The sequence below is a fragment of the Lissotriton helveticus genome, chromosome 6 (genome assembly GCF_964261635.1).
Source record: "Lissotriton helveticus chromosome 6, aLisHel1.1, whole genome shotgun sequence".
NCBI lineage: Eukaryota > Metazoa > Chordata > Amphibia > Caudata > Salamandridae > Lissotriton > Lissotriton helveticus.
The window spans coordinates 2,103,097,933-2,103,170,021 of NC_136067.1; the positions used below are offsets into that span (position 1 = coordinate 2,103,097,933).

General features: G+C 48.7%; 1 long non-coding RNA gene across 1 annotated transcript; it reads right to left on the reverse strand.

Annotated features, from left to right (window-relative positions):
• Positions 1-7,560: 7,560 nt before the first annotated feature.
• LOC144764057 (uncharacterized) lies at positions 7,561-36,158 on the reverse strand. Its single transcript, XR_013596304.1, has 3 exons — positions 36,074-36,158; positions 15,991-16,140; positions 7,561-10,000 (listed from the first exon to the last, which is right to left on the reverse strand). It is a non-coding gene; the product is annotated as an uncharacterized LOC144764057 (long non-coding RNA).
• Positions 36,159-72,089: the final 35,931 nt, after the last annotated feature.

Sequence of the window (72,089 nt, forward strand, 5' to 3'; positions counted from 1 at the left end):
AAGTTGGTCCATTGTCCCGAACTACTGATCTATTACTTACGAAGTCATGTCCAGAAAATTTGTTAGGCATTAAGACACTGAAAGAATTAGGTGCAGTTATTTGTTGTTCCCCAGAGGGAATACGTTTGTTTTTACGTGACTTCAAGGGTCACTATGTTTTACGAGATTTTGATCCGAGATTGTCTAATGTTCCGCAGCATCTATGGGCACAAGGTCCAACTGATGTTGGTTTCATGCAAATCACACCCCATCGTGTGACTCTCAAGCAAGGCGTAGTGTTGCCACGAATCAGACAGTACAGATTGCCACCTGAGGCTGTAGCAGCCTTATCTAAAATTATTGACGAGCTCATTGCTCAAGGAGTGGTTGTAGAAACTGACGCCAATGTATGTAATTCTCCTATCATTCCAGTCATGAAACGTACTGATCCAAATGCACCCCCAGTATATCGATTAGTGATTGACCTTCGAGAACTTAATAAATGTATCATTCCCCAGTACCCAGTAGTACCAGATATTTCTTCCCTATTGACAGCCATTGATTCTGAAGCTATATTTTTTACAGTAATAGATCTCAAGAACGCATTTTTCAGTGTCCCCATTCATCCAGACAGCCAGTTCCTTTTCGGATTCTGTTTAAATGGAAGGAGCTATAAATTCACACGAGCTCCTCAAGGTTTCACAGAAAGTCCTAGCATTTACAGTCAAGCACTTAAGAGACAACTAGACAATATTCACATGCCAACTGACACTGCCCTGCTCCAGTATGTCGATGATCTACTGATCACAGCCCGTTCTGAACGTGACTGCGAGCGAGCGTCACTTACAGTTCTGTATTTCCTAGCCGAGATGGGGCACAAGGTGTCCCCTTCGAAGCTTCAATTCTGTGTCCAGCAAGTGATCTATTTAGGCCACTTACTGTCCAAGAGGGGTAGGCAGTTGACACCTGACCGTATCCAGTTAATAGCGAGTCTTCCTCAGCCCAAGACCCAGAAGGAGGTACGTGCTTTTATCGGCCTCACTTCTTATTGCAGACAATGGATTCCCCAGTATGCATTTCTAGCCAAGCCACTGATACAGTTAACGACACAGGAGGCAGCCGTATCGACTGTCCTCCCTTGGACATCTGAACATACACTTGCTTTTAATGAATTAAAGAAAGCTTTATGCCAAGCACCTGTTCTAGCTACACCAAACTACAGTAAGCCTTTTACACTTTTTGTCACAGAACGTGATGGTACAGCATTATCTGTTCTCACACAAGATCAAGCAGGACAATACAAGCCCTGTGCTTATTTTTCGAGTACACTAGATCCAGTAGCCCAGGCTCTGCCTGCGTGCCTCAAGTCAGTTGCAGCCACAGCACTAGCTATCAGACAAAGTGATTCCATAGTATTAGGACACTCCCTGACAGTACAAGTTCCACACTCCGTGGAAGTTCTTTTAAACCGAACACAGACTCAGCACTTGACAATTGCACGTTTAACAGGTTATGAATTGACACTTCCAGCCACACATAGAAATCAGACGCTGCAACGTTCTAAATCCCGCTACACTGTTACCGTCAGTTACTTCAAATCCGGCCACACATGACTGTGTGGAAGTAGTTAACACTATGACAAAGCCAAGACAAGACCTGACAGATATTCCATTACCAGATCCCGACCTGACACTTTATGTGGATGGTTCATGTATGAGAACAAGTACAGGAGAACTAGTAGCCGCGTATGCAGTGACTACTGACACTAAAGTTATTGAAACACACCGTATTGACACCCTGTCCGCCCAAGCAGCAGAGCTAGTTGCTCTGACTCAAGCCTGCATACACGCCAAGAACCTGAAAGTTAATATTTACACGGATTCACGTTACGCATTCGGAGTTGTACACGACTTCGGAGTGCTCTGGCAGGAGAGAGGTTTCATGACTTCTCATGGAACCAAGATTCAGCATGGTCTCCTTATTCAAGCTCTGTTAGATGCAATACATTTACCGACAGCTATCGCTATCATGAAGTGCAAAGCACATACGAAAGTTACAGACATTATTTCTCAAGGAAACGATCTAGCAGATCGAACAGCCAAGCTCACAGCTCAGACACCAGACATTCCAGTTAACAAGACACAGACACACACTCCAGATCCGACTACATGTATGACAGTTAAGGACCCCACACAAGATGTCATAGATATCCAGTCACATGCTACTCCCGATGAAATCAAGAAATGGTCCGAACAAGGAGGGGTCCAGACAGATCAGGGATGGTTGACGAAGGGAAAGGCCACATGGTTGCTCCCCGACTCAATGGTTCAAGTCATTATCAATACCGCACATAGTCCAGCACATTTAGGAGAAAAAGCTATGTTAGACAGTATCCAGAACATTTGGTTCAACAAGCATTTACGAGCTGCAGCCAAGCAGAAAGTCCGTACCTGTATGATATGTTGTCAGTTCAATCCAGGTAAAAGTGTCCCGGTGGAACAAGGGGGATTCCAGCCTCCTGACCACCCTTTTGGAGTCCTCCAGATGGATTATATTCAGATGGAGCGATGTCGAGGTTTCAAGTATGTCCTTGTAGTTGTATGCGCTTTGTCCAGGTGGACAGAGGCATATCCAGTTCCAGATTACACAGCCGCGACCACTGCCAAGCAGCTGGTTCGTGAATTCTTCCCCCGCTATGGACTCCCTAGGGTCGTGTATTCAGACAACGGCCAGCCATTCTCATCAGAGATAATGAAGCACGTTTCCCTTCTGTTAGGGTACCAGTGGAAGTTTCATTGTGTACGCCATCCTGAAGCAGCAGGTCTCGTAGAGAGACATAATCAGACCCTGAAAATCCGCATTACAAAAGTCTGTAAAGAGAAAGGTGTGGACTGGCTAGTAGCTCTGCCAGTCGCCCTATTTTATATGCGCATGGTCGCACATTCCAGATCAGGTCTGTCCCCGTACGAGGTCGTATTCGGCCGCCCCCCGAACATGTGGGGTACACCTAGACCCCGAAGTATTACAGATGTTTCCAGTAATATGCTGACAGATTACCTAGCTTCCTTGATGTCTGCCCTACACTCTTGTCGTTCACAGGTTGCCGCCGCATTTCCAGACAATACCGAGGTGAAACCGCATGAGGTCATTCCAGGCGACCTCGTGTTGGTCCGAAATTTCGATCGTTCAAGTCCGCTGGAGCCTCGCTGGAAGGAGCCGAAGTTAGTCCTTTTGACCACCCGTACGGCCGTGAAGTTGGAAGGAAGAAAAGGCTGGGTGCATCTGTCACATGTCAAGAAATTTCACGGACTCCGACTAAAAACTGTTTCCAAGAACATTTCCAAGGATTGTCAAGATTTTAAAGACTGCCAAGATACTATTCTTAAGGACTGTCCCGCAAATGACATTGATACCAAGCCCTCCCTGTTAGAGAAAACTCCGCAGCAGGAGTATAAACAGAAGTTACGGTCTAGTAAAATAAGTCAGCCAGTTTAATTGTCTAAGTCCTCCCCTAGGTGAAACGGTTAGACAGGTATCTGACATGTATGAAATAGACCCCCATAGTGAGAGAGTTAGTCAAAACTCAATCCGATGTATCGTTTTTCTAAGTTTTATATTATTTTTAAGCTTGATGGTTACCTGCACAAGTTATGCATTTCATTTATGTTTTCCAATTTCTCATGTAAATAAGTCTTCTAATGCTACAGTAGAGCACACGTTTAGTGATTTGCCTCCTCATGAACTATCCTATCGTCTTGCTATGCGCAACAATTCATTTATCCGTATGTTACACTATTCACACCAGACCAGCAATGCCACTAATTGTTGGGTGTGTGTTCGACTCCCCCCTTTCCAGACACCGAAGGGAGTTCTGCCACTGTTTCCTTATCCGTTTTCACATAATGGGTCATGTGGAGCATGGTCCACGTTAACGTTATCCTCAACAGATATGTCCTTTCTGAACAGTACATGTTTTCCAGACAAGCAAGGTCTTCCCCACAGAACAGGGTTAGATCTAGAAAATGAAGTTTATAATTTAGGTAATTATTCTTCGAATTTTATGGTCCTGAATGTTCAGTCTGATCCTACTCCAGACTTACCTGCTATTTCAGTACTACCAGTCAAAGGCGAATTATGTGTTAGAAATAATGGTTCCGTACATGTAGGACACAGTGATTGTACTAGTATTGTCAAGTATAGTGACAGTGGGAAATCTATTTTCAAAGCCTCACGTCATTCTTATTTTGTTTGTGGTCAGACCGCATATGTTCGTCTGCCCCTCGATTGGGAGGGAACCTGTTACATTGCCTTCCTACTGCCACCAGTTTTCCTAGCCCCATCTGATTATCATAGAAACACACATCTAGTACACATTAGACATAGAAGGGAGATCGAGTCCCCAATTGTCGATCAAACTGAAACTACTCTAGAACAGTATCAAGATTTTAATAAAGGATTCTTCTTCTTTATAGGCCCTATCCAGAATAGTAAGCTAATCCGTAGGTTAACCAGAACCCTTGAAGCAGTAGTGAATGAGACTGCCTCTGCTCTAGGTAACTTAACCGAAGAGCAATCTGCTATGAGATTTGTCGTGCTCCAAAATCGTCTCGTCCTTGACGTCATACTGGCCGATAGAGGAGGAGCATGTAGAGTCATCGGATCTAGTTGCTGCATTTTCATTCCTAATAACGCGCCGTCTGTTTATTCAGCTATAACCAGACTTCATAAAATTGCCCATCAGTTACACCAAGATCCAGGCACCTGGACATGGTCCGGTTGGCTCTGGAGTATAATTTCTGCCTGGGGATGGAAAGTATTGTCATTTCTAGGTATTGCAGTAGCGATCATATTCAGTTGCTGCCTCTGTATACAATATGGCCCTGCGATTTGCGGCATTTGTGCTACCTCTTGTATTCCTAGTCCCAAGTCCTGTCCTAAGTCCCGTTCCAAGACAATTCGAGACGAGCAAATGATACTGTATGAAATGATAGATGGTATCATGAATATAGATGTTTCCTGATGGAAACGTAGTGACAAGGAGGGAATGTGGAAAAGTAAATTTTGCCATGTTCTGTGTCCCTACGTGTTCCCCATGATATGTTATATGTGCATGATTAATATGCATATGTATTCCCATGATCGATTAAAGACGCAATTACAGTTGTGTCCATCTCCAGTATGCCAGTTCCCAGTTTTCGTGAATACAACGAATATCAGGCCTATGTAAAGCTACGTTGCCACGTTTCACAGTGTGCACGTTATTTCATTGTAAAGTCCCCGTTTCTAGGCCTCAAAAGGGCCCGGACTCAGATTCAGCTCCTGTCTCCTGAACCCTCGCTGAGGAGCGATACAGCCCCCACCTGTATTCTTGACCCTTCACTTACTTCCTGCCTCACAGTGCCCGGCTCGGCCTGGCTCTGCCTGCCAGTCTGCCAAGAGTATGTTATGATTCTAGTTATCAGTCCAGCTCTCCTTCTCTGCATTCCTAAGCTACTGAATCGCATCAATAGTTTCAGTCATCGTCTAGCTTTTACGTCTCCATGTAAGAGAAATACTGTATTAATGGTCATTTAATATTCCTCAACACGCACTACATGTAGAATAATGCATGCACCAGTCTTAGAGTCTGTTAGCCTTTACCCTGATAACTTTTGGATTCTATCAATATGTTCTCTAAACATCAGATACTAGATAGTGTTTAGGTACATGTCGCTCTGACTCTCCAGACTTTCATCTCTCCTTCTAGCACAGAAGTCATAGCCCCCAGCTTCTCCCTAGTAACACGTCATTGCCAGCTTGCGCGCACCACTAGGTCAGAGGTCCCGGCTCCTTAGGTAGCCCCCTCCATGTTTCCGCCCCATTTATGACATACTCTGTTACGTTTACATCACATGTCTATGTGTACGCCCTGTTCACGCCTCTTGTTACACCTACTTTCTTCCTTATCTTTCGCGACTGCTACAGGCCCTGCCCACTGCTACGCCTACTGTATGTACTGCAATGTATTTTGTTTAACTATATATGCTTGTGCACTGTTATTAAAAGTTGCTAGCCATCCCAGATCTTGCCCGTGCAGGTTGTCCTGTTCCTGTCCTTTATTAAACCTGCAAACTCCAGCTACCTCGAATCTTGACTCTTATTTATTGAGCTATCTGTTATTGTATATCTAGTCAAAAATAGAGGTATTATTTATTTATTTACCACATAGGGATAGGTTTGGGTTTTGGGGTACAGGGTATATATATAGGGTTAAGATGGGTTAGTGCTTAAGGGTGTTGGGGTATTTTAAGGAGTAAGGGTGGGTTATGATTATGGGGTGCAGGGGTATTTAAAGGGAGCAGGGTAGACACCCGGAGCTGGAATGTACAGAACCTGGGAAGAAAAAACAATCAAATATTGGGCACAACACTTGTTTTTTTTTTCAGTAATCCCGCGCCCCGCCCACGCCCCCTCTAAGAGTACCAGACGCTGCCTCTTCTGGACACGATATGAGACATGGCATGAAGGGCGGAATGTACCACACACCCCCAGCGTTTGTCACGCCCCAGCACACGCCCACAGCACAACGCAGACACGCCCACAAGGGACTACTTTTCTGGCACGGTTCTTTTACCTTTTAAATGTAAATGGTGGGCGTCTGCAAAGCCTATGTCCTTCTGCTGCAACTGCCCTTTCCAACACTGTTTTGGGTGTTGTGATTGGTGCTGTGGTTCCTGAGATTACCCGCCTCAAAGGTTTGGGCTCTCTCTTTATTATATTAGTATGGGGATCTATAAAGTTTCAGAGGCGAACGGTGGGAGCTTGACTCTCTGGCGTTGGCTGATGAGGAAACAGCGGATCCACTCTAAAGCTTTGTCGCGGATGCCGGCGTCTTGAAGTCTTGTGCAATGGGTGTGGTGGGAGACAGTGTTGAAGGTGGCAGAGAGGTCCAGGAGAATTTACCTCGGTCGAGGAGAGTGCGGATGTCGTCAGTTGCAGCAAGGAGTGCAGTCTCAGTGCTGTGGTTGCTTCTGAAGTCTGATTGGGAGGGGTCCAGGGTGTGGTTTGGTTCTATGAATTTGGTGAGTTGGGAGTTGATGGCCTCCTCAATGGCTTTGGCAGAGAAGGGGAGCGGAGAGATGGGTCTGTAATACCTGAGGTCCTTCGGGTTGGCTTAGAGTTTCTTCAGAAGGGGGTTTATCTCTGCATGTTTCCAGTCTTCAGGGAAGGTGGCAGACTCGATGGAGCAATTGATGGTGGGGCAGAGTTCAGGGGCGATGGTGGTGGAACCCTCTAGCCTCAGCTGTTTCTTTCTCACTGAACAAACGAATGAACTACTCTCACATGTTATTGTCCTACAAGGCGCTTATGACATGTTCATTCTCTGGCTGTTTAACCACTGTTCCATAGAAGTGGTGATAAAAATGTGACAGTGTTGAAACAGTAACAGTTTGCTAGGCTTCCTTGAAGCAGCTCTTGGGAAATTAAAACTCACCTTTAGAAAAAGAGATTGAATACCCTAGATTATAATCTTGGGTGCCTGAGGGAGGATTGCATTTGTCATTTCTGCATTTCGAGTAAAAACAATGAGTAACAAGCATATGTGAACCACATTTTTAATGCTGCACGGTATAAACAGACTTGATGAAAATATGTGCCACCCAGCACTCATGCACAGAAAAGACTTGTTCATTGTTAACATAGCAAAGCAGCTGCGGCCCGTGAAATTATGGAATGGACTAAGTTATAGAATACCCTTCAAAACCACTTACACCGCACCCAACACTGAATGGGGGAAAGGGTCCTTCGTCTTCACAGATGAAAAACTGGACTCCTAATTCTAAGAGTACCAGACGCTGCCTCTTCTGGACTGTTCCCATGAGGCACAGGGTCAGACTGATTTGCATATAGCCATGTCTGAACTGGGGTGGCAGAGTGGGATAAAGAACGGTGATGGATTAATCCCAGATCTTTTGACTCGGTGTGAGTGTTTGATTGGTTCAGATGCTCTGTCCAATACCACCCCCTTTTGTACCGCTTTTGGCCACCATAAGTGTGGCAGGGTATGCTCAGACGTGAGTCCCTTGCTCACTTTGCCACTGGATTCAAGCAAGCCGGGCTGAAGACGGCTGTAATGCCAGAAACCGGTCCTCGGAAGCTTGTTTCCGGTCCAGGGAAGGCATGGCTTGGCAGTTCGGGCTGGACTGTTCCCATGAGGTATAGGGTCAGACTGATTTGCATATAGCCATGTCTGAACTGGGGTGGCAGAGTGGGCTAAAGAACGTTGATGGATTAAACCCAGATCTTTTGACTGGGTGTGAGTGTTTGATTGGTTCAGATGCTCCGTCCATTACCACCCCCTTTTGTACCTCTTCGGTTTTTTGGGCACCCCAGTCTCAGAACTGCCCTCAGTGGTTCTCAGAAGTTTCTAGTATCTTAGCCAGTGATAACCTCCAGGTGAATAACAAGCTCTGCATTGTGTTTCTTCAGAAAATATCACAACAGGAAGAAGGGGATGTGAGCGAGGAAGAAACAGATGGCCAGAGATGGGCAACAAAAAGCAGTGAAAACAAGCAGCGGTGCAGGAAGGACAGCAGCAATGGCGGAGGGAGGGGGTGCGAGCAAAGAGGCAACAGATGGCCAGAGCTGGCCAACCAAAAGAAACAATCATGTCCCCTGGGAGAGAACCGAGCAACCAAAGGCGTGACAGATGGACACTACTGACCAACCAGAGTAAAGGAATTTTGAAAGGCAGGCTAACCAACGAACCAAGGGGCATATTATCAAGCCCCTTATCGCCGCGACATCGGCACTTTTCAGCCGATAACGCAGCGATATTTGCATCGCCCTATTATCAAGGCAGCGTTAAGTCAATTAATGTGGCTTAAAGCCACGTTAATTGACTTAACGCTGCCTTGGTAATAGGGCCCCTTTCACAATAAACTCATTCTGAAAGGGGGCGTGCAGTGGATGTTGGGGTGGGCGTTCGACCGCCTGGGCTGCCTTGCGCAGCGCACATGGAAAAAGAAAAATGCCAAGGTTTGTTTTTGTACAGGAAGGTGTCCCTTCCCTGTACATAAGCAAACCTCTTTTTAAAAATGCCAATTTGTAACTTACATGTGTGCTGCATGAAGCAGCACACATGTAAGTTACCAAATGACATTTAATCTTTGTTTATGCGCAGGAAGGAACACCTTCCTGTATATAAACAAACCTTCCCTGCCTGAGCTGGTGTTAAGTTGTAAAACTTATCGCCATCACAGGGGGAAATGCTAGGCTGCACCATATCCTTGGTAATATGGTGCAACACCCACACCTAACCCGATAGGAAAATCAAACACAACACCAGAAATGTCTCTGTGTCTCAACACACCCAGCTGTTCATGTAACTCAAAGGTGAATGGGCCGCTCTGTTAGTGGCCCTGCAGAGATCCAAGAGCGTGGCCCCACCGGCCTCCTCCCCGGACGCCTACTCACCAATGCTAGGTCTGCCAGGAACAATTCCAGAGGTCCCATGTGCAGCTCCATTCTATGTCCTATATCAGAAGATGCCTTGGCCTATGTCGCTGAAATGTTGTGCTTGTCTGTGGAGGAAGACACCTTCTCAGTCAGTTCACCAATGGGATTGGTAAGCAATGCCCGCCCACCGTAAGAATGTTGCTTCAGAATGTGTTACTCATGCAGTTTAATTCCCCCCAAACCTCTTCTATTCTATATAAAGCAAATATTATCAGAAGAGCCACAGATGCAGCAGAAGCAATGCCCCCTCATCACAAAGTTCTTGATGTGGTGTTGTCTGGAAAATTCTGATGCCGCCAATGAAGACAGACGGCGGGTCTGGTGTAGGCCAATGATGAGCATGGGGCCACCTGTGCTGACCAATGAAGATCTGAAGCCAATGTGGTAGAAGCCAATGATGAGTGATGACCCGTCGAGTGCAGGCCAGTGACGAGGCGATGCTTCTCACTGCTAGCCAATGATGAGCCAAGGACTGTGCAGTGGCATGGACGCACTGCCTAATTGCTGGCAGGGACAGGTTTAGCTATGGAAAAAAGAACAATAGAATTAGGGGCCATTTGTGACTGTATATGAGAATGTGACAGAGTTAGGAGGCATAGGACAAGATATGGTTTGAAGCTTAAAACTCTTGCTGCTTACCATTATATCACCACATTCATATGTATCGCAGTCTCTATAATTGCATGTTTTGTGTGCCATGTGGCCATGAATAGCTCAATACTAAATGTTTGGCAGCCTGTTGAGTTCCATTGTATGTCCTGTTGCATCAGTGAGGGCGAGGGCATGATGGTCTGATTTGGATCGGGTGAATGAACACATGAGGAGGGCACAGAGGTGTTGGCGAAGGAAACCAAACAGTAACCCATAAGGCAACCACACAGTGAAAGACAACCTTCATCGGGCTCCGCTTGCTACAGGGAAAATTGATGAAAAGTTGTGTTGTTGCCCCCGGTGATGTGTTGGCAGTGGCCACTAAATTCTAAATGCAACGCACGGACAGAAAGTGTCTCAGTTCCAGAGATCCATAGTGGTGTGCCCCATCGGTACACATTAGGCATTGTACACAAGGCAGTGGCTATGACTTTTGTATGTCATTCGATTCTTAAGCGAGTAAAACATAATTCACATCTAATGTACACAGTGACGAGACATTTTACACTATGTTCAAGACGGGTTGATAGATCTAATTTCTTTCCTCCAATCGAGACCCCCATCTACCTGGGGCTATCAGTGAGCAGAGATCAGTCGTTGTCAGACCGCAGTCTTTTTCACTCCGCCTGCACACGTGTGTGCACATGTCTTGTGCAACCCACAGAGAGATTCTGACCCAATTAGAGCTGCAGCTAACCTTATTTTAAGAGGTAGGCACTGGACTCAAAAGCAAACACACTGAAGAAGCTTGAAGAGATCAGAATGTGCTTCTGTACAAATTGGGCTAAGTCTGCACTTGGGACAGGTAGCTGCCTTATGTGACAGTCAGTAGTGTCTCCTGATAGCTGTGTTACTTGCATCTTTAGATTGTGGCTGAACCTGCAGGTACTTCTCAATTATAGCCCAGTTCAGAAACACAATAAAATAGAACCAGAGTCCTTTTCAGATATTTCCAGCTGAAGGACTCAGGCGACCAGCCTGCTTTGAACACTTTCAATCTTTAAACACGTTGCACACCAAGGACACTCAGTCAAGAGCATCAAGGGGGTGCCGAGATGCAGGGGCTGAGACAAGAGGTAGCTCGCCTCGCGACGGACCTCCAGCACGATCCCAAGATCCAACTGCAAGCTTTTTAACTGCAGCAACTTTAATATGCGCAATTGGAGCTTGAATTCTCATGTCTGCTGGCAGCAAGCTTGACCTCCAATGGATCCACGTTAATGGATTTAAAATGTGCTCAGTTCAGTTACAGGGTTTTAGAAGAGACCTGTATTGTTATTTTTCATCATTACCTCCCCGATCAAGAATTTAAACAGCTCATGTCTTCCGTTGATGTAATCGCCAGGCTCCCTGTCCGAAATCAAACATGGATTACGCGTTACTCGAGGGCACCATGGTCGGCACGGAAAGTTTCATCGAAAGATGATAGAGCAGACATCCAAATGTATCCTCGTCATCATGGGGAGGTGCAATCAACCGGAAGTTGTCTAGTCACCAAAGATGGTAGGCAAACCCAGATTGGTCCTGATCTGATAAATTCATGCATCCCTGGAGGTCAGCTCTCGTCAGCATGTATTAGCTACAGAATTACCACGGTAATACAATGAAAAGATGGAGTGATTAAAGGAATCACAACTGATTTAATAAGCTGTTTTCAACGTTATGGTACCGGGTTTGTGTTTTTAATCTTGGAGATAAGCATATGTTACTGACAGAATCAAAGAAGTAGTCACACCTGCTGGACCGGAGATGGGGTCGCATGCCTGTCCCAGACTACCCTTCGTTCCCCTGATCAGCCGTAGCATAGTTTAGTCGTATGATCTGCTTCTGATCTCAATGTATGTGTATACCTAGATATTTAACAGTGTCTTCACTCCACTGCAGTGGAAGATCACTCAGAAACTGGCAAGTGGCCGCTGTCAACGGGATGAGCTCAGATTTGCTCCAGCTGATCAAGAGGCCTGAGAAGTGGCCAAATTCCTGACTCTCAGGGACTGCGGGATACAGATTCTCTCAAGGGTGTCTGAGAAAAAGTAGTATGTCATTCGCGTAAAGTGATGGAGCAGACAGCCAGATGATAGCCACAGCAAGTTATTTCGCCAGAGCATCACCATTCAACATGTATTTAGAGGAGTAAAGTTGAGTATAGAAATTTTGCAACTCCTCCAGTACCCAACCGTTATCGAAAGACCGGGTCCCATCCAAAGTATGATCTCCAGTATATATTCGGACCCCCTCTGGTAGCCTGTGTGGCAACAGAGCCTGCATTAAGTACAAAATAATCGGGTACGGTAGTCCTGAGATGGTCGCAGGAAACAGAGTTGAGCATAGCGCGGCAAGGCAAGCACTAGGTTCTGGCCCACTGCATGGAGCAGGGCGTTTAAACTCATGCACACCAGAGCATGGTCTGACAGCATGCAAGGGGGGTGCTTAACTTCGCCAAGTCAAGGAAGGAGAGTGAGAGAAAGGAACCAGTAATCAAATTTGACCAAGTGCTGTGTGGCGCAGAGTAATCGGTGTGACCCAGGAGCTGGGCATGCTGGTGAATCCATTAATCTCTGAGAAAAAGGGAGTCACAAGTTTTACGCAATACGTGCATTGCATGGGGCTTGCCACTTGGACCCGATGCTGTGGAATCCATCGGGTTAAATCATAAATTAAAATACCCCCAACTATGATGTGGTCAGGGTTTGCTTTCTCCAAAAGTTGCGACAGGCTGTGAAAGAACGCTGGAGAGTCAATTTGGACTGGACTATGGAATGCCCTACTGGCTGAAGTTGGTGACACCTTTGCTCACTAAGCTACAGGTGGCCCAGAACACCGCGTCAAGACTAGTTGTGAACCGTCCTGCAGGCACCTCTTCTGCGCCTTTGCTGAAGGAACTGCATTGGCTCCCAGAGAAGTAGCGTTCTTATTTCAAAATCTGTTGCCTCACGTATAACGCCTTGAGAGGCAAAGGCCCACGCTATCTTAAAAAAAACTCACAAACTACATCCCAGGCGGAAATCTCAGATCGAGCATCCAGGCCCTTCGGTGCGTGCCCCAAAGTCATCAAACTCGCACCGGGGGTAAGGCTTTCTCCTATCTCACCCTAGGATACTGGAACAATCTACTCATAACCCTCTGAGAGGCCCCCGTATACAGTAAATTCAGGAAAGTACTAAAAGCCTATCTATACTAATTTTATCTGATTTGCACCTCCACCCCCCCCCCCCCCCCCCCACCGACCCAGGCCTCCCCCAACCAGCACGGGCAAACCTGTCCCCAGCAGCAACCCGTATATGCATCAAAACAAAACAATACCCCATACAAACAATTAAACATAGTGCTACATGCCAGAGAGGCTAGGCAACACCTAGACAGTAAGTTCCCATTTGAGATTCATTTTAACTTCTAGTAATCGGGATAAGGATTATTTGCAGGGGATAGTGGGGAAAAAGAAACATATGGGCATCAGCATTATCCAACTGTTGTTAGGGTCGACCCACAGGCAACCTTCAGTCCTGGGTACAATAGCTATTCCGTGGAGTCTACCATGGCCAACAGGTTGTCAAGTCGGGTAGCTGAGGTCCGCAATCAATATCCAACACATCTAGAGGCTGCGGAAAGAGTTACAGCGCATAGAGTAACTATAGCAGCTCTGTGTCCTCTATGTCAATCTGCAGGGAAGAGGTCTGAGCTGTTTGTGGCATGGAGATCCGGAGGAGACCATGCTGGAGACCGACAGGAGGAGCCACGATGATCCTTGCCATATGATCTGCAAAACACCTGGGCCTCGGCAGGGGTGTGGAAAATACTCCACCTGTCCTGCACATCAACTCGGAGACGGCAGAGTGTAACGTGTCATTGTGAAGGCCCAGCTCCCTGAGTGAGGCCTTCACGCTCATAAACTTTGGATGGGCCGCCCAAACCAACAAGGTGAAGTCCGGGCAGAAGGAGACTATACCTCCCTGATACTGGACCTGGCCATGTTCAGCCGCCAATTGCAAAGCTGTGTCTCTATCATGGAAATGTAGCATTCTGGTGATGATAGGCCTTGTAGCTGTGCTGGGGGGCCTCGGGCTCAAGGACTGATGCGCTCACTCTAGTAGGAATGCTGATGGAAAAGCTTTGCGACCAAATAGATAAACCAGGGGTTGTTCAAAGAACAGATCCATTTTTCCCATGGCTGAGGACTCCGCAATACCAACTATGCGGAGGTTGTTGCGGCGCAATCCGGCTTTCAGGTCCTCGTTTTTCACAGCCATCGTCTTGACCTTGCGTTTTCAGCTTTTCCTGGCACTTCAACATGGCAGAGGCACCATCCTCCAGCATACAGACCCGCTCCTCAGCGCCCTCCAGCTGCTCGTTCATCTCATTCAGCCTGCACATGGCCCTTAAGCCCACATGTATCCCCGCCATTGAGACCTCTACCATGGCCGGCTCTGTCAGCTCCGAGGGGCTCCCAGCCATTTCGCCCATCCAGGCTGCTGTGGTCATCTCGTCGCACTCTCCAGAGGGTTCAAAAGGCAGCTTGAGCCGTTTGGGGTCTGTTCGACCCATGTTGGGGTAGGAGTAGATGGGTGCGCAGGAGTTGGGACCGCAAGGGCCTCTGGATGTGGTCAGCCCCTATAATGCCAGTACGGAGGAGTCCAGAACGCACGCCCCAACTGAACTTGCCACCCTGACACAGGTTGCGTGTGAGACGGCAGCGCCCCATGCAGGGATCCCCTCAGGACAGCCCCTTGGGAGCAACAAGACAGTACAGACTGTCAGCAGTAAGCCACGCTGCAGCTCACCAGCGTACGCCGCGATCTCAGCGAGGGCCGCAGACGCCCTAGCAGAGTATCCTCTGGCGCAGCCAGCAAAGCCATTGGCTGGAGTTTGGGCTGCTTAAACCGTCGGTGGCTAGACATGGGGCATATATAACATGCTGGAACAAGATCAGCAAAGCAGAACCCCTCACACTGAACCACAGGCTATGGAAGGAGCTACAAGAACATGACTTGTCCCCAGCAAGAGCTTATCTACAAGAATCCTTTAAACTTACGGGGCTTACACACTCTGGGATGCAGCCAGGAGCCACCGGGCGTTCAAGCAGAGGGCCTGGAATGCCCTAAAAATCAGCTCAGGTATTGAAGAGAATGTTTCGCTATCTGCTGGTTTGGGAAGGAAGATCTCCTGAATCTAGTTGGCACTGGCGAAACAGTACAGCGTGAAAGGAGTCAGCTACTGAGGAAAGCCTCCAATCAGAGGGGAATACGCACAAGAAGGATGGCGGTGCTGGCCTGCTTTGACCCGGTGGAAACCCAGCAGAACTGTCGTTTCGTCAAATTCTTGTTAAGGGTGGAGGGCAGGCTGCATCGTGAAATCCCCCGCTGCCTGCCGAGGTCAAATCACCTGAAGGATCCCAACTGGGCCGCCCTCCTCGAAACCCTGGACCATGACAACCCAATACAACACCGTCACGTGAACTTTTTTGTATTTCTTAGGAAATTTCGATCTTCCTCTGGGACGAATGAGACTGATGTGGTCCATGGAACGCGCTACAAGTTTTAAAATATCCCGTATTTAGCCTTTTCTACAATTTTACAATAAGACTTTTTTTTAAATTGAAATATGGACGTTTTTGACACATATAATGCCTTAGATTACTTTAAAATGCAACAACATGTAATATGTAAACTGTTATTTATTGCAAGTTTTTTTTTATATATCTAACAATTAATCAATAAACTAAACTAAACAGTCAATTGGTGATTTGCTCAGAACCCGAGAATGAGCTGCACTTAAAAGGCGGACAGGGCGAGTGCCGCTGGCGAGACTACATGCCCCAATGCCACTTCACCCATCATTTGTCGTCATCCTGCTCTATTCACACACCTGTGTCGGGAGGCAGGCACTTCAGTCCACAACTGTTGCAGCACTTAAGGGTCCCTCCACAGTCACCATCAGAATTGCACGGGGGTTTTGCCTTCGTTGGACGGCTCGCCGGACAGAACGGTGATGGAGGGCAATTACCTGGCTTCACCACTGCAGGAAACAAAATGGAAAATACATTGGGTCACAAAATACAACAGTGTTCAACTGATAGAAAGAGAGCGATACACACCGAGCAGCAACAGAGTGAATGCAATGTTGTCATGGGGTAAAGCCAGTCAAAATCAGTGTTAAAACCATTCCAACATGCTCTGGTAATGGTAACTCACAGTGCGGCAGTCACTTATGGCTGCTCTGGCAGAGCCGCACAAGCAGGTGTGCTCTTTAATGAGTGACAATGTTGGTTAGTGTGATAAGTTCACCCAGATGCAATAAAGCGCTGTGTTGCACACAAAATGTATTACTGAATGATACCTGTGCCTCACTAAACAAGGAGAGCAGCCTGACGTCTTCCTTGGGCATAGGGACCTGAGATGCCCTTTATTTATAACCCGTAACACTGTGCACTACAGCTTCCCTCACACGTAAACCACGTATCTGGAGATAAGCCGTTAGTGGGCTTAAACTCCAGTTATCAGGAGATGCACCTACAGTGTGCACACAAATCCTCGGTGTGCACACAAGTCACAAATTCTAGCAGATAAAATCTGAGGGCCTGATTCACAGAGGTAAACTGAGATGAAAGTCTAACTTTACAACTTTCGGTATTCACAAAGTGTGTTTATGAGTAGTTAAGTTATACTTTTGTCTCAGTTAAACAATTATGTTTAACTGAGGCCGAAAGTCTAAGGACTTTAGTGGCGTCCAGAAGAGTAAAAAAAAGTGGCATTGTCTATAGGGTGAAACAAGCCGAGATAGAGTCAGAGACAGCTGGTGGATCACTGATCTGATCCGTGACCGATGGAGCATTGAAAGAGGCATGGATATCCACAACGTTTATAAACAGATAGTCGGCCAGTTCATTATAGTTACTCTGTGAGACACAAGGATGTAGCAACAACACCTTAGAGGGGTCTATGAGTGACTTAGCAATCGAAAAAGGCCCTTGGAGGAGTTACGACACCGGCAATTCTATCGACATGAAAGTCAGATGCACTGTTTGCCCTAAATGCAGTTTATGATGTCATGCATGTCCCTAAGTGGCTTCATAATTCCAGAGTACTGCAACGCAGTGCAAATCGCAGCACACATAGAAAGAGGAAAATGCCTCAGGGGATTGTTTCAAGCAGGAAGTTCCCCCTAACTGCTCAAAACAGGACCAGCTGAGAAGGCCACACGTAAGCATGAATATCAGTTATGTATCCTGATATATGCCTGGGCAGCGCCCAGAAGCCGTGGATCTGGAGCTTCGCCCTGAATATGCACATAAGTATACGAAGGGACATCCTAAAGGTACACATAAGGTATGCATATGTGGAGACACACCCAGTATGCACATATTCCCTATATCTGGAGAGATATCCTGGATGTACGATGTAAAGATAGATCATCTTCTGGAGATAAACCCGGCATGTGCACATTTGTGATCTATCCAGGGATACATCCTGCACTGGCTACGTGCACTGTTTTGTCAAACTGAAACATATTTTCCTAAAATATATCATAGTTTGTAAACTTGTTGCAGTCTGCAGCAGCCCACTGTGACCTCCACATGCTCCTAGTTGGTGAACACCGTAGGACTAGGGATGTCGGCTCTGACTCCTAGACTTGCACCAAAGATCCCAATAAGGACCAGTGCTGTCCATGAAGTCATATAGGGATCGTTCCAGCGACCCCTGGCTTGCTCCTTGCTAACTCAAGAATCAAGGGCTCCTGCTCCCATTTCCTCTTATTGAGGTTGACGCTGCCGTGGCCAGTGTCGTAGGGGGCCACGCGGAGCTCGAGTGGAATCCCGTGGCCCCAGAGTGGCGAGCCAGAGAACCCCGGGGCAGGAGCATCATGTACGTGCACAGACTTGGAAGGTCTCACATCTTCCCCGCCCTGGACCATTAACCAGAGGTTATAACTGTTGCAGCCTATCCAGGGCGATCTCCAACACGAGACTTGAGTGCCAGGGCTGCCGATTACTAAGCCGGACCCCCAATATATTATACACCTGACCCCTCCTTGTATTCAGCATCAACACATGTGGAAGGGCCTGACCTACTCTGAATCCTTTGGGAAAAAACAAGGGTGGCAGCACACATCAATGTATCCTTCTATCGAACGGCAGAGTAACCGCCCTACGAAGCTGGTAAAAACAGAGGAACTCTACAATCACTGATGAGCAACAAGGACCAACTGCTCCAGAAAGACAGAGTTGATACCTCGGCCTTCCCGGCGAACGATGAGAAGCCCACCAAGGACATATCAGCCAAGGACTCACAGATACAGAATTGGTGGACGATCATTGACAGCACACTAACAACAACGAGTCAGATGGCAATGCTGCATGCTGACAAAGGTGGACTCTCAAATTTCAATATTACAGTCCTTCGCAAACAACATGAAGAAGATTGAATCGCAATTGGATCATTTAAAATCCCTAATGAATGACAAGCAACAGGTTGACAAGCCATTGAAGCGGAGTTATTGTTCCTTGCTCCACAATTCTTTTTCACCTGTTCCGTAAATTATGTTGGATCTTCTTATAGATGACAAATTAAGCAACAACATAAGACCCGCTTTAGGAAAAGCCCAGCTTAGTGATGAAGCATTGCCTGCTCCACAGCCAAAGGTTGAGCAAAGCCTGGAATGGAACCCAGAAGATTCGAAATTAGATGCAAGTGAAAACCAGAACATCCCCAATCCTCAGAAATTTCTCGTCAGATCCCTCAGCCATATAGTCCTGTTGCGGTGCACCCATGGACATATACTCCAAGTATAAACCATGGAATAGTAAATTCTTGACACAAATTTTAACTACTAGATTCTCATAAAAATTGGGACCAACAAGAGCCTGAAAATATGGAAGAAACCCTAATATTCCAATCAGAATATGTCTCTGGTGTGCAGGAAGATATTCTAAATAGCAGCAACTTACTCAAGCTAATGTCATCCTCACCCAAGCTGGTGACACTGGACTCAAAAGATCTGATCTAAATTATGTTTGTCTCTGGGCTTATGAGAGTCTATAGAAAGCCACAAAGGTACTATTTAGAAACATAGGGCCCGATTCACAGAACTAACTTAAGACAAAATCCTAAACTTACTACCATTTTGGTATTCACAGAAGGCACCTACTCATTGATGAGTAAATGCCTCCAGTGAATACCAAAATGAGTAAGTGCCTTAATACCAAAATGAGTAAGTGCCTTCTGTGAATACCAAAATGAGTAAGTGCCTTAATACCAAAATGAGTAAGTGCCTTCTGTGAATACCAAAATGAGTAAGTGCCTTCTGTGAATACCAAAATGAGTAAGTGCCTTAATACCAAAATGAGTAAGTGCCTTCTGTGAATACCAAAATGAGTAAGTGCCTTAATACCAAAATGAGTAAGTGCCTTCTGTGAATACCAAAATGAATAAATGGTAGTAAGTTTAGGATTTTGTGTTAAGTTAGTTCTGTGAATCAGACCCAAAGAGATCACAGGTGGGTAGAAACTCATCGAAAGATTTCGGCAGAGTGGGGATTAAATATAAGCAAGCCAGCAAAATCAAAATATCCCATGCCCTAGCAAAAAATAAGCCTCTGCAGCACCCTGACTCTATCCTTTGTGCTTCGAAGGGGTCGGCCCTACCGCGATCTGCAGTAGAAAGCATTGCAATCTCAATGGAACAAGCAGAGAACTAAAGAGTCTGCTTGCTGCCGAGAAACAGCAGTTGATGGTCAATTTTTTCAAGAGACACTCCAGGGAATATGAGAGCGCCGGCATCTAAGAAACAAACACCGAATAACTCATTACACTTGTGCTCATGGAACATACAAGGTCTAAAATTGCAAAGTGAAGCATTTTATAGAGCACGCTCCACTTCAAGCTGCCAAATATTACTGTCCAAATTACTGGAGAAGTTGGCAAACAAGCCCCAAATAATGGGTAGCATTCACCCAAGAAGGAACCCAATAATGCAGCGTCGAAGACCCTGAAACGTGAACTAAATCCACTTTTGAGGTCGGTGCACAAGTGTACTGCCACTGCCAGAGAATTAGCTGAGAGTAGGAAGGCGAGGAAGGCTTATGGGTTAAAAACCTGGAAAATTGCCCTTTGCTAATGAGGAGCAGGCTTGAGTAGAGTTACATGAGGCCAAAAAAACAATAGATCCACCAAAAGTTTGGAACCTTGTCAAGAACAAAATGGAATCAAAATACCCGAAAAGAATTTCTGGGGGTTTACAGCCCTCAGTGGAGCCAATATAGCCTTAATTTGTGCAATCCCAGAAAAATGGAAGGTGATCATGAGGCTCCACTTGAAGAATTTGCAAATTGTGCCAGTCAAATCCAAAGTATTTCATCTGATGCTACAATCTCCAAAGCTTCAATTAAGAATATTATAGCCTCTTTTAGAGCTGTGAGAGCTCCCAGCCGGAATGGCATCTATACAAGGATATTTAAAAATGCTGCCGTTTAATGCAAACTCAGTCCCAGTCAGCTAGCAAGGTGCCATACTTACCCCAATACTTAAAGCGGGAGCTTGTGATAACCCTGCCAACTTCTGAGTTATTGCCTTACTGGATGTGGAGGTAAATGCTTCGCTAATACTTTAAACAAGGAGCCGAAGAGTGGTCCAGCACTGAGGCCGTAATTCCCATCACACAATCCGGCTTTAGGCGCGGGCACTGAACCGAAGACAACCTGATGATACATTTATTGCTGATTAAAAACGCGAATATCGAAAAGTCCTCACCGTTATACGTTGCCTAGATGACTTTGATAAACTTTAATACAGCATTTGATCGAGTGGACAGAGGGAGATTGTGCAGACGCTGTCGAGCGGTGGCGTTGCGGAGATCCTCTTAAGCATCACCGGAAGCCTATACATGGACACATGGGTAAAAGTGAAAGTCACATCCAACAGAGTCGCTCCTCAGAGAGTTAGGACCACCACTGGAGTAAACCAAGGCGGCATTCTTGCTCCATTGTTGTTCAATCTTTATCTGGCCGACATTACTAAAGCATTGGGAGTCGCATGCGCAGTACCTCCGAGGTCTGCAGACCTTCACATACAAGGCCTCCCGTATGCGGACAACACTTTAATTTTTATAATATTTATTATTACAGAGGTGCTCATCCTGGGGAATAACAAAGAGCTTGGGGCCCCCAACATTGGCCCCCTGAATTAGGTGCCACCTCCCAGCCTACTAAACAAGCCCGTATCTTGGGATTTATCATCGATGATCATCTTTCGATGAGGCCTCAAGCTATAAAGGTGGCTGCAACATGCTTCTCCATACTTAGATGGCTCTTAACGGTAATCCGGGCCTTGGTCACCTCTCGCTTGGACTATGGCACCATCCTATTTCTTAGAGCCAATAAGGAGGTCATCCGTAAGATGCAAGTTGTTCAAAATGCTGCTGCTCGCCTACTCTGCCAGATTGCTAAAACTACATCTGTTTCTAGTTCGTTGCGCGATCTCCACTGGTTGAAAGTGGAGAATCGCATTAAATTTAAGACCCTAATTTATATGTATCGGATTAAAACAGGCAAGGCCCCTCAATATCTAAGTTCCATTCCTCAATTGTATGTCCATTTTCGTCTTCTCCGTTCAGCAAACCAGAAAAAATGTGCGGTCTCGAGATATTGATTATCCAGGGTAGGCGGACGATTTTTTTCCTATTTGGGCACTACTCTGTGGAATTTTCCTCTGTTTTTGAGGAATGAGCCTACTTTTGTGCATTTTCGTAAGCTGTTGAAAACCTGGCTTTTTAATCAATAGGTGTTCCATCTTTCTTTTGATTACTCTGACCTATTCAGGCGACGCCGGGAAACCCATGGGTAGCTGAGCGCCTTATAAAAGTAAATAACATAACATAACATTTGATCATACTGCGTTGTGACTGCAGCAATCATTAGCAGCCCTAACTTGTCACTGTGCAGAAAACAAACTTGAAATCATTGCCTGCGGACTCAGAAAAAAAACATGCCGCCAAATAAAATTTTTCCATAAAGAATGTAGTCTTGGACAAGTTACTAGATTAAAATAATATTTATTTTAATAACTGTGGTTTGCGTGTTACACACTTAGAGCACCTTAAAGTTTTGGCTCTTTCAATGACGAGTTTTAACACACTGGCTTCTAGGATGAATGGGTCAGATCTTAGGTATCTGCAATGCAATCAATGCCAGACTGGCTGGATAAAGCCAAATTGAGGTGTTACAGATGACCTTTTAATCTCCCTGATGCCGCTCCATCCACACAGCTACGGCTAGAATTTGGTCCTTTTAAACAATTATTCACATTAACCCGTTCGATGCTGATGACGGAACCGCTCCGTCATCAGCTGCGGTTGGGCTGTGCTGATGACGGAGCGATTCCGTCATGGCCCGGCCGCCGCGCCTGCGTGGCGCTGATGTCGCGCCTGCGCGGCGCATTCTATTGAGCGGGCGGGACCATGACGGAACCGCTCCGTCATGAGCACAGCCCAAACGCGGCTGATGACGGAGCGGTTCCATCACCAGCATGCAGCCGCCGCACGGCTGCCCCGCCCCCTTAGTGCTGCGGCGGAATAGCCGCCGCAGCGATGCGGTTAAAGGCTCATCTTTCGGGATGTTATGGGAAGGTCAGCACTGCGGCTGCAGGGTCACTCAAGGATATTAAATTCATACTCGAATCAGGCAGTCAGATGCGGTCCATGCGCCTAATGCAAAGTTGCAGGCTGCCTGAGTGGGACTTTGCTGGGCTGAAGAATTTACAACCCTTGAGGTGTGACCGCCTCAACCCGCAAAGCGCCTGGAGGTCCTCCTCTAATGACGAGGGGGCGCCTCACAGAAAGACTCCCTCCTGGGAGCTTCAGTTTCAAGCCCTGAAGTGCTCAGGACCGACTGCCCATCAATGACGCGTCGTCACAGAGTGGGGCGGGGTCAGCAAGTTTCACTCACCTCAACACACTCCATTGTGAGTGACAGAAGGCCCTCACTCTCATCTGCTGACACATAAGTAGGTCAGCCAATGAGAGGAGGCAGCAATCCCTGCTCCAATCCTCCGGGATCTACATCGGCTCCCCCCCCCCGATATTACTGCCACAGTCCAGTAGTTTTTTTTTTATATTGAATGTGTGTGTGAGTGCATGTATGAATGTATGTGTATGTGTGCTATAAACGGGGGGGTGTGCTTGTGAATGGTGCGTTTATGTATCCGCGCTTGTGAGTGGATGGGTGTGAGTGAAGGCTCATGTAGATGAGTGTGAGAATGTGTGTGCGCGTCTGCCACGCCCACCCGCTTTTTCAGGCAAAATACATCTGTGAGTCTGTGAGGAGAGAAGGGGAATCAGCAGAGGAGAAAGATGTGAGAAGAAAGAAGAGCATGAGAGACAGAGGGAGAGAAAGAGAGAGAGAGAGAGAGAGAGAGAGAGAGAGAGAGAGAGAGAGTGAGAGAGAGAGAGAGAAAGAGAGAGCAGGGGCAGAGGGGAAAGAGGGTGAGAAAGAGAGGGAGGGAGACCGTCTGGACTTGTTCCAAAGCGGTCGCTCCCCACGCTTCCTGACTCCAGAACCTAGCGCCTACAGCTGAAGCGCATCAACCTGCTTTCCGCGACTCCTACAGCTGAAGCGCATTGCCCTGCTTTCTGCGACTGGTATCGTAGCCTGTTTTCAACTTATATTATTAGCCCATTCAGCCGGACATAGCGCATAACAACGGAGCGTCGCACTTTCAGCTTTGATAATTAGCGAGACATTGCTGAGACATTCTGCAAGCCTGCTGGTATATTTGCTGCATATTTGGGGTTTATTATTGTTGGCTGTGCCCCTGTTTCGCTTTCTCTTTCCGACCACCATCTTGTTGTTGTGCTTTCCCCTGGCCCGCCCATCCTCCCCGCTACCGCCTCCCAGCTGACCCTCCCACCCACGGATAGAAGGCTTGCCTCCTCCTACACAACGCTGTGACCGTCTGGACTTGTTCCAAAGCGGTCGCTCCCCACGCTTCCTGACTCCAGAACCTAGCGCCTACAGCTGAAGCGCATCAACCTGCTTTCCGCGACTCCTACAGCTGAAGCCCATTGCCCTGCTTTCCGCGACTGGTATCGTAGCCTGTTTTCAACTTATATTATTAGCCCATTCAGCCGGACATAGCGCATAACAACGGAGCGTCGCACTTTCAGCTTTGATAATTAGCGCGACATTGCTGAGACATTCTGCAAGCCTGCTGGTATATTTGCTGCATATTTGGGGTTTATTATTGTTGGCTGTGCCCCTGTTTCGCTTTTTCTTTCCGACCACCATCTTGTTGTTGTGCTTTCCCCTGGCCCGCCTCTCCTCCCCGCTACCGCCTCCCAGCTGACCCTCCCACGCTCCGCCCCCTCCACTCTCCATTTAAGACAGATGGACCTACGCCCAGCGTCCACGCGCAGCGGTCGCGCCGAAGGTGCGCCAAAGGTAAGCCCGTCTACGCCCGTCCGCGCCTGGACCGCGCCCAGCGCCAGACCCCCTGGTCCTCGCAAAACACACACCACCCGCATTACATATGACGCCGCTACCCTCTCGGCCCTTAACCCCGGACGCTCACCCCAATGCTACGAAGCTGCCCCGGGACGTACCCACGGCTCCTTCGCCTGCCACTCCTGCAAATTTACCAGCATCAAGACCCATACCACTTCCACTAACCCCAAACACAGCTCCGACACTAACCACCTGAAGTGCATCCTGCTGAACACCCGCTCTGTCCACAGGCACGCCACCGAACTCTGGGATCTACTCGACACTACATCACCGGACGTCGCCTTCCTTACTGAAACATGGATGAACGCATCCTCAACACCCGACATCGCCATAGCCATCCCGGACAATTACAAGATCATCCGAAAAGACCGCACCGTCCAAACAGGAGGAGGCATCGCCATCGTCCATAAGAACACCATCAAATTCACGACCAGCTCCGACGATAACTTCACAACCGCAGAACACCTCCACTTCCAGATCCACACCGACCCCAGGACCACACTTAGAGGCACCCTCATCTACAGACAACCAGGAACCCGTAAACAATTTAGCGAAGACATCACTGACTTCATCAGTCCACATGCCCTGGCCTCCGAGAACTACATTCTACTAGGAGACATCAACTTCCACCTGGAAAAGAAATACGACAGCAACACCACCACCCTCCTTGACAACCTGGCCAATCTCGGCCTCAAACAACTTGTTGACACCCACCCATGTAGCCGGACACACGCTCGACCCAATCTTCACCTCCAGCAAACACATCTCCTTCGTTCGCACCACAGCTCTCCACTGGACGGACCACAGCTGTGTTCACTTCAGCTACAAAACCACCTCAACCCACAACCCCCCACAACCTATCCCCCGAAGAAAATGGAACAAAATCACCACCGACCAACTCTTCACATCGCTCAACCAAAACCCACCCGCCCTATCATCGAACCCAAACCAAGCTGCCATCAAATTCAAACAATGGATCACTCACAGCGCTGACTAATTAGCACCCTTGAAAAACCATCACACCACACAAGACAGCAAAAAGGCCCCCTGGTTCAACGATGACCTTAAGAAATCCAAGAAGATATGCCGCACTCTCGAGAAAATATGGAGAAAAAACCCAACCACCGACAACATGACCACCCTCAAGGCAGCCACCCGCAAACACCACCAGCTGATTCGATCCACCAAGAAATCAGCATTCAAGAACCGACTCGACAACAACGCCCACAACAGCAAGGAACTATTCAACATCGTCAAAGAATTCACCAACCCCACCGCAGCCTCAAACGACATCACTCCCTCCCAAGACCTCTGCGATTCGCTGTCCTCCTTCTTCTACAACAAAATTGCCGACATACATAACAGCTTCGAAAACAGTTCCAACGAACAATCCTCTCCACAACCCCTCAGAACCTAAACCGCCCTCTAACAACCTCAGCGCTTGGAACCCAATCACCACTGAAGACACCATCCGCCTAATGAATTCCATCCACTCTGGCTCGCCAACCGACCCATGTCCCCACCACATCTTCAACAAAGCAGACTCCATCATCGCACCCCGTCTCCGTGATCTCATCAACTGCTCCTTCAACTCTGCTACCTTCCCAGATAGCTGGAAACATGCCGAAGTCAGCGCCCTCCTGAAGAAACCAACAGCAGACCCCTCTGAACTTAAAAATTACCGTCCCATATCCCTCCTCTCATTCCCGGCCAAAGTCATCGAGAAAGCCGTCAATAGCCAACTCGCCGCCTTCCTCGAATCCAACAACTCCCTCGATCCCTCACAATCCGGCTTTTGAGCCAAACACAGCACCGAAACCGCCCTCATCGCAGCAACAGACGACATCCGAACACTACTGGACAACGGAGAAACAGTGGCCCTCATTCTACTCGACCTCTCCGCCGCCTTTGACACTGTCTGTCACAGCACCCTCATACAACGCCTCAGCAACATCGGCATAAAAGGAAAAGCCCTGGACTGGATCATCTCATTCCTTGCCGGGAGAACTCAAAGAGTCCGACTCCCCCCATTCAAATCAGAGGCCACCGAAGTCATCTGTGGTGTACCACAAGGATCATCACTCAGTCCCACCCTCTTCAACGTTTACATGAGTCCACTCGCATCCATCGCGTGTCAACACAACCTGAACATCATCTCCTACGCTGACGACACCCAGCTGATACTTTCCCTCACCAAAGACCCCAACACCGCCAAAACCAACCTTCACGATGGCATGAAAGAAGTAGCCGTATGGATGAAAAACAGCCGTCTAAAACTTAACTCAGACAAAACGGAAGTGCTCATCCTAGGATCATCCCCCTCTGCCTGGGACGACTCATGGTGGCCTTCGGATCTGGGTTCAGCACCCATACCCACAGACCACGCACGTAACCCAGGCTTCATCCTAGACTCCTCTCTCTCGATGACCAGACAAGTCAACGCCGTCTCATCCTCCTGCTTCAACGTACTTCGTATGCTCAAAAAAATCTTCCATTGGATCCCCACCGAGACAAGAAAGACCGTCACCCACGCACTGGTCATGAACAGACTGGACTACGGAAACACCCTCTACGCCGGAATCACAGCCACATTACAGAAAAAACTCCAACGCATCCAAAACGCATCGGCGAGACTCATTTTGGACATCCCTCGTCAAGATCACATTACCGGCCACCTGAGAGACCTCCACTGGCTTCCCGTCAATAAGAGAATAACATTCCGTCTCCTCACCCACGCGCACAAGGCCCTCTACGAACTAGGGCCCGAATGCCTCAACACTCGACTAACCTTCTACACACCCACCCGCCAACTAAGATCCTCCAATCAAGGCCTCGCCGCAGTTCCACGTATCCAAAGATCCACCATGGGAGGCAGATCCTTCTCCTACTTGGCGGCCAAAACCTGGAACTCACTCCCCACTCACCTCCGCCTTACACAGAACCACATCTCCTTCAGAAAAGAACTCAAAACCTGGCTATTCGATAAATAATGTACCCTCTCCCCAAGCGCCTTGAGACCCTCTGGGTGAGTAGTGCGCTATATAAATCCTTGAACTTGAACTTGAACTTGAGAGAGAGAGAGGGAAAGAGAGAGAGAGAGAGAGAGAGAGAGAGGGAGAGAGATATATATATATATATATATATATTACCTACTGGCGGTCGCCAGTAGGTATATATAGTTAGGATTTTTTCTCTATGGGTTTTTTGAAAATTCTATGTCTAATAACTTTGGCGTTTGTGGACGGAATTGGCTGAAATTTTCAGGAAAATGGCACATTTTGTTTCTGAGCAGCCCTTGAAAATTTGGGGGGGGTTCGTCCAGTGGGGGCCGAGAAAAAAGGGGGGTCCCAAAACGTGTTTTTAACATTGAGTTTTCCATAGGGCGGTTGGCCTCACTTTTAGCCCGAACGGCTGAATGGATTTGCACGAAACTTGGCAAAATTGTAGGGACTGGTAGCCCGATGTGCCTTTTGTAGGTCTCAATATATGTGCTCCAGTGGATTTTGAGAAATTAACGTTTAAAAAAAGATATATATCTGTAACAGCGGACCGGGCAGCGCACTGGTTCGCGGACTTTTCGCGCAACGGAGCTTTGTGAAGCGAAGCTGATTGGTTCTCCGGCGTCTGTCAACATTCCAAACAGTCCGTAGCGGCCGCCATCTTGTCTCTCGGTAGGATCGAGAGACAAGAGGAGGTCAAAACAAAGGGGGAAATAACTATAAGGGGGCATAGTAGATCCTCGCTGACCCCCTAGGTTTGATGTGGAGGTTTTAAAAGGGCCCCGCGGGGCAAAAAAAAAAAATAATAATAATAATTGAACGGCTGAATGGATTTGCACGAAACTTGGCAAAATATTAGGGACTGGTAGCCCGATGTGCCTTTGCTAGGTCTCAATATATGTGCTCCAGTGGATTTTGAGAAATTAACGTTCAAAAAAAGATATATATCTGTAACAGCGCTCCGCTTCGCGTAACGGAGGTTTGCGAAGCTGATTGGTCATTCTGTCACTGGGCTATAGTTGGGCTACATCTGGCTGATATTTGGGCTACATTTGTTTTTTTGTGTGTCTGGCGGCCATCTTTGGGCTACATTGGGCTACATTGGGCTTCATTGGGCTACATTCGGCTAATTAGCAAATAGCTCATCGCAAACTAGGAATGGTAAAGAATCGCTATTTATTCCTTAAAGTTCGCTATTTAGGAAATGCAAATAACTTTGATGATACATATGGCGGTTCATCTCTAACAAGATAAGAAGCATAGGGATACATTTATGATGACTGGCGCATCACCAGGGATGTGTTAGTCATTCTGTGCCGCTGTTCCGTCACCTATGGTGTGCTGCATTTACAATGCGGCGCATCATGGGGCAAAAACAGCACAGATGCGTGATGTATCTGTGCCGTAAAGGTGGCGCATTGCTGGAGTTGTATCGCAAGTGTGATGAAGCTCCAGCAAGGGTCGGGGGTGCCCCTGTCGCAGGGTTTCTGTTCTCACACAGAACTGTGGACAGAGGATTGGAACCTCGGCGAATGCATTGCTGGAGTTGTATCGCAAGTGTGATGAAGCTCCAGCAAGGGTCGGGGGTGCCCCTGTCGCAGGGTTTCTGTTCTCACACAGAACTGTGGACAGAGGATTGGAACCTCGGCGAATTAAGGTGTCCCAAAACTCACGTTAGTAATCAAAAACTCCTTAGCAAGCTAGGTACAGTGTCACATTGGATATAACAAACTCTCAATGTTTAGACAATCCAGAATATGAACTTATAGTACCTCAGGATACGTGGAACTCATGAACAGTCGGTCGTTATAGATTTCTTAGAAACCAGAACATGGAGTTAAGAAGAACAGATGTGTATTTGAAATGTTTATTTACTAATGCCGTCTTCTCAGGCGTAGTACCTTAGATAATAAAAGTACACATATTATCAGTAGCAAAATTACCAGCATAGTTACTAGTACATAAAAAGTGAATGGTGATAGTATGTTAACATGCTGTAAATGAATAAGAGTTAGCAACACTTATAAGCAGCCGCGGGCCGTGGAGGGAGTTACGGTGAGGCAGGGAGGCGGGGAGGGGGAGAAGCAGGGTGGAGAATAGAAGTACACATATTATCAGTAGCAAAATTACCAGCATAGTTACTAGTACATAAAAAGCGAATGGTGACAGTATGTTAACATGCTGTAAATGAATAAGAGTTAGCAACACTTATAAGCAGCCGCGGGCCGTGGAGGGAGTTACGGTGGGGCAGGGAGGCGGGGAGGGGGAGGGGCAAGGTAGAGAGGGCTCCACCCTGCTTCTCCCCCTCCCCGCCTCCCTGCCCCATCGTAACTCCCTCCACGGCCCGCGGCTGCTTATATCTCACCCTCCCTAATACACATATTATATTATTTGCTAAGAAGGTCTCTTTGTGTTGGTTTAGGGCGTGCCCATACTTTAGTGTCTTAGATTTGAAGGAATCACATCAGCATACACCAGCTCTCTCTTCATGTGAACCGCATCAACTGTTGTGTATGTGTGTTCGGCAAAGCAATATAAAACCCGCCTCATGCCCAGAATTGGCAGAAGTTGCACTTATGTTATGAGTATGAAGTCGTGGAGATCAGACCTCATAACAATTCTGTATCGTGTTGTTCTTGAAACTTTAGCACTCGCTGTACAGATATAGTTTAACAAGTAAAGCAGATAGTAGACCAATAACATATTATTCTCATGTAAACCACGATGAACTACTAGGTGGAAAGCTAAAGCAAAAACTAAGTGTCGTGTGCAGAAGTTGCAAAAAAGGAAAAATGGCGTTTAAAACGGTAATGAGCCCATGCTAACTTAACACGGTGTAAAGATATCCAGGACCTAGATGACACCTCCTCATGATCCGGAAACGAACTGAATAAGATAATAGAAGTGCCATCTCATGAGAGCAGATTGCAAGTTTATATGTGGACGGTCCGCAAGGTAAAGCATTAAAAACTAGGAAAATTTAAAGCTAAAGAAAAATAAAACAGCCAAGTACTTTATCGAGTCTTAAGCCAATAGGCAAGGTAAATAATAAAAACTTGACAAATAAGTCAATGAATTGTCAATGAAATGCTAGTACTCAGCATATCAAACATGAAAAAGGTCTATGACATAACTGTGTATGCAAAATAAGCTGCAACAGCCTCCAATAGGAAGTCACCGTCTTCATCCGAAAACAGTTCAGCCATCCAATTTAAAAGCGGAAAAGAACATACGTGCTCTCCCAGCACCGGATCCTCTATCACCATCAGAGGACAGCTCGGTGGGTTTTCAAGAAAGCTCTGTTCCAAGAAAGACTGTGCTGCCGCCAGTAAATTCCAGGGACCAAGTAGTCCATGCATCAATGCCACAGCCATAATCCTTTCGCCAGGACAAACCAACTCGTGAGTAATGATAGGAGTCATCAGCTGATTAAAGTCGACGTCAGGAGAAACCGGTCCGCAGAGACACAAATCAATGGCCCAATCGAAATCACAGGTCAGGCAGTGAAATACAGGCTGGACACAGGTGAAGTAGGAGAACCGAAAAGATAATCCATATGCCGTGCTTAATATCGCCAACGGCATTGTGCCATAATATTCTAGCATGCGATTGCGGAACAGTGTCAGCAGCTGCAGGGTCGGAGGTTGCATAGGAGGGACATCCATATTTAAAAATGTAAAAAAGCACAAGAGCGTCCGCTGGTAATGCAAGTAAAAATGCCAATCTACGAACCAGAGTGCAGAAAATACAATGAAAGGAAGCAGGGATGACTCCAAAGATTTTCTCAAATGAAGTCACGAGACCACTGGTAACAACTTTAAAAAAGTGTGCCAGGGACTTTGTGGAGGATGCGTTAAAGATAGTCGGAAACATGTTGCTGAAATTGAAAGGCAAATCTTAATTGAAAAGGGTGTGCACCTCTGTATGGGTGTTCGCTATGTGAAGTACGAAAGTTTCACGGGCCGAACTCAAGGCCACCTCTCTCTGAGACAAAAGAGCTCTTATTCTTGCCATGCCGTTGAAACGTGTCCCAAGGTTGGTATTTGTGGCCAGATTGAAAACTCCCTATGTTCATGTGTGGGAGGAAATAGAACATTTCTGCAGCAAATAACCCGTTCACTTACTGTTACGATAAAAGGAATACTTTTAATTAACTCAGAACAATCTTCATTATTGAGCATCAAATAACTACCATTTTCCAACAACTTGAACGTGGGGATGATAGCAGGAACTGGCGTGCCTTGCAACACGCAAGCCATATTTGGTCGGTGTTTGTTGCATGAACCGTGTAACTGTATGTGCCTACACATTAGTGAATGATCTGGCGTCTCAGTGCATTCCTCTCCATTCAGATAAACTTCTTGATCATCTTTGAAACATCTGTATGTGTATGGAAGCGACCAGACCTCATGAAGAAAAGCACTACCTAAAGGTTCATAACGACCTATTGGTATATATTTCATACAATTTGAAAACTTATATAAAGCAAAAGGCAGCGTTATTAAACCGTGGATAAGGCATGTTGCCAAAAAACCCGCAATCCTCTGCTGATGATGTCACTGAGCATGTCATGAATGATGTAATATGTGACATCATCAGCAGTGGATTACGGGTAATGGTATCTCTAGTTTACTCCCTTATAGCTGTGTTTCTTTTAACATAAGTGTCTGTTTCCTTCCCTTATACTTACTGTTTTTGGTTCGCTTCCGGTTCGCGTACCGGCGAGCGAACTAGGAAGCGAACTAAGAGAAATAGAGGTTGGCACAGTTCCAAATATTGTACCAATTTTTTAATAACGGGGAGGTAGTTCTGAAAAGAACTTTTTTTTTTATTTTTCTGAACATTTTTTTACTGTTTTTGAATTTTTCGGAACAGTTTTATATTTTTTGGGGTTTTTCTTGGAGGGGGCAATGAAAACGATTCATTGTAAAGGGCTCAACAGGAGCAACAAAACAAAAAAAAGAAGTATTTATTATTTTGGGCGTTTCGGACAAACTTGCATATGATAGTCAATAGCTCTGTTGATCAGAGTGATGCTTTTTTCTCCGTAGGAAATGAATCCATCGCAAAATGCGCAGATGTGTTTTACATCACCAAATCTCATTTGTATATTTGGCACCATCTCCCTGCCCTCTGGTCCCGTTACTTCCGGTACAACAGATCTTCTGGCCATAATAGGGAGATTATCTAGGTCGTTCCGAAACTGTGCAGCACTGTAGTTGTTAGGATGCCACCTAGTCATATGGCGATGCATTGTGTAGTTTCCGAAACTGTATTTTTTGTCGGTCCCTCTGGACAGTCTATCTTGACATATAAGGCAAGTTACGTATCTTGCATTTACTTTTTTCTGACCTTTGGGAATTTTAAAAAATTGCCAAATGAAGTTTTCTTTCCGGTGAGACGTCTTGGGCTGCTCAGGCAAAAACTGCCTCTCTTCGTGCTCGTCCTCCTGTTCCTCTTCTTCTTCTTCTTGTTGAATTACAACTTGAGCAGGTGGTCCACTCTTCCTTGGATGTGGTGGAGGTGGTGGGGAAGCACCAGCTGAAGCTACTAAAGAAGCCATTGCTCAGTGATCACAAAGGGTCTTTCTCTCACAATGATGAAAGTCAGAGTGAGGAAAGAAGGAGGGATTTTCATCATTTGGGAAAAACAAGAGTTCTCAACCAATCAAAAGTGTTCATTTTAGATTATATGACCTAGTCTTACATCATTAGGAAACCAAAAGTGAAATGAACCAATGAAAAGTGTTATTACCAAGTCACATGACTTGCTGTGTTTACGTTAAGCGCTTTGCAGGGCCTCCCGGTTTGCTTCCAGAAACCTGCGCTGTGCGACTCGCTTCGCGTACCAGTTCGCTAACGTAGCACGTCATATGACGTATCACGCGACAACGTGAAACGTCATGCGGACGGGAGGCGTCACGATGTTGTTTTCTAACGCGGCACTTGCGGTAAAGAAACGTTTACCGGCTCGCGGTCTATTTCGCGGCATCAAGGTCAGCTAACGGGAAGCTTCCCGATTCGCGAAGCGGGAACGAAGAAAAAAAAATATTTAAAAAAAAAAATTATTCATAAACATATAAAATATATTTTTGGATTTAAAGAAGAATACATTTTACAGCTACAGATATTAGCTGTTAAAAAACCAATGAAATTCACAGAAAAAACCATAGGTTATAGACCATATATAGTTAGGAATTAGCATTTACAAAACCTTGAAAATTCACTGAAAAAACCATAGGTTATAGACCATATATAGTTAGGAATTAGCATTTAGAAAACCTTATTTTACTCACACAAAACCATTGAAATTCCATATATAGTTAGTTGCACTAACTATATATCGCGCACCCGCAATCCACTGCTGATGATGTCACATATTACATCATTCATGACATGGTCAGTGACATCACTGATGACATCACTGATGACATCTCAAATTACATCACGGATGACATCACTGATGACAACATCCAGTGACTGTGTGTTTCTGTAAAGTTAAAATATGTCTTACATATTGAAGAATGAGTGGAAGTATAAGTGTCTGGACGAAGGATTTAGTAGGTGCATGACTGAATGTATGAGTGAGTGATTAAATGTGTCTCACTGAGTGCATGGGTTAGTGACTAAACTGTCTTAATTTGTGCATCATTATGTCTGTTGTTCTGTAAACTGCAGCATGTGTTGATCAGTAGCTATATGAGTAACTATATGGGTTATTGATTGATTGCCCAAGTATTTGCATGGGAGACTGAGTGTGTGTGTGGCTGTCTGGGAGGTGTGTGACTCTGTGCAGATCAATGTGTACTTGTATCAATGATTGTATAAGAGACTAAGTATGTGTTAGTATATGGTTGAAAACGTAAGGTGCTCTATGTTTAACTGTATAGATTAGAAAATGGAAGTGTGATTGATTCTTTACAGGACTGACTAGGTGTGTGAGTAACTCCATGGATGAGTGGCAGAGTGTGAGTGTCTGTATAGGTGTATGAGTGCATATGATAGTGTTGTAAAGATGATTGATTGTATGTATGAATGATTGTATGGGTGAATGAGTGAATGTGTGTGTAGACGTAGGAATCAGTGAGTGGATATGTAGTAACTAGTATTGGTGTGTCAATGGTTTCAAAAATTATACTCTGTATTTAACACTGAGTGTAACAGAGGTTATATTAAAATGTGAGGAGATGCATTGTATTGTCACATGAATGATATCATCAGTGATGTGGTCATTGATGTCAAATGAGATATCATCAGTGATGTCATCCGTGATGTCATTTGAGATGTCATCAGTGATGTCATCAGTGATGTCACTGACCATGTCATGAATGATGTAATATGTGACATCATCAGCAGTGGATTGCGGGTGCGCGATATATAGTTAGTGCAACTAACTATATATGGAATTTCAATGGTTTTGTGTGAGTAAAATAAGGTTTTCTAAATGCTAATTCCTAACTATATATGGTCTATTACCTATGGTTTTTTCAGTGAATTTTCAAGGTTTTGTAAATGCTAATTCCTAACTATATATGGTCTATAACCTATGGTTTTTTCTGTGAATATATATATATATATATATATATATATATATAGAGAGAGAGAGAGAGAGAGAGAGGGAGAGAGAAGAGAGAGAGAGAGAGAAAGATAGAGAGAGAGATAGAGGGAGAGAGATATATATATATATATATATATATATATATAGAGAGAGAGAGAGGGGGAGAGAGAGAGAGAGAGAGAGAGAGGTAAAATAGAGTCAGAGGAGCACAGGAAGCAAAAGGAAGATATGAGGTTGAGACTGCAGAGGGAGGTCAGTAACACAGAGACAAAGCAAGCTGTGTGTGAGAGAGGTAATAAAGAGACAGCAAAGAGACACAGAGGAGACCACAGGGAGAGTGAAAACAAGTGAGAGGGAGACTGAGACAGGTGAGAAAAAGAAAGAGTAAAAGTGACAGAAAGAGAGGGTGAGAGAGATGTGATAAGGAACTGATGAGAGCTGAGAAGCAGCGTCGACAGATCAGAAAGAGACCGTTCCTAGAGACAAAGCGTCGTTCCGGTGTGAAACTGGAGTGAAAGACAACTCAGAGAAAGAGGGAGAGAGAGATGAAGGAGAGCGCATATACAGAGACAAATAAGAAAAAAGGTGAGGCAGAGGAGAAAGAGACAGCAACAGCTAAGAGACAGGGTTATAGGGGAGAAGTAGAGAGGTGACACAGAGCCGGAGAGTGCTGAGAAAGAGATGGGTGAAGCAGTGGGACAGTGGTGGGAGACAAGTGGTAAGAGGCCCTCAAGAGATAGGTGGGAAAGGTCATATGATGTCACGTCCTGTTATTGTACTTGGGACAATGGGCGCGTGATGTCACTTCCGCTTCCTCTGGACGTCAATGGCCCAGGACTTTCACTCCTGAATGTCAGTTTCCCCTTTTCATCATTGTCCTGTAGAGTTCAGGTGTGACTTACCTGGCCGGGGGTTCACGCATCTCTGCCCACACACGTTGCAGCACTTCTGGGGCAGGGTGCAGTCGCCATCATGCTTGCACCCCGGGGCTGGGGTTGTGCTGTTCATAATGCGGCAAAGGAAGGTCTGTGGTGGGCACTCTCCGGGGTGCACTGCAAGAGCAAGAGATATTTATTAAAAGGCAGCTAGCGCTGCCACAAATCTGAAGAAAGAAACCAGTCTCAAAAAGTACAAACAGTAAAGAATGCGTCAGCTGAGGGGAGAACCAATCAAATCAGTGGATCACTCCTTTCAACGATGAAAACACCAGCAAACTTTGGTTTATTTTCGGTGGTAGTTTTATGAGCAGTCAGTGAGCACTTACAGTCACAAGTGGTGCTGTGCCTGTACTGTGCTTCTACGACACCCACGGGACTAAGAGTGACGGTGTCATTGGAGGAGGGGGTAACACGCCACCCGCCAGCAATTGCTAGATGTCCTGAATAAGTCCTCTTGAAGTCACTCTTTTCTGGCTGGGGGAATCCAGGGGTGCTGGGACAATGGCATAGGATAACTGCCATAGAGACAGGAGGTAACTCTGAGGGTGAGGCACAAGAGAGGGTGGGGGATGGGTAGGAATCTCCCAGCGCAAGAGGGGGCATCAGGAGAATGTATTTCTCCCATTACCTCCTCGTCCTGTCTTCCTCGCCACAGTAATTACCCATGAGCCTCCGGCTCCACACAGAACTCCAAGTATAAAACAAAAAAACGCTCTAGTCTCCCTGTCCCTCCTCCAAGATGGCCCCAGTGGCTCCAGCCAATCCCATAAAGGGATACAGGAATACCAACACGACTTGTTCTTTTTTTCTGCACTACTCCGAGTGCTGTGTTCCCTGCTGGTCAGGTGAGTGGGGCTGGGGTCTTGCTTGAGCAACCCCTTGGGTATTTGGATGGGGGGAAGTTAGTTTTTCGATGTTTATTCCTTCGTGAGGTTAAAGTTGTTGTTTAAAAATTGTGTTTGTTCCCCTTTTCTATTGCCTGGCGCCTTGTCCTGCTTCAGCGGACTTCTGGTGCTTTTTATTCTGCGAGTTCGCATGGTGGGCTCGCTTCTTGGGGCCGCTCCTGCGCTTCCTGCTGAGCGGGAGGTTATGTTGTGGTGTGCCCCTTGCCGACCGCGCGTCCTGTATGCTGGGATTCTTTGCCGGTTTCTTGTTTTTGGACTTCCTGCTGGCCGTGATGGTTGTGGACGGCTGGGGTGGGCGCGCTGATGTCGCGCTGCTGGATTGTGCATGTTGGGGGTTTGGAGCCTCGTTAGGGAGGCGCGCGTGGCTTCCTTGATGTTTGTCCTAATTGGGGGGCGTGCCATGGGTATTTTCCTTTGGTTGCCTGGCAACATCCAGCCTTTTTTGACCGGTGAAGGGTTTCTGTGCATTGTTTCACTCTTGTGTTGGGACATTGTGGTGTGTGGTTCTTCGTGTTTTACTGATCCTGCACCCTTGGGAGCTTCTGGTTCTGGTGTGACTTTTCCTTATATGGGATGGTTGCTGCATATGGGCGATTCTGCTGTGGCTGCTGCTTTGCGGGATTGATTTCCAGTTCCTCCTGTCTAATGGGCGAGGATTGTTGACGCTCCTTAGGTTGACTCTGGCAATGATGTCCAGGGTCGCTTTGTGCAGGGTGCCGACCTTTGGGGGTGCTGTGTCACTTTCGGGACTTGTACTGGGTTTTTCCTGGGTCAGTCGTGCCTCTGGGGGATGACTTTTTCACGGTATCAGCGTCCTGAGCCTGATTCTTTGCCTCTGCATTCTTCTGTATTGGAGGTTTTAAGGCATGGGCTCTTTTTCGTTTTTATTTTTTTGTATAGACGCTATCCTCTGTTGGACTTTGCTGATATTTTCACGTCCTCGGTTGGGGTTGGTTCATTGTTGGCCTGTATGTCCTCTCAGGGGGCTGTTATTTCTAAGGATTCCTCTCCTGCGGATCCTGTGGTTCGTATGGTGGATGGGGCGTTTTTCACAATTTTGCAGCTGCTGGATTTTATATCCGGGCTGTGGCCTATTCCTCTTGCGCGCTCCTTTCCTTGAATAAGGATTTTCAGTCTTTGGCTGAATTGTTGGGCCAGGGGGATGATGTCTCTTCTACTCTGGCTATGTTGGAGCTGCAGGTTCGCCTAATTTCTGATGTCTCTTTGATTACTTGGAGGTGGCGGCTTCTGCGGAGGGGTCTTCTGTCACTGCGAGGCGTCAGTTGTGGCTTCGCTCCTGGGAGGCAGATGTTGCGCTGCGGTGTCTCCTGATGACGATCCCTTTTTCTGAGGTTTGGCTTTTTGGTTCACCTTTGGGGATGGTGATGATGACGGCGGAGGACCGTGTAGTCCTTGCTCCTGAACGGGCTGGTCAATTCCGTTCCGTTTGTTCTCGGAGGGCTTTTGGTCATTCCGGGTGGGGTCGTGCTGGTCGGCCCTTTCGTGGGAGGGGGCGTGTACGGGATGCGCCTTCTTTTGATTGATCCTGGTTCTCGGGTGCTTCTTCATCCTCCGCTCCTGCTTCCGAGTCCTGACTGGTTCTCTCCTGGTGTGGGTCCGGATGGGGGTGGCATCACTTTCTTCGTGGTATCTTGATGCTGGTCTGTGTCGGTTCAGTGGGTGCTACAGGTGGTGTCAGGTGGTGTTTGTCTTGGATTTTCCCTGGCTCCCCCAGACGGTTTCATGTCCACTCCTTGTTCCAGGTACGCTTTGATGTGAGTGGATCTTTTGGGAGGTGTCGAGTCCCTTGTTCTGTAGGGGGCCATCGTTCCCATGCCTGACGATCAATTGGGGTTGGGGGTTTGTTCCATCCTCTTTCTGGTGTCAAGACGCGCATGGGATCTCAGACCTGTGATGGATTTGTGATGGGTGCATTCTCTCGTTCGTTGTTCGACATTCATTTTGGTTTCCCTCCAGGTGCTCCCCCCTCTGATATCTCATGGGGATTTACTGGCCTCCATGGCCTTGAGGGATGCTTATCTGCATGTGCCTGTTCACCCAGATTCTCAGAGGTTTCTCTGTTTCTGCATCCTGGGTCGTCACTTTCGCTTCCGGGTACCTTCGCCCAGGATTTTTACTATGGTTCTGGCTCCTCTTATTGGCCATTTGCAAGGGCAGGGCATTGGTGTTTTTCCCTTTATGGCCGGTATTTCGATCTCTGCTTCTTCTCTTCGGAGGGGGAGTTGCATGTCCGGTAGGTGTGCCTTGACCTGGTGCCTCACGGGTTCCTGGTGATTGTTCCAATATCCTCCCTGGTTCCGGCGCTGCTGTCGACTTTCGTTGGGGCTCTGTTCGGGTCTCGGTTGGGGATGGTGTTCCTGACCCCTGCTCGGATTCTGTCCCTGGTGTCTGCTGTGCAGTCCCTGTTGTCGAGGCCTTCTCATCCTGTGAGCCTGTGATTGCGGGTTCGGGGTCTGATGTCTGCATCTTTGTGGACTGTGCCATGGGCTCGCCTTCACATATATCTGTGGGTGTCTCGCACTTTTGTTGCATTTGGAACCCCTGTTCCCTAGATATGAGTGTTTTGTTCCGTGTGTCCCCGGGGGTTCAGGTGGTCCTGGTGTGATGGTTGGCCGAATGTCGTCTGTCCAGGGGCCGCCCATTTCTGGTTGTTCCCTCGTGGGTTATCACTGCCGATTCCGGCCTGCTGAGGTAGGGTACTTCTCTGGGGGTTTCTATGAATCGGGGGTTTGGCCTCAGGCGATGTTGTCTTGTTCTTCCGACTACGAGAGGCTGGGTCCTACCTGTTGGGTCTGTTGACCTTTTCGGATCTCCGCGGGGTCACGTTCTCTCGGTTGCCTCGGCAGTCGATTTGTTGTTGGGCGGAGATGAGCCTGGCGTCCCTGTCTGAGCTTTTCCTGACTGGTCGGGAGTGCTTTGTGACGGATTGTCTGAGCCGTGTGTTTCCATCCATGGGGTCTTTGTCCCTGCCACATTTGATGTTCAGATGGTTGCGGTGGATGTTTGGGTCTCCGATTGTAGACCGCTTTGCTTCCCGGACCTCTGCCGCATTCCGCTGTTTTTACACATTTATGCCTTGTCTGGATGCTTGGAGTATGGTCGCTCTGTCGTTCCTTTGACCGAGGGGCCTGTTGTATGCCTTTCCTCCTGTTCCCCTGATTCCGAAGGTATTACGGGAGATCAAGAGGGTGGGGTCATTTGTCCTTCTGGTTGCTCCGGGGTGGTGCTGTCGTCCTTGGTATCCCCTATTGCTGGAATTGGCTGTATCTCCGGGCTGGACATTACCGTTCGTGCCTTATCCTCTGTTGGGTCCTCTTCTGCCTCTGCCTGTGTTCCGGTCCCTGGGTCTGCGGGCCTGGCTCTTGAGAGGGGATCGCTGTTGCATGCAGGTTGTTCTATGCGGTTGCTGGCGTCATTCAGCAATCTCGGAGGCCTTCTACTCTTAAGTCCTACGCTAAGCATTGGGATAACTTTGCCTCTTGATGTGTGTGTCACAGGCTGTCATTGGCTTCTTTGGACCCTGCTCGGATTCTGGATTTTTTACTTTATGGTTTCCTTTTGGGCTTGGCCATTTCCACTCTCAGTGCTCAATGGGCCGCTATTCGGGCATTTCATGTCCTGCCTTTGGTTCTAATTTCTCCTTTGGTGGCTCGGCTTTTTAAGTCGCTTTCTTTGCCACGTCCCCGTCCTATCTTCTGTTCTTCTCCTTGGGACCTTCCTCTGGTATTGTGTTCCTTGCAGTCGGCTCCTTTCGAGCCTTTGGAGTCGGTGGGCCTGAAGTTCTTGACACTCGAAGTGGTGTTTCTTGTGACTATTGCATCTGCCCGGCGTATTGGTGTGCTGGGTGTCTTCCTGCGGTCTGCTCCATTTTCGGTCATTTTGTCTGATCGTGTAGTCTTGCGCCCTCATCCTGCGTTTATTCCTAAGGTGGATTCTTATTTTCACCGTTCTGCTGAAGTGGTTCTTCCAATTCTTTGTCCTGATCCTTCCTAGGTTGAGGATTGCCTTCTCCACCTGTTGGATGTGCGTCGTGCTTTGTTGGTTTATTTTTCACGCACTTCTTCCTTTTGTGAGGTTGACACTTTGTTTGTCAATTTTGGTTTGTCTCGTCTTGGCCTGAAGCCCTCCCTGTCCACTGTCAGTAGTTGGATTAAGGAGGCCATACTGTTGGCTTATGGTTCTGTTTCTGAACTTCCCCCTCTTGCTGTTCAGGGTCGGTCCGTCGGATCTGTTTCTGTTTCGTGGGCCGCTTTTAAGGGGGTGTCCATGGAGGATGTTTGCCGGGCTGCCACTTGGTCGTCCCCGCATACTTTCATGTCCCATTATCGCCTTCTTATTGGGGGTGGGGGTTCTGTTTCCTTTGCCTCTTCTGTACTGTTGGCTGGTATTCCTTGAGGTGTATGTTTCTGTGGAATATTGTACCTCTTGAATTTAAAATATGTTTCTCTGCATGATTTCTGTGGAGTGTTTTCCTTGCATGAAGCTGATTGCTTTGGTATCGGCTCATGGGTAATTACTGTGGCGAGGAAGACAGGACGAGGAGGTAATGCCCCGGTTACTCACCGGTAATCTTCATTACTCCGAGTCCATGTCTTCCTCGCCACAGTATAGTTTCCCTTCCCTCCCGGCCCTGTTGGTGGCTTCATGTCTGCGGCTTGGTTATTCAGGTCGTGTTGGTATTTCTGTATCCCTTTATGGGATTGGCTGGAGCCACTGGGGGCCATCTTGGAGGAGGGAGAGGGAGACTAGAGCGTTTTTTTGTTTTATACTTGGAGTTCTGTGTGGAGCCGGAGGCTCATGGGTAATTACTGTGGCGAGGAAGACATGGACTCGGAGTAATGAAGATTACCGGTGAGTAACCGGGGCATTTATTAAGGTCTGAATCGTGTCTGCAGTCAGCTATGGGGTTTGCAAGTGGGCTGCTGCAGGGTCGGATATCAGAAATGCAAATATACGTTTTTAGGTCAAGCTACAGCGCGCATGCGCTGCTGCAAGACCTGCTGTAATCAATAATCCAACTTTTTGCCCGACTGCTACGTACCATTGGTTCACTCGAATGTCTCTCTTCTTTGCTACCTCCTGACTCGTTGGCTTTACTGATAAACGTCACTTCCTCTAGGCTGAGGCGCACCAGTAAAGCACAGTTTCCTTACGCTTTTGTTGTTAGCTGTTGGGTGGGAGGACTTTTTAATACATTTTATTTAAACTTCCTGCCGCCGCTTGTCACTGCTTCACTACTTGTTTTTAAAGCTCTTCGTGCACTTTTAACGCTTCCAAAAGTCCGACCTGCATGACACAGTAGGAACGTTGAAGTCAGGCTACCCTCATACCGCTTGAACTGAGAAACATCCTCAACCACCGAAGTTTCTCTGCCAGTCTCACACTTGTCTGCTCCTCAACCACCGGAATTTCACTACTAGTCTCACACTTTTCTGGGAAAAGTAGGAGCATGGTCGATTCAAAGTGGACCTTTTACCTTTCCCCCTCCCCCATTCCTGTACACATGCTCCCTTGAGGGTGGACTGCATGAGTGGACCAGATACTGAAATGTAGAAATAGTCGGTTTGTTCTTTTTTGTTGTTGCACTTTTATACAGTGGGAACAAGAGCACTGTCTTCCCCTCCTTGCTATTCTGCCTGCTCCTCTTTCATGGAAGACGCAGCACCACACTACCTTTTCTGCCCTATTAAAATCCATATCGATCTTGGCCTCTCAGGTTGTGCGAGGGGCCTTTGATCGTGGTGGCAATGTTTGGCTAGAGGTGGTCTTCCACGCTGTCGTTGTGTGTGGCTGCGGTTCAAAGTAATTCAATGCGGACCTTATACCTTTTCCTCACCCCCCTTTCCTGTGCACATGCTCCCTTGAGTGTGGACTGCGGTGATTAGAGCAGATTCTGAAATTAAGGACATTTCTACTCGTTTATTTTATTTTTTCAGTTTTAGATAGCGCATACTCTACCCGAAGGTATCAAAGCGCTTTACATAAGCACCAGTTGCATTACAGACGGACACGTACTCCACAGCTCGGGCTCTCTGCACATTGATGTAATCTCGTTTCTGGCACCGCGAGAGTGCTCTTGAGATTCAATCAGAATGCTTTTGGAGTAATGGTGAGTGCAGTTACCAGAGAGAAAAATAAAGTGAAGTGCCCCACGTGCCAAATAAAGGGCATTTTTCCTGCAACAACCGCCTGGTAGAGATCTTTGCCAGATGTTCACCACTGCTTCCTTCCACCAAGGCACAGATTCCAATCCTGACCCATTACTATTGCTTGCCGTAACACTGAGGTAAGTTCCCATTATCCACACCAAGTTAGTTACTTTACTTTCGGAGCATGTCCCGTACTTTACACTGGTGAGGAAAAAACAGGCCGCGGACTATCTCATTGTGGAACATCAATGAGAGAGGCCACAACAGTCATAGTGAACCTGCCTTCAACTTTACATGACTTTGGGTCAGATGTAGGTGGCCCAATACCGGTCGGTAACGGCGGAAATTACCGAATTTTGGCCATTACCAACCGGTTTTGGGCATTTGGGATGTAGGTGGCCTAAGTTGCAAATTTGGTAATTTACCGATTCGGTATTTTAAGCAATCGGTAAATTACCGATTCCTTAAAATACCGAATCAGTAAATTACTGAATTTGCAATGTAGGGAGCACTCAAATGAGTGCTTTTCCCATTTTAGGATTCGTTATTTACCACCAACTATAAGTTGGTGGTAAATAACGAATACCTTTGAAAATGCAAATCAGTGCATTTTCAACTGTGCCATGTCACAGACATATATGCATGCCCTTAGGGCATGTATGTGTGCCACATTTGCACACAAGCACGATTCAGGGGTTCAACAGGGTGTCAAAGTGACACCCTGCCACCCTTGACTGTGTTCCCCCTTTTACCGAATCGGTATTTACCGATTCGGTAATTCCCTTTCATTCCTATGGGCCTGGAGGCCCATAGGGATGAATGGGAAATACCGAATCGGTAAATACCAATTCAGTATTTACCGAATTTTTCCAATTCGGTAAAAAATACCGAATGATTACCTACATCCAATTTACAGATTCTAAAATACTTAATCGGTAAAATTCGGTATTTTAGAATCAGTAAATCTGGATTACCTACATCTGGCCCCTAGAGTTTATGTGCGAGGTATTGTAGCTGCTAACGGAAAGGTCCGCATCTGCCTGTAAAAAATACCTTCCCACAGCTATGGATCCATTCTTTGGTCTAGCGTCTTCTCAAAAAAGGTGTTTGGTGCACTAGTGACCTTGAGCACTCTTTCTTTAGTTGTCCGCTTTCCTTCCCTCCTGTTTTTAAAGCACAGTGTTTGCTGTCGTTTCAGAGCTGTTAGAGATAGATGCGGTTCAGTTCTACTGGTTGTGCTGTTTTTATTAAATTGCTGAAACACAGCTGTGTTCACAAGTACAGAGAGACAAAACCTCATTCTACTTTCAAACACACAGGAAATTGTAGTAAGCCTTAGAAGCAAGGATGCAAAAAACCACATCTACCACTGAGTCAGCAGTCCGGGCTGTTGGTAGATGCACTCAGCTCTGCTTTACGGTAGACGGAAACCGGCATTTGCAATGCAATAGATCTTGCATTTGCAAGAGTTTAAGCTATTGGCATTGTAAAAGTGGTGCAGGCACTGCTAGCCTTGCTTCTCGTAAGCAACGATTATAAGTACAAAGTGCTTGTTTACGGACCGATTGCAGGTTTTCTAAACACATAAATAAAAGGCCTTGTCATTTACAATGCCAATAGCTCAAACTCTCGCAAATGTGAGACCTATTCCATTGCCAAATGCTTGTTTCCTTACCTGTTAGGAGCATGGAGAAAGCGCTACAGCAGGCAGAGAGAGCATGGCAAACATGTTGTGCACAGGTCTACAGGAGCAGGGTACTGGCAGTGCATACTCCGAGTCACACAAGACCTGTTCCCGTCAGCTGAAGCCCGCTGAAGAATAGGGTTTTTGCAGGAATCAAGAGGCGGAAGACAAGCCTTGAACTCGGTAGTCTCCCGCATGAATCGGGAGGGTTGGCATTTATGGGCTGAACAGACAAAATCATATAGTGCCCACCCTTCTGAGAGCACAACTGTACCTGGGTACACGGGATCTGTGCAGTCAATGCTGCAAGACAGTTCGCAGCACTTCTGGACTCCAAGGCACTGTGCATCGCAGCTGCAGTGGGTGGGAAGAGGGCGGATATTGCAGTGAATGAGTACTGCAGGGCAGCTTCCAGGTCGAGCTGTGAATTAAAATTGAGCAGGTTAAAAAGTCTGTCAGAGATACAGTATGACTAGAATCATCATGATTACAATCAGCAGCAAGTGAATTTAGTGTGATATTATTTCATTACCTCCTCCTCCTCTTCCTCGTCCCATTCCTTCCTTGATGAGCGACTGCGCCCATTCACTCACACCGCACACCACTCACTAGAGCTGCTTCCGCTTTCAATCCCTAGCAGAGGGATTTGCCCACAAACTCCTCTGAGGATGACCTGTTGTTTGTGCCCTCATCAGTTCCTCAGGGCTGCAGGGATGACTCGCGGGTGGGGGTGGGGAGGGAGGGATCGCGCAAGGAGGGTAGAGGGTTTAATTAAATAGATTTTTTTTTAACTTACCCTCGCCTCAGGTCCCCCCTCACAGTCTCCTTTTTTCTCTGCTGCTCGCAGGAGGCAGGCCGCGTCCCTCTCCTCCCCTAAGCCAATCACAATGCTCCAATGGAAGCATTGTGATTGGCTGGGACGCCGACCCCCCAGGCGTCCATGGAGAAGCCGTTTTCTTCATACAGGCAGCATGCAGCCTACATGGAGAAAATAGGAGAGTGTGTGTGAATGGTTTGGTCGGCCCTGGTGCCGACCAAACAGTCAGCGCCCACAACAGTGGGGCAGTCACTCCTCCCCTGACTGGAGCAGGACCGCCCACCCACCCGCCCCCAACCAAACCTTCTGCTTTCTCCCAGTGCGAGAAGCAGTAACATAAAATGGTATTCATTATTCCATTTTATGTTTCTGCTTCTCGCACTGCGAGAAAGCAGTGGGGCAACGCTCCTCCGCCACCTGGAGGAGCCGCCCCTGAACACCTCTCTGTCTACAGGGTGCTGAGGCCTCTCTACTGAAGTCACGGTAAGAGTATTTTATCCATTTTATTTACAATGCTCACACTATGTTGGCACTCTCCTTGTGGTTATGTTTCCTGGGACTCTATACTCACAGCGGAACGGGCGCCATATGTTTGTTGCTGGGAGCACCACTAATGTGTTTTAGTCGAATGAGCTGCCCTTTAACCTATGGACGTCCTCATCTCTTCCATAGTTCGGTAAATCCCTGAAGACCTGGTTATTTTGCTAATCAACTGGACCCTGCCAGTGCCTGGATACACTTACGGTGTTAGAAAGCGCTCTGAAAATCTACAAATGATTGATTATAAGGTTGCTGGCCACGCTGCATATCTCTGATCCTTTGAGGCGCTGCAGAGCAGAACCGACTATTGGGATTCGTTAGGTGAGGATTCGGAGGCGGTGCTGAGATCCTTGTCGGAGGCATAATCACCATTGCAGGAAGAGTCTGTCCACTCAGGGCCTTGCTCCTTCCTCAGATAGGTCCTATGTCTCTCAATAATCCCCAACCTCCAGCCCCCCTTGGGCTTCTCTGAAGTATGATGAGGAGGAGACGCGGTTTCCTGATGATTCTGCTGCTCCTAGACGGAGACCTGAAGCCCCTGGTCTCATACCGGTCTTGTAATCTTTGGCTCACTGTGAAATATGATCAGCCTACCACAAGTGGGGAATAAATGATACATTTCCAAAGAATGGAAGAAACTGGATGGGGCCTCAGTTCTGAGATTAATTGAGATATTTAATCTCTCAGCTGAAGGAGAGACCGAACTGCCTCAGTGGTTAGTGGTGGATCCTTTCTTGCTAATCCAGTGGACAAGACGTCTCTCCTTTCTGAGGATTTTGTCCTTTCAGACCCTGGGGACAAGAAGGATGAGGGTGCCCTACAGGGAACGCATGCAAGACTTTGGGCCTTATTTAGATCTTGGTGGATGGTTACTCCGCAACAACAGTGAAAGATTTCCTGTATGCCGAAATATAAATACCATAGGTTGTAATGCAGTTTATATTTCGGTGGATGGGTAACCATCACTGTTGTGGTGGAGTAACTCATCTGCCAACATATAAATCAATCCTAACAGAAGGTTCTGTCGGGTAGAATAATTTCTTTACAATTCATAACACTTTTGAAAATCAGTGATTCTTAAATCGACACTGGAGCACATATGAAGTGACAATGTGGTTGGCAGTATCAAAAGGATTTTTACTTTTTCTTTTTGAAACTTTTCTTTTTTGAATTTTTTAAATGACACCACAAAACTTCATATAACACAGGCTGTCTTGTAGTTCATTAAATGAAATGGCGCAGGTGACAAATATTTACAGTGACTAAAAAGTACCCAAGTGACCAAGAGTGACTATGTGTATTATACATGAAAGTGAAAAAACAATACGTTGATGATACATTTAGGGAAGGGATTTGAAGTAAATCCAAACACAGTATCCTTTACATATCTCTAGCCCAAGCAGTGATTGCTTAATAATTTGAGAGCAGCGAGACCTATGGGTATATTGGACAATTATAACCACCAACGTTTCGACCCTGACAGAAACATAATTAAGGGATTGTCATGGCGGGTCTTCTTCAGGACAGCGGACGCAAACAGACAGCCAAATCCAAATGTGTGTATGGATTCTGTGATGGAGTCAAATGATGATTGCTTGGCTAATCAGTAATTTAGGTAGGAAGTCCTTACGGTGGGCCCTGTGCTGGATGATTCTGGCTTAATGTCTTGGGAATAAGGGAGTAGTGGTGTAAAAGGTAAAAAACAATGCAAAAAGAAAAAGTAAAAATCTTTTCAATACCTTCAACCACATTATCCCTTCATATGTGTTACAGTGTCGGCTTAAGAATCACTGATTTTCAAAAGTGTTATGAACTGTAAATAAATTGTTATACCTGACAGAACCTTCTGTGAAGTATGAAATATATGCCCAGGTTCTGAGGGATACTGGGTTACCCCTTTGCTTTCATATAATATAAGATATAAATCAGGCTCTAGGTCTTGCTTTAAGGACACAGATTTATGGGGTAGATGCTTTCCAGTCCTTAGTCAGGGATTTCCAGTCTCTCTCCTCCTGTATTCAAGTAGGTGGTGTAGGAAGCTGGATGTGTATATACTATATCACAGTAAGGTATAGTGTGAACAGTAGAGTGGATCCCCAAAGGTAGTCAGAGGTTAAAATTGATGGTACCTTACTCTCTATTAGTGGTAGTGTGGGCGAGCAGTGAGGCCTTATCTGAGGGTAGTGCTAAGCATTTATTGCACAACTTAGGCAAGAAATGATTTGACACACTCAAGGACTGAACTCTGACCGATTGGTTTGTATAAAACTGTTATTGAGTTATCTTTATTTTCTAGAATCAACCCAGGCACAGGTAAATATAGAAATACTTTGCAAGCATATGCAGTTTAAATAGAGTTTAAATGCAGTGAATTATTTACAGGAGAATGACTGGTCCTTCGCTCACTCTACCACTGGATTCAAGATAGCCTGGCTGATGAGGATTATGAATCTGAAACCGGTCCCAGGATGCTTGTTTACGGTCCAGGGAAGACATGGCTTGGCAGTTCGGGCTGGACTGTTCCCATGAGGCACAGGGCCAGACTGATTTGCATATGGCCATGTCTGAACTGGGGTGGTGGAGTGAGCTAAAGAATGGTGATGGATTAAACCCAGATCAGTTGGCTGGGGGTGAGTGTTTGATTTGCTCAAACGCTCAGTCCATCATCCCCTTTGGTATCGCTTTGTTCGCCCTAAATTGGCAGGGTATGCTCAGACGTGGGTCCCTTGCTCACTCTACCACTGCATTCAAGATAGCTTGGCTGATGAGGATTATGAATCCGAAACCCGTCCCAGGATGCTTGTTTCGGGTCCAGGGAAGACATGGCTTGGCAGTTCGGGCTGGACTGTTTCCATGAGGCACAGGGTCAGACTAATTTGCATATGGCCATGTCTGAAGTGGGGTGGCGGAGTGAGCTAAAGAATGGTGATGGATTAAACCCAGATCAGTTGACTGGGGGTGAGAGTTTGATTTGCTCAAACGCTCCGTCGATCAGCCCCTTTGTTATCACTTAAGAATTGACTTTGACACTGTAGGGGTACAGGGTTCATGCACCTACACCCTCATCACTGGTATAGTCTAGAGGGTTTGCTTACCTATGCCATGGTAAAGGGTAGTAGCCATGGCAGACAGGGATGGGTGCCATGTCGGCTCTTCACTTTCTTCTGCACCAAAACATGCAGCCTGCAAAGTCAGTGTGTGTGTACAGATACAGGGCCTCTAAGGGTGGCACAATAAGTGCTGCAGCCCTTAAAGGCCTTCCCTGGACATGGTACCCTTGGTACCTAGGGTACCTTTTACAAGGGGCTTACATGTGGCCAGAGACTTGCAGATTGGTTTTTGCAACAGTACAGTTTTACAGAGCGAACATAGGCCCTGGGTACCTGGCTGGAAGGAACCCAGGGCACACTCAGTCAAAGTACATTCAACATTAGGTAAAAAGTGTGGGCACTTTCCTACTGGTGGGGATTTTTTACATTTTCTGGGAAGAAGGGTGATTCAGGGCTTGTTTTTGTCAGATGGCATGTTTTACAACCTGAGAGCTTCAGCTATTGTTTGTGCAAGCTCAGCTGCTGCTCTACGTCATTTACGCCTCATCTACTAGAAGGTAGAAGGAGCCCAAAAAGAGTTGTCTTCTGAGAATGGCCATTTTGGATAATAAGCTCTTTGATGAGGAGCTTGGTGAAGTTCTGTACAAATCTTTTAGAGCCAGAAGGATAGCCAGCCTTTCTGCCAAAAACAGGCGTCTAGGGCAAGGGCAGGAAGAGGTTTGATCATTACAAGGGAAAGAAGGTCAATGTCTACAGGCTAAGGTGCCCCTCCACCCTAAAAGGAGTCAATACGGCTCCTCCTATCATCAGTCAGCTGATAAAAGAATCACAAAACAGAGCTCCTGACTATTCTGGGACCTTTACAAGTGCAAGAGGAGGCCATCTGCAACTTTTCTTTTAGACTTGGAGAAACTTCATTTTAGACAAATGGGATCCTTGGATTACTTCTCACAAATACTACATATAAGTTCCTCTACATTTACCAGAACCACGTTTTGCTCAGATCTACTGGACAAAACACAGGATAGAAGTGGAGGTCCAGTGGGACAGTATCCACCTCCTACCGACCAAGGCAGCCATTTGTCCGGTGCCCCTGGAGGAGAGGGGCCTGGGATGCTACTCCGGAGTTGTCCTTGTTCACAAGGCCCCAGGGGACTTCAGAATGATCTTAGATTTGAGGTTTCCTGAATTCTTTTATTCCCACCACACATTTCAATATGAACACTCTGCAGCAGCAGGCCCTTCATCTTTTACCCAAAGCAGATTGTCTTACAAAGATCAACTTACAAGATGCCGACATTCATGCCCGATAGTGGTGCCCCGGCAGAGACGACACCCGCCGCTTGTCACTTTCACCATCCACTCACGCACTACTGACCCATGTAACACACTCAATACCCTGTTATCATCAGCATCTTTAGGGGCCCTGGAAGCCCACAATAGTGCATATTTTTACTACCATTGGTGATATTGTTACTGTACAAGTTCCATTTTTCAGGAAAACAACATTTCAGTTGGCACACAAGTACTTTGCTGTACCTTATGCAGTGTTCTGAAAAGCAAAAAACGTTGGTGTCTGGTGGGTAGAGGGCAGATGGAAGATGTCCCTGCAGCATAAGAATGAGAAGCCACTCTCTGCAGCTGCAAGCGCTACAAATGTAAAGGCACAAGATGAGAGCTATGTGTGTGCCATGATATCAAGTGTAGTTGTTTGGAAACAATCTGACTTTGCCCAAGCCTAGGTAGGTGGGCGAGCCAATACTGCAGAGAGGCTGCACTCTCTGTGCCACTCTCTATGGAGAGCTCCTTCCACTTAGTGAAGCCTCCTTACATAGCCAAAGGGCCTACTATGTACAGTTAGGTATGTTAATAATATTTGCCTTTACATTAAAATCACTAGAAAGTCACTATTCACTAGAGGCCTTTAGATGTGACTTATGTGGTTTCAAAATTAAATTATTAGGGAATAGAATATTGTAATTTTTCAGACCAAGAACTTTGTTCTACAGTAAGTACTTTTTAAGATAGCAATTTTCTAAGTTTTCAAAATTAATTACTTTTGTGTGCAATTACGCACAGTTGAAATCAATGGGAAGAAATAAGAAATTGCATATGAAATCACATAGTTCGATTGCAAGGTTCATCTTTGGGATTTAGGTAAGTAGCAAGGCAAGACCGAATGTTCCATGGGCAGATTCTCGGGAGCAACCCGAATTTGGCCGGGAGCAGGGTGCTGAGGTCGTTGGTAGCAGGTGTGCTACGACAAAGGGGGCAACTTGAGTATGCACGGTACAAAGAGATTTAAACTTAATTCAGAGGGGTCCCACTCGAGGTAGCAGGTTGCAAGTGCCTCAGGACCACAGGGGCACAGCTGAATTGTCATTACTAAGACCAGTTTGGCCAGGTGCAGAGCAGGTAAGTAAGCCGGGAGGTGCCCATGTAGATGTTCTTGCGGTCAGGAGGAGGCAGGTAGTAGAGGCAATTCCAGGACAGCTGGGCCACTCACAAAGTGGGTCTCGGGGGGTCTCGATGTCTCTCAACATATGCTTACTTCCTGGGCAGTTGGAGTGTGGATTGGACTCTTCATCTCAGTAATGTAATGTGGCATTTATATAGCACAACTTTCACTCCAAGGAGCATCTTGGCCAGTGGCGGTGCGTCCATTAGGGCGCTCGGCGTCTCTGAACTTAAGTAAACTCTCAGTTTACTTAAGTTCAGAGACACCGAGGGAGCACTGACAATGCATGTCAGTCAGCATGACGTGGGACCGCCCACCCCTTTCAGAGTCTGAAGGGGGTGCACGGTCTGGCGTCATGTTGACTGACAGGCATTGTCAGACCAGGGGCAGGCAGCACCACAAGCGCGCATGACTGGGGAAGGTGAGCACATTTTTCGCCTGTGCCCAGTCATGCGTACTTGCATCTGCTCATTATGCATGCCCATTACGAGAGCCAGGATGGTCTCCTAATGGGTAGGCAGGCAGCGAGCCTCATCTACGGCCGCGGCCGCCGCCGCCAAAGCAAAAACGGACTCGCATTTAGGGTGGAAAAGCGCTAAGCGGCAAACACAGAAGCCGCGACCTGTTGTGCGGTGGAGGTTAGAGGGGGTGGGGGGCCCATAGACCCAATGACCCAGGACCCAGCGCACTGACCCAGCGCACTGACCCAGAGTATAGCGCGTGAAGCGCTAAGAAGATCTTGAGGGCTGAATAATACCGTGGCAGCCAGAAAAGGACCGCATGGAGAGGAGTCCATCAAGTGTACCTAATTGAAAGGTGGTTGGCGGCAGAAGAATAAGCATTTATGCCCAGGAGAGGAGAACACAGCCACTGAAGTCTGTAGTGGTGCCTGGAATTTGAGTGGTGAGGTGAGGAATGAGTGCGGGCTTACAGAAACAGAGGTAAGTGAAAGGGGCAATTCTTAACCCGATTGTTTTTCTTTAATTAAACAATCAAGTGAAGTTAACCGGGGGCGAGGGCAGCTGCACACCCATTAAGCTGCAGAAGTCTCCCAGGGGGAAAAAAACGCCCTTGCATCCCTTGAGCAGCGAAGAAGAATTCAAAAGTAAAGGCAATGGCCTTAGGGAAAACCAAACCTCGTAAGGTCCTGAAAAAGTCTAAAAAATCAGGAAATAAATCCGGAACGGTAGATGTAATTGACGTATCGAAAAGCCTGGACGACGCAAACAAAGATATGGCAACACCAACCGGTAGTAGAGTAATGGCTAATGGAGCAATTTCACTCCCGAGCTCAACTCCACAGCCAGCGCCTGCATCTTCTAAGTCAGCTGGCGCAAAAGGGGGGTCGGCGGTATCAAAATCCATTAAGGACTTCATCGGCAAACATTTTAAAGGGAAAGAGACGGCAAGTAAGGAGACAAGTGTATTAGAGACTCCGCAAACCATCGAAGATTCAGCAGCTTCTAGCACGGAAGCTTTAAACCAGTTTGACTTCAATATCGCTGAGATACCATTGGAACCCCGACTGTCTTCCTCGCCAAGGATGCGTCAGTCGCTATTCACCCAGGACATAGGAGCAGATGCGGTGAATGAAGACAACCCCTTGGGTGAAGGGAACTCTGCTGAGAGGGAATCCAGTTTTAATGGACACCAAAGAGATGTAAACTCAAATGTTGTCGGACTCGATGTATCAGGAGTGCCTCTATGCAGTTTGGAGGTGACTGGATCCACCAGCCTATCCATGCTTGAGGTTATGCTAATGCTCCAGAAAACCCTGCAGGGCATTTTAGAGGTTTCAGTCCTAAATAATGACATTATAAAAAGACAAGGTGACCAATTTAAGGATATAATTGGAGAGTTGGTACAGATTAAAAACTTGATGCCCGCATTAGTGAGACCAGTAGAAGCCCAGGAAGAGAATATAGCGGATAGGGGGAAAAAGAACTAGGAAATTAAACCCCTTAAATCGCTCCCAGCTCCTATCGTCTTTTGCAATGTGTCCCAGCCTAAGATATGTTAGTACTGCTGACCTAAGAGAAGTTGGGTTTATGGAGAATAGCAAGGGGGAGGAAATAACTAAGGTCCTACTCCACTCAGCCTTAATAAAAGACGCTATAGAAAAGGCAGAGTCCGAGATGCTGTGGGAAGGAATTAGAATAGTAAAAAGGGAGGAGGTGTTACTGAACAAAACAGGGAACTGTTTCCTTAGGAACCATGCAGCTCTGGGTGAAAGACAAATAAAAATGATTAGCTTGGGGAGAGGCAAGAAAGACGCCCTCGAAATTACGATAAAACCAAATGATCAGAGGCGGGATGTTGAAGATGCCCTTGCTGGGAATAGATATAGAGAACTGGCATACATGAACGGTGAGGAAGATGGTTATATGAGCAACATTGATTAGGAAGAAGGGCAGTCGCACAGCCTATCCATTCTGTCCTGGAATGTAAACGGATACAATAGAATAATGTCACAGGAAGATTTTAAAAACGTCTTGAAGAAAAATGATATTGTATGCTTCCAGGAAACTTGGCTGTGCGACGAAACCCCTGTAACAGAAGGCTTCACTCACCACATAAAACCTGCAAAAAAGAACCTATCAGGCAGAACTTCTGGCGGCCAGATGATGCTGGTCTCAACAAGGATAGCCAAAGACATGGAACCCCTCAAACTTAAGTGTAATTTGGGCTTTGGGTAGTAGAGTGTGAACCCTAAACAATATGTCGGGGTCGAAAACCTATGTATTAAAAAAGTGTATATACAGAAAGGGAAAACACACGAGTATAGGATTGACCTGGAATGTTTAAAATCAGACCTGAAAGACCTATGTGATTGTTATCCAAGAGATGTGCTCATGATACTGGGGGACTTTAATCACATATTAAATCCTATTAAAACGGACCCCTGGCTGAGGGATCTTCTAGGAGTATAAAAAATAGAGCTTGCACAATTTCCCCGTTGTGACATCTCATCTCAAGATGATGAACTTGGGCAATTGTTGGGGGCCATGGGTCTGGTCTGCGTGAATGGAAGAAAGGAAGCAGACCGGCCCGCGAATCGTACCTTTAAAGTAGGGCAACATATGTGCCCAATAGATTACGCATTCATGCTGGCCTGGAATTTTTATCTAATTAAACAATTTGAAATTCTCAGGGTGGAGGGTAGTGATCATTACCCACTGCAGGTAGAACTCCAGGTAAATAGCGCCCCGCATAGTCAAAAAGTGCTACCAGTAGAGGTGGAATACCCCAAGCGACTCACTACGAGAATTACCGATGAATACATAAAAAAAACTGAGTGCACACCAGTTAACCGTGAATTTAGATAACCTAGCACCAGAGGACGGCATAACCTGGTATGAGGATACAATAAGGGATCTGGTGGAATGCCTCAAGATAAAATTAAAGCACGGTAAACATAAATCAGTAAATAATGTGAAACCATACCCCAGTAATACCAACCATTAGTTTGATGACGAATGCCGGAAAGTAAAGGCCGGTATCAGAAAACAGGAAAGACGCCTAAGAGGTAATTATAGTGATGAAGCGGTAATAGAACTTAGGAAATTAAAAATAAAATATAAGGCCACTATTAGAGATAAAAAAGGATTTTTAAGGATAAATGTTGGGGGGATTTACTTGAGACAATTGAAGAAAAAAATGCGAGAGGCTTTTGGAAGTTAATACAGGAATGCACGGGGAAAGTCTTAGGAACCCTACACTGCTCGGTGCCAGAGGACAAGTGGGTGACCTATCTGGAAGAAATCTATGGTAAATGGCCAAACAGGGAGGGAAGAACAGCCAATGACTGGCCTGGAATAAGGGAAGAAACAAAAGTACACTTCTCCCCAGATGCCATTAGAGGTATAATAAACAAATTAAACCTAACACGGGCTGCAGGCCCTGATAATTTACCAGCTATTATAATAAAAACAAACATAGATTGGTGGGCGGAGTTTTTTTCTAGTATGTTCCAAGGATCTTTAAACACAGGCAATTTCCCAGATAATTGGAAAGGGGCTATTGTCAGGCCAATACATAAAAAAGGCGATGTAAACTCCCCAAAAAACTACCGCCTAATAAACCTTTTGGATATAGGCGAAAAGGTTTTCTCTAAAGCAATTTTGGGTTTACTAAAGGAATGGGTGGATGACAAACAGATAGTACCACCAGAACAGGGGGGGTTCAAAGAAGGCCACTCAACGGTTGACCACTGCTTTGCCCTTTGGTCCATTGCACGGAAGTCGATCGATCAGGGGGGTAAATTGTTCTGCTGTTTCGTGGACTTCCGTGCAGCTTTCGATCTGGTGGACAGGGAGCAACTGTGGTCAACATTGGTAGGGTATGAAATACAGGGTGACCTGTTAGCCCTAATCCAAGCACTGCATACAGAAAATTGGGCACAGATAATTCTGGATAAGGAGGGAGGATTGACAAAGAGAATCCCAATCGGGAACGGTTTAAGGCAGGGTTGTGTACTCGGTCCCCTACTATTCTCTCTGTTCTTAGCAGACCTACCCCAAAAATTAAGAGAGGTCAGAGGGGCGAACCCAAAACTGGGAGGAAACCAGATATCGTGCCTCCTCCATGCTGATGATCTGGTAATCATGGATCATACGGAGATGGGCCTCCAAAGAAAATTAAATTGATTCAAAGAATACTGTACAAGCAAAAAACTAGTAGTAAACATGGAGAAAACAAAAATTGTTTGCTTCGGTAGGAGGAAAACAAAGTTTTCTTGGTACCTGGGCACTGCATTGCTTGAGAGGGTAGCTGATTATAGATACTTGGGAATGTGGTTTTCTGGTACCCTAAAATGGTATACTCATTTACAAGCATTAAAAATGAGGGCATTGGCGTCTGTGAAAGGCTTAAAAAGATTCAATAATATCTATGGAGAAATGTCGGATAGACCGGTCCTAAAAGCCTACCAAGCAATGGTGCCCCCTCAATTCTTGTATGGAGCCGAAGTCATTTACTTAAGTGGTAAGACCTCCTGGGATAGAGAGGAGGGAAGTATACTAAAAAGCTTATTCGCGCTGCCTAAATCATCTATGGTACAGGCGGCAAGAATTGAGCTGGGAATTACCTCGTGGGCGATAACTGCCTGTATGGCCCTTGTACGATTCTGGCAGGGATGAGGAGCAGAGGAGCTTTTCAAAATCTCCCAGTGGGCCAAAGAGGAAATTGCCATGAGCGAGCTACCCTGGGCAAAAGAGACCAGAGCATCAAAAATGCCCAGCGCCTTGAGACCCTACGGGTATGTAGCGCGCTCTATAAGTGTCAATGATTGATTGATTGATCAATAAGTAATGCATATAGGGTGCTCGAACTGAAGGTTTTCCCGCTGTTAGACCACATAATAATAGGTAAGAAAGAACTAAGGCTCCAAGGGACTGATATGTCACATACTTATGATCAGGAATACCTATTACAAAAAAGCTCGGTAGCCCACATGACATCGGCCTGGGAGCTTGACCAACATTTTCCCTATGTGGACCGGCTACCAAGTCATAGCTTAAGGAGGGAAGTCCTAAAAATGAGAATTGGAATAAACCCATGTTACGCTAATAATGGAACTCGAAATCAGATGATAGGATGTAATGGTGATTGCACTTGCACTTTAGGTACTACTTGCAATATTATACATATTCTACTAGATTGTATGTGGTTTTTAGATATACGAAAGGAGTTTATATGTCCGATTTTTAAAATTTATAATATTACGAACAGGATGCAAGCCGCTAATCTGTTGGTGGAAATGGAGAATTTAGATATAGCCTGTGCCCTGGGGAAATATATGAATAAAGTTAAGGTGTTCCTCAAATGCACAGAGTAAGAATTAATAATGCAAGTCCTCGACATTAAATAAGGGTGAAACAATTAGTGTTTACAGTAGTAAGTGCAGCATGATTAAGGAGGTGTTGTATAGGCATCAATTAAGTGATTTTATTAATTTAACTGTTATAATACTCCGATTTTAAAAATGATTGTCAATTATATGTAAATCGAGAAGTAGTATGTTTTTTGATACCGCCGTGTTATGTATCCGTTGTTGTTTTAATTCTTCTCTTTTTAGTAGGATAAGAGGTAAATTGTACTTTTATGGTTGTAACAAACCAAATAAAGTTTGTTTTGACTGACTGACACCCTCGATGAGCAGCTTGTTGTCCAAAAGAGGTTTTTAATGATCCTACACCTTCCAAGACATAAGCGCAGCAGAGGTGTACAAAGCGAATCCTCCCAGGGTAAGAATTTCAACATAAGTTCTGCAGCATGAACACAAAGTGTTGTGTTGCACATGGATTTGGAACCGGGGGCGTCTTGGAAGCAAATGCAAGTGTGTTCATAACTTACACCATCCAACCGAGAGAGTGAAAGGTGACAGGAAACAACAACAAGAACACATGTGGGAGCCAGAGGGTTTTTTCACGTTTCCGTGCACAGTCGGCCTTTTATATAAACACTAGCAGCCCGTCCCGACGTTGTCCTGGTATGAAATAGAATGTGTGTAATGTGTGTATTTGGCAAGGGCAATTTATTGTAAAATCTCGCGGTAGACAAAATTTTTTGTTTCATTAGAATAGGGACGGAGAAGGCCCAGCTGCAGCCCTGGTTGATGTTAGCAGGCGCGTGTAATGTCGTTGAATGAGAGAGTTATCAGTCGCGGGAAAATACGTTTAATGAGAAAGTTGAGTGACAGCGAGTAGGAGAGGCTGCAGTAATTGTCCCCGCAGACACGCTCATTTGCGTGTTCCCCCGCTTGAGGCCCAGATGCAGGCCTGTTTGATTTTAGCAGGCGCGTGTTCCCCCGCTTGAGGCCCAGCTGCAGCCCTGGTTGATGTTATCAGACGCGTGTAATTAGTGTACTGATCAGCCGCCTGAGCCCGGCTAGAGCCCTGGTTGATGGTAGCAGGCGCGTGTAATTTTGTTGAATGAGAGAGTTCAGTAACAGCGCGCAGGAGAGGCTGCAGTAACGTTACTTACCAGGCCTCCAGGTGAACGCGTTTGGCACGCCCCCTGCACACGGCCACAGCAGACGATCTTCTGATTAATGTACGACCCACATGGCATGAAGGGCGGAATGTAGCACACACCCCCAGCGTTTCTCACGCCCTCAGCGTGTCACGCCCCCAGCGTGCCCCTTGATGCTGCGCAGCAACGTGATTGGCGCTTGTATGTACGACTCACATGGCATGAAGGGCGGACACACGCCCCCAGTGTTTGTCATGCCCCCAGCATTTGTCACGCCCCAGCACACGCCCACAGCCCACGATGTGATGGCCGTACCACACGCCTGCAGCGTTAGTCACGCCCCCAGCCCATGACCACAGCACAACGCAGACACGCCCACAAGGGACTACTTTGCTGGCACGGTTCTTTTACCTTTTAAATGTATAGAGGAGTTGGCCTAACGGCTAAGGCGCTCGACCTCGTACCTGGGGATCTGGGTTCGAGTCTTGGTAGCGACGCCAAACATCCTGTGTTTCTGGGCAAATCACTTAATCTCCCCGTGCCTAACAAAAATGAATGTGTGTCCTCATGTAACGTAACTGGTGCAATGTAAAGCGCTCTGATACCTGATTCAGTTCGGGTCAAGTTTGCGCTATATAAAACTCTGCAAAAAAAAAAAGAAAATATATGGTGTCCGCCTACATAGCCTATGTCTCTCAGTCTCTCCCCCTGCTTGTCACGGGCCTCACGGGCCTCACTGGCCGTCTCAGCGCTCTACAACTGTCTCACAGACTACCTTTCCTACCTCTCTCTCAGTCTCTCCCTCTGCTTGCCTCGGGCCTCGCTGGCCGTCTCAGCGCTCTACAACTGTCTCACAGGCTACCTTTCCTACCTGTCTCTCAGTCTCTCCCCCTGCTTGCCTCAGGCCTCACTGGCCGTCACAGCGCTCTACAACTGTCTCACAGGCTACCTTTCCTACCTGTCTCTCAGTCTCTCCCCCTGCTTGCCTCGGGCCTCGCTGGCCGTCTCAGCGCTCTACAACTGTCTCACAGACTACCTTTCCTACCTGTCTCTCAGTCTCTCCCCCTGCTTGCCTCGGGCCTCACTGGCCGTCTCAGCGCTCTACAACTGTCTCACAGACTACCTTTCCTACCTGTCTCTCAGTCTCCCCCCCTGCTTGCCTCGGGCCTCAATGGCCGTCTCAGCGCTCTACAACTGTCTCACAGACTACCTTTCCTACCCGTCTCTCAGTCTCTCCCCCTGCTTGCCTCGGGCCTCGCTGGCCGTCTCAGCGCTCTACAACTGTCTCACAGACTACCTTTCCTACCTGTCTCTCAGTCTCTCCCCCTGCTTGCCTCGGGCCTCACTGGCCGTCTCAGCGCTCTACAACTGTCTCACAGGCTACCTTTCCTACCTGTCTCTCAGTCTCTCCCCCTGCTTTTCTCGGGCCTCACTGGCCGTCTCATCGCTCTACAACTGTCTCACAGACTACCTTTCCTACCTGTCTCTCAGTCTCTCCCCCTGCTTGTCACGGGCCTCACTGGCCGTCTCAGCGCTCTACAACTGTCTCACAGACTACCTTTCCTACCCGTCTCTCAGTCTCTCCCCCTGCTTGTCTCGGGCCTCACTGGCCGTCTCAGCGCTCTACAACTGTCTCACAGACTACCTTTCCTACCCGTCTCTCAGTCTCTCCCCTGCTTGTCTCGGGCCTCACTGGCCGTCTCAGCGCTCTACAACTGTCTCACAGACTACCTTTCCTACCTCTCTCTCAGTCTCTCCCCCTGCTTGACTCGGGCCTCACTGGCCGTCTCAGCGCTCTACAACTGTCTCACAGGCTACCTTTCTTACCTGTCTCTCAGTCTCTCCCCCTGCTTGTCTCGGGCCTCACTGGCCGTCTCAGCGCTCTACAACTGTCTCACAGACTACCTTTCCTACCTGTCTCTCAGTCTCTCCCCCTGCTTGCCTCCGGCCTCACTGGCCGTCTCAGGGCTCTACAACTGTCTCACAGACTACCTTTCCTACCCGTCTCTCAGTCTCTCCCCCTGCTTGCCTCGGGCCTCACTGGCCGTCTCAGCTCTCTACAACTGTCTCACAGGCTACCTTTCCTACCTGTCTCTCAGTCTCTCCCCCTGCATGTCTCGGGCCTCACTGGCCGTCTCAGCGCTCTACAACTGTCTCACAGACTACCTTTCCTACCTGTCTCTCAGTCTCTCCCCCTGCTTGTCACGGGCCTCACTGGCCGTCTCAGTGCTGTACAACTGTCTCACAGACTACCTTTCCTACCTGTCTCTCAGTCTCTCCCCCTGCTTGCCTCGGGCCTCACTGGCCGTCTCATCGCTCTACAACTGTCTCACAGGCTACCGTTCTTACCTGTCTCTCAGTCTCTCCCTCTGCTTAACTCGGGCCTCACTGGCCGTCTCAGCGCTCTACAACTGTCTGACAGGCTACATTTCTTACCTGTCTCTCAGTCTCTCCCCCTGCTTGCCTCGGGCCTCACTGGCCGTCTCAGCGCTCTACAACTGTCTCACAGGCTACCTTTCCTACCTGTCTCTCAGTCTCTCCCCCTGCTTGTCTCGGGCCTCACTGGCCGTCTCAGCGCTCTACAACTGTCTCACAGGCTACCTTTCTTACCTGTCTCTCAGTCTCTCCCCCTGCTTGTCTCGGGCCTCACTGGCTGTCTCAGCGCTCTACAACTGTCTCACAGACTACCTTTCCTACCTGTCTCTCAGTCTCTCCCCCTGCTTGCCTCCGGCCTCACTGGCCGTCTCAGCGCTCTACAACTGTCTCACAGACTACCTTTCCTACCCGTCTCTCAGTCTCTCCCCCTGCTTGCCTCGGGCCTCACTGGCCGTCTCAGCGCTCTACAACTGTCTCACAGGCTACCTTTCCTACCTGTCTCTCAGTCTCTCCCCCTGCTTGCCTCGGGCCTCGCTGGCCGTCTCAGCGCTCTACAACTGTCTCACAGACTACCTTTCCTACCTGTCTCTCAGTCTCTCCCCCTGCTTGCCTCGGGCCTCACTGGCCGTCTCAGCGCTCTACAACTGTCTCACAGGCTACCTTTCCTACCTGTCTCTCAGTCTCTCCCCCTGCTTGTCTCGGGCCTCACTGGCCGTCTCAGCGCTCTACAACTGTCTCACAGGCTACCTTTCCTACCTGTCTCTCAGTCTCTCCCCCTGCTTGCCTCGGGCCTCGCTGGCCGTCTCAGCGCTCTACAACTGTCTCACAGACTACCTTTCCTACCTGTCTCTCAGTCTCTCCCCCTGCTTGCCTCGGGCCTCACTGGCCGTCTCAGCGCTCTACAACTGTCTCACAGGCTACCTTTCCTACCTGTCTCTCAGTCTCTCCCCCTGCTTGTCTCGGGCCTCACTGGCCGTCTCAGCGCTCTACAACTGTCTCACAGACTACCTTTCCTACCTGTCTCTCAGTCTCTCCCCCTGCTTGTCACGGGCCTCACTGGCCGTCTTAGCGCTCTACAACTGTCTCACAGACTACCTTTCCTACCCGTCTCTCAGTCTCTCCCCCTGCTTGCCTCGGTCCTCACTGGCCGTCTCAGCGCTCTACAACTGTCTCACAGACTACCTTTCCCACCTGTCTCTCTCAGTCTCTCCCCCTGCTTGCCTCGGGCCATCGCTGGCCGTCTCAGCGGTGTATAACTGTCCCACAGGCTACCTTTCCTACCTGTCTCTCAGTCTCTCCCCCTGCTTGTCACGGGCCTCACTGGCCGTCTCAGCGCTCTACAACTGTCTCACAGGCTACCTTTCTTACCTGTCTCTCAGTCTCTCCCTCTGCTTGTCTCGGGCCTCACTGGCCGTCTCAGCGCTCTACAACTGTCTGACAGGCTACCTTTCTTACCTGTCTCTCAGTCTCTCCCCCTGCTTGCCTCGGGCCTCACTGGCCGTCTCAGCGCTCTACAACTGTCTCACAGGCTACCTTTCCTACCTGTCTCTCAGTCTCTCCCCCTGCTTGTCTCGGGCCTCACTGGCCGTCTCAGTGCTGTACAACTGTCTCACAGACTACCTTTCCTACCCGTCTCTCAGTCTCTCCCCCTGCTTGCCTCGGGCCTCACTGGCCGTCTCAGCGCTCTACAACTGTCTCACAGGCTACCGTTCTTACCTGTCTCTCAGTCTCTCCCTCTGCTTAACTCGGGCCTCACTGGCCGTCTCAGCGCTCTACAACTGTCTGACAGGCTACATTTCTTACCTGTCTCTCAGTCTCTCCCCCTGCTTGCCTCGGGCCTCACTGGCCGTCTCAGCGCTCTACAACTGTCTCACAGGCTACCTTTCCTACCTGTCTCTCAGTCTCTCCCCCTGCTTGTCTCGGGCCTCACTGGCCGTCTCAGCGCTCTACAACTGTCTCACAGGCTACCTTTCTTACCTGTCTCTCAGTCTCTCCCCCTGCTTGTCTCGGGCCTCACTGGCCGTCTCAGCGCTCTACAACTGTCTCACAGACTACCTTTCCTACCTGTCTCTCAGTCTCTCCCCCTGCTTGCCTCCGGCCTCACTGGCCGTCTCAGCGCTCTACAACTGTCTCACAGACTACCTTTCCTACCCGTCTCTCAGTCTCTCCCCCTGCTTGCTTAGGGCCTCACTGGCCGTCTCAGCGCTCTACAACTGTCTCACAGGCTACCTTTCCTACCTGTCTCTCAGTCTCTCCCCCTGCTTGCCTCGGGCCTCGCTGGCCGTCTCAGCGCTCTACAACTGTCTCACAGACTACCTTTCCTACCTGTCTCTCAGTCTCTCCCCCTGCTTGCCTCGGGCCTCACTGGCCGTCTCAGCGCTCTACAACTGTCTCACAGGCTACCTTTCCTACCTGTCTCTCAGTCTCTCCCCCTGCTTGTCTCGGGCCTCACTGGCCGTCTCAGCGCTCTACAACTGTCTCACAGGCTACCTTTCCTACCTGTCTCTCAGTCTCTCCCCCTGCTTGCCTCGGGCCTCGCTGGCCGTCTCAGCGCTCTACAACTGTCTCACAGACTACCTTTCCTACCTGTCTCTCAGTCTCTCCCCCTGCTTGCCTCGGGCCTCACTGGCCGTCTCAGCGCTCTACAACTGTCTCACAGGCTACCTTTCCTACCTGTCTCTCAGTCTCTCCCCCTGCTTGTCTCGGGCCTCACTGGCCGTCTCAGCGCTCTACAACTGTCTCACAGACTACCTTTCCTACCTGTCTCTCAGTCTCTCCCCCTGCTTGTCACGGGCCTCACTGGCCGTCTCAGCGCTCTACAACTGTCTCACAGACTACCTTTCCTACCCGTCTCTCAGTCTCTCCCCCTGCTTGCCTCGGGCCTCACTGGCCGTCTCAGCGCTCTACAACTGTCTCACAGACTACCTTTCCCACCTGTCTCTCTCCGTCTCTCCCCCTGCTTGCCTCGGGCCATCGCTGGCCGTCTCAGCGCTGTATAACTGTCTCAGAGGCTACCTTTCCTACCTGTCTCTCAGTCTCTCCCCCTGCTTGTCACGGGCCTCACTGGCCGTCTCAGCGCTCTACAACTGTCTCACAGGCTACCTTTCTTACCTGTCTCTCAGTCTCTCCCTCTGCTTGTCTCGGGCCTCACTGGCCGTCTCAGCGCTCTACAACTGTCTGACAGGCTACCTTTCTTACCTGTCTCTCAGTCTCTCCCCCTGCTTGCCTCGGGCCTCACTGGCCGTCTCAGCGCTCTACAACTGTCTCACAGGCTACCTTTCCTACCTGTGTCTCAGTCTCTCCCCCTGCTTGTCTCGGGCCTCACTGGCCGTCTCAGCGCTCTACAACTGTCTCACAGGCTACCTTTCTTACCTGTCTCTCAGTCTCTCCCCCTGCTTGTCTCGGGCCTCACTGGCCGTCTCAGCGCTCTACAACTGTCTCACAGACTACCTTTCCTACCTGTCTCTCAGTCTCTCCCCCTGCTTGCCTCCGGCCTCACTGGCCGTCTCAGCGCTCTACAACTGTCTCACAGACTACCTTTCCTACCCGCCTCTCAGTCTCTCCCCCTGCTTGCCTCGGGCCTCACTGGCCGTCTCAGCGCTCTACAACTGTCTCACAGACTACCTTTCCTACCCGTCTCTCAGTCTCTCCCCCTGCTTGCCTCGGGCCTCACTGGCCGTCTCAGCGCTCTACAACTGTCTCACAGGCTACCTTTCCTACCTGTCTCTCAGTCTCTCCCCCTGCTTGTCTCGGGCCTCACTGGCCGTCTCAGCGCTCTACAACTGTCTCACAGACTACCTTTCCTACCTGTCTCTCAGTCTCTCCCCCTGCTTGTCACGGGCCTCACTGGCCGTCTCAGCGCTCTACAACTGTCTCACAGACTACCTTTCCTACCCGTCTCTGAGTCTCTCCCCCTGCTTGCCTCGGGCCTCACTGGCCGTCTCAGCGCTCTACAACTGTCTCACAGACTACCTTTCCCACCTGTCTCTCTCAGTCTCTCCCCCTGCTTGCCTCGGGCCATCGCTGGCCGTCTCAGCGCTCTATAACTGTCTCACAGGCTACCTTTCCTACCTGTCTCTCAGTCTCTCCCCCTGCTTGCCTCGGGCCTCACTGGCCGTCTCAGCGCTCTACAACTGTCTCACAGGCTACCTTTCCTACCTGTCTCTCAGTCTCTCCCCCTGCTTGTCTCGGGCCTCACTGGCCGTCTCAGCGCTCTACAACTGTCTCACAGGCTACCTTTCCTACCTGTCTCTCAGTCTCTCCCCCTGCTTGCCTCGGGCCTCGCTGGCCATCTCAGCGCTCTACAACTGTCTCACAGACTACCTTTCCTACCTGTCTCTCAGTCTCTCCCCCTGCTTGCCTCGGGCCTCACTGGCCGTCTCAGCACTCTACAACTGTCTCACAGGCTACCTTTCCTACCTGTCTCTCAGTCTCTCCCCCTGCTTGTCTCGGGCCTCACTGGCCGTCTCAGCGCTCTACAACTGTCTCACAGACTACCTTTCCTACCTGTCTCTCAGTCTCTCCCCCTGCTTGTCACGGGCCTCACTGGCCGTCTCAGCGCTCTACAACTGTCTCACAGACTACCTTTCCTACCCGTCTCTCAGTCTCTCCCCCTGCTTGCCTCGGGCCTCACTGGCCGTCTCAGCGCTCTACAACTGTCTCACAGACTACCTTTCCCACCTGTCTCTCTCAGTCTCTCCCCCTGCTTGCCTCGGGCCATCGCTGTCCGTCTCAGCGCTGTATAACTGTCTCACAGGCTACCTTTCCTACCTGTCTCTCAGTCTCTCCCCCTGCTTGTCACGGGCCTCACTGGCCGTCTCAGCGCTCTACAACTGTCTCACAGGCTACCTTTCTTACCTGTCTCTCAGTCTCTCCCTCTGCTTGTCTCGGGCCTCACTGGCCGTCTCAGCGCTCTACAACTGTCTGACAGGCTACCTTTCTTACCTGTCTCTCAGTCTCTCCCCCTGCTTGCCTCGGGCCTCACTGGCCGTCTCAGCGCTCTACAACTGTCTCACAGGCTACCTTTCCTACCTGTCTCTCAGTCTCTCCCCCTGCTTGTCTCGGGACTCACTGGCCGTCTCAGCGCTCTACAACTGTCTCACAGGCTACCTTTCTTACCTGTCTCTCAGTCTCTCCCCCTGCTTGTCTCGGGCCTCACTGGCCGTCTCAGCGCTCTACAACTGTCTCACAGACTACCTTTCCTACCTGTCTCTCAGTCTCTCCCCCTGCTTGCCTCCGGCCTCACTGGCCGTCTCAGCGCTCTACAACTGTCTCACAGACTACCTTTCCTACCCGTCTCTCAGTCTCTCCCCCTGCTTGCCTCGGGCCTCACTGGCCATCTCAGCGCTCTACAACTGTCTCACAGACTACCTTTCCTACCTGTCTCTCAGTCTCTCCCCCTGCTTGTCTCGGGCCTCACTGGCCGTCTCAGCGCTCTACAACTGTCTCACAGACTACCTTTCCTACCTGTCTCTCAGTCTCTCCCCCTGCTTGTCACGGGCCTCACTGGCCGTCTCAGCGCTCTACAACTGTCTCACAGACTACCTTTCCTACCCGTCTCTCAGTCTCTCCCCCTGCTTGCCTCGGGCCTCACTGGCCGTCTCAGCGCTCTACAACTGTCTCACAGACTACCTTTCCCACCTGTCTCTCTCAGTCTCTCCCCCTGCTTGCCTCGGGCCATCGCTGGCCGTCTCAGCGCTCTATAACTTTCTCACAGGCTACCTTTCCTACCTGTCTCTCAGTCTCTCCCCCTGCTTGTCACGGGCCTCACTGGCCGTCTCAGCGCTCTACAACTGTCTCACAGGCTACCGTTCTTACCTGTCTCTCAGTCTCTCCCTCTGCTTGTCTCGGGCCTCACTGGCCGTCTCAGCGCTCTACAACTGTCTGACAGGCTACCTTTCTTACCTGTCTCTCAGTCTCTCCCCCTGCTTGCCTCGGGCCTCACTGGCCGTCTCAGCGCTCTACAACTGTCTCACAGGCTACCTTTCCTACCTGTCTCTCAGTCTCTCCCCCTGCTTGTCTCGGGCCTCACTGGCCGTCTCAGCGCTCTACAACTGTCTCACAGGCTACCTTTCTTACCTGTCTCTCAGTCTCTCCCCCTGCTTGTCTCGGGCCTCACTGGCCGTCTCAGCGCTCTACAATTGTCTCACAGACTACCTTTCCTACCTGTCTCTCAGTCTCTCCCCCTGCTTGCCTCCGGCCTCACTGGCCGTCTCAGCGCTCTACAACTGTCTCACAGACTACCTTTCCTACCCGTCTCTCAGTCTCTCCCCCTGCTTGCCTCGGGCCTCACTGGCCGTCTCAGCGCTCTACAACTGTCTCACAGGCTACCTTTCCTACCTGTCTCTCAGTCTCTCCCCCTGCTTGCCTCGGGCCTCGCTGGCCGTCTCAGCGCTCTACAACTGTCTCACAGACTACCTTTCCTACCTGTCTCTCAGTCACTCCCCCTGCTTGCCTCGGGCCTCACTGGCCGTCTCAGCGCTCTACAACTGTCTCACAGGCTACCTTTCCTACCTGTCTCTCAGTCTCTCCCCCGGCTTGTCTCGGGCCTCATTGGCCGTCTCAGCGCTCTACAACTGTCTCACAGGCTACCTTTCCTACCTGTCTCTCAGTCTCTCCCCCTGCTTGCCTCGGGCCTCGCTGGCCGTCTCAGCGCTCTACAACTGTCTCACAGACTACCTTTCCTACCTGTCTCTCAGTCTCTCCCCCTGCTTGCCTCGGGCCTCACTGGCCGTCTCAGCGCTCTACAACTGTCTCACAGGCTACCTTTCCTACCTGTCTCTCAGTCTCTCCCCCTGCTTGTCTCGGGCCTCACTGGCCGTCTCAGCGCTCTACAACTGTCTCACAGACTACCTTTCCTACCTGTCTCTCAGTCTCTCCCCCTGCTTGCCTCGGGCCTCACTGGCCGTCTCAGCGCTCTACAACTGTCTCACAGACTACCTTTCCTACCCGTCTCTCAGTCTCTCCCCCTGCTTGCCTCGGGCCTCACTGGCCGTCTCAGCGCTCTACAACTGTCTCACAGACTACCTTTCCCACCTGTCTCTCTCAGTCTCTCCCCCTGCTTGCCTCGGGCCTCGCTGTCCGTCTCAGCGCTCTACAACTGTCTCACAGGCTACCTTTCCTACCTGTCTCTCAGTCTCTCCCCCTGCTTGTCACGGGCCTCACTGGCCGTCTCAGCGCTCTACAACTGTCTGACAGGCTACCTTTCTTACCTGTCTCTCAGTCTCTCCCCCTGCTTGCCTCGGGCCTCACTGGCCGTCTCAGCGCTCTACAACTGTCTCACAGGCTACCTTTCCTACCTGTCTCTCAGTCTCTCCCCCTGCTTGTCTCGGGCCTCACTGGCCGTCTCAGCGCTCTACAACTGTCCCACAGGCTACCTTTCTTACCTGTCTCTCAGTCTCTCCCCCTGCTTGTCTCGGGCCTCACTGGCCGTCTCAGCGCTCTACAACTGTCTCACAGGCTACCTTTCCTACCTGTCTCTCAGTCTCTCCCCCTGCTTGTCATGGGCCTCACTGGCCGTCTCAGCGCTCTACAACTGTCTGACAGGCTACCTTTCTTACCTGTCTCTCAGTCTCTCCCCCTGCTTGCCTCGGGCCTCACTGGCCGTCTCAGCGCTCTACAACTGTCTCACAGGCTACCTTTCCTACCTGTCTCTCAGTCTCTCCCCCTGCTTGTCTCGGGCCTCACTGGCCGTCTCAGCGCTCTACAACTGTCTCACAGGCTACCTTTCTTACCTGTCTCTCAGTCTCTCCCCCTGCTTGTCTCGGGCCTCACTGGCCGTCTCAGCGCTCTACAACTGTCTCACAGACTACCTTTCCTACCTGTCTCTCAGTCTCTCCCCCTGCTTGCCTCCGGCCTCACTGGCCGTCTCAGCGCTCTACAACTGTCTCACAGACTACCTTTCCTACCCGTCTCTCAGTCTCTCCCCCTGCTTGCCTCGGGCCTCACTGGCCGTCTCAGCGCTCTACAACTGTCTCACAGGCTACCTTTCCTACCTGTCTCTCAGTCTCTCCCCCTGCTTGCCTCGGGCCTCGCTGGCCGTCTCAGCGCTCTACAACTGTCTCACAGACTACCTTTCCTACCTGTCTCTCAGTCTCTCCCCCTGCTTGCCTCGGGCCTCACTGGCCGTCTCAGCGCTCTACAACTGTCTGACAGGCTACCTTTCCTACCTGTCTCTCAGTCTCTCCCCCTGCTTGCCTCGGGCCTCACTGGCCGTCTCAGCGCTCCACAACTGTCTGACAGGCTACCTTTCTTACCTGTCTCTCAGTCTCTCCCCCTGCTTGCCTCGGGCCTCACTGGCCGTCTCAGCGCTCTACAACTGTCTCACAGGCTACCTTTCCTACCTGTCTCTCAGTCTCTCCCCCTGCTTGTCTCGGGCCTCACTGGCCGTCTCAGCGCTCTACAACTGTCTCACAGGCTACCTTTCTTACCTGTCTCTCAGTCTCTCCCCCTGCTTGTCTCGGGCCTCACTGGCCGTCTCAGCGCTCTACAATTGTCTCACAGACTACCTTTCCTACCTGTCTCTCAGTCTCTCCCCCTGCTTGCCTCCGGCCTCACTGGCCGTCTCAGCGCTCTACAACTGTCTCACAGACTACCTTTCCTACCCGTCTCTCAGTCTCTCCCCCTGCTTGCCTCGGGCCTCACTGGCCGTCTCAGCGCTCTACAACTGTCTCACAGGCTACCTTTCCTACCTGTCTCTCAGTCTCTCCCCCTGCTTGCCTCGGGCCTCGCTGGCCGTCTCAGCGCTCTACAACTGTCTCACAGACTACCTTTCCTACCTGTCTCTCAGTCTCTCCCCCTGCTTGCCTCGGGCCTCACTGGCCGTCTCAGCGCTCTACAACTGTCTCACAGGCTACCTTTCCTACCTGTCTCTCAGTCTCTCCCCCTGCTTGTCTCGGGCCTCATTGGCCGTCTCAGCGCTCTACAACTGTCTCACAGGCTACCTTTCCTACCTGTCTCTCAGTCTCTCCCCCTGCTTGCCTCGGGCCTCGCTGGCCGTCTCAGCGCTCTACAACTGTCTCACAGACTACCTTTCCTACCTGTCTCTCAGTCTCTCCCCCTGCTTGCCTCGGGCCTCACTGGCCGTCTCAGCGCTCTACAACTGTCTCACAGGCTACCTTTCCTACCTGTCTCTCAGTCTCTCCCCCTGCTTGTCTCGGGCCTCACTGGCCGTCTCAGCGCTCTACAACTGTCTCACAGACTACCTTTCCTACCTTTCCTACCTGTCTCTCAGTCTCTCCCCCTGCTTGCCTCGGGCCTCACTGGCCGTCTCAGCGCTCTACAACTGTCTCACAGACTACCTTTCCTACCCGTCTCTCAGTCTCTCCCCCTGCTTGCCTCGGGCCTCACTGGCCGTCTCAGCGCTCTACAACTGTCTCACAGACTACCTTTCCCACCTGTCTCTCTCAGTCTCTCCCCCTGCTTGCCTCGGGCCTCGCTGTCCGTCTCAGCGCTCTACAACTGTCTCACAGGCTACCTTTCCTACCTGTCTCTCAGTCTCTCCCCCTGCTTGTCACGGGCTTTACTGGCCGTCTCAGCGCTCTACAACTGTCTGACAGGCTACCTTTCTTACCTGTCTCTCAGTCTCTCCCCCTGCTTGCCTCGGGCCTCACTGGCCGTCTCAGCGCTCTACAACTGTCTCACAGGCTACCTTTCCTACCTGTCTCTCAGTCTCTCCCCCTGCTTGTCTCGGGCCTCATTGGCCGTCTCAGCGCTCTACAACTGTCTCACAGGCTACCTTTCCTACCTGTCTCTCAGTCTCTCCCCCTGCTTGCCTCGGGCCTCGCTGGCCGTCTCAGCGCTCTACAACTGTCTCACAGACTACCTTTCCTACCTGTCTCTCAGTCTCTCCCCCTGCTTGCCTCGGGCCTCACTGGCCGTCTCAGCGCTCTACAACTGTCTCACAGGCTACCTTTCCTACCTGTCTCTCAGTCTCTCCCCCTGCTTGTCTCGGGCCTCACTGGCCGTCTCAGCGCTCTACAACTGTCTCACAGACTACCTTTCCTACCTGTCTCTCAGTCTCTCCCCCTGCTTGCCTCGGGCCTCACTGGCCGTCTCAGCGCTCTACAACTGTCTCACAGACTACCTTTCCTACCCGTCTCTCAGTCTCTCCCCCTGCTTGCCTCGGGCCTCACTGGCCGTCTCAGCGCTCTACAACTGTCTCACAGACTACCTTTCCCACCTGTCTCTCTCAGTCTCTCCCCCTGCTTGCCTCGGGCCTCGCTGTCCGTCTCAGCGCTCTACAACTGTCTCACAGGCTACCTTTCCTACCTGTCTCTCAGTCTCTCCCCCTGCTTGTCACGGGCCTCACTGGCCGTCTCAGCGCTCTACAACTGTCTGACAGGCTACCTTTCTTACCTGTCTCTCAGTCTCTCCCCCTGCTTGCCTCGGGCCTCACTGGCCGTCTCAGCGCTCTACAACTGTCTCACAGGCTACCTTTCCTACCTGTCTCTCAGTCTCTCCCCCTGCTTGTCTCGGGCCTCACTGGCCGTCTCAGCGCTCTACAACTGTCTCACAGGCTACCTTTCTTACCTGTCTCTCAGTCTCTCCCCCTGCTTGTCTCGGGCCTCACTGGCCGTCTCAGCGCTCTACAACTGTCTCACAGGCTACCTTTCCTACCTGTCTCTCAGTCTCTCCCCCTGCTTGTCACGGGCCTCACTGGCCGTCTCAGCGCTCTACAACTGTCTGACAGGCTACCTTTCTTACCTGTCTCTCAGTCTCTCCCCCTGCTTGCCTCGGGCCTCACTGGCCGTCTCAGCGCTCTACAACTGTCTCACAGGCTACCTTTCCTACTTGTCTCTCAGTCTCTCCCCCTGCTTGTCTCGGGCCTCACTGGCCGTCTCAGCGCTCTACAACTGTCTCACAGGCTACCTTTCTTACCTGTCTCTCAGTCTCTCCCCCTGCTTGTCTCGGGCCTCACTGGCCGTCTCAGCGCTCTACAACTGTCTCACAGACTACCTTTCCTACCTGTCTCTCAGTCTCTCCCCCTGCTTGCCTCCGGCCTCACTGG